This window comes from Notamacropus eugenii, chromosome 1, assembly GCF_028372415.1.
Source record: "Notamacropus eugenii isolate mMacEug1 chromosome 1, mMacEug1.pri_v2, whole genome shotgun sequence".
Classification (NCBI taxonomy): domain Eukaryota; kingdom Metazoa; phylum Chordata; class Mammalia; order Diprotodontia; family Macropodidae; genus Notamacropus; species Notamacropus eugenii.
In genome coordinates this window covers 195,740,786-195,812,874 of record NC_092872.1, presented here as the reverse complement: position 1 = coordinate 195,812,874, position 72,089 = coordinate 195,740,786, and the positions used below count along the sequence as shown (strand labels likewise).

The 72,089-nt window shown below is 36.1% G+C and overlaps 1 protein-coding gene across 1 annotated transcript; it reads right to left on the bottom strand.

Annotated features, from left to right (window-relative positions):
• Positions 1-38,175: 38,175 nt before the first annotated feature.
• Positions 38,176-61,589, bottom strand: LOC140524487 (pancreatic triacylglycerol lipase-like). Its single transcript, XM_072638980.1, has 12 exons — positions 61,544-61,589; positions 58,574-58,728; positions 57,830-57,955; positions 51,641-51,775; positions 50,290-50,401; positions 45,989-46,108; positions 45,771-45,890; positions 44,902-45,020; positions 43,194-43,323; positions 41,471-41,579; positions 40,743-40,907; positions 38,176-38,239 (listed from the first exon to the last, which is right to left on the bottom strand). The coding sequence occupies exons 1-12, from the start codon at positions 61,587-61,589 to the stop codon at positions 38,176-38,178; spliced, it is 1,401 nt and encodes a 466-aa protein (XP_072495081.1).
• Positions 61,590-72,089: the final 10,500 nt, after the last annotated feature.

Below are 72,089 nucleotides of genomic sequence, written 5' to 3'. Positions count from 1 at the left end.
ATTGATATCAGTTCTCCATAATTCATGTACAAACTAGCCAGGATTAACATTAACTGTCATAGGAATGTCAAGGGGACAAAACGTATTCTGTGTGAAAAGAGCATACCCATTTTCAAGTGCCACAGTCTTAGATTTCGTCAAACATAGCAAAGCAATCATCCAGCGAACTGCATAAAAGACATTTCTATCCCAAACAAAGGAATTATGGAAAACCCATGAACAGACACAGAAATGGACATGGACACATGAAGGTGGGAGGTGTAAGAAGAGACTTAAACTGATGTCTTTCCAAAGGAACCACCAGCACTTTTCTGTTTTTAAATAGTACTGAATTTTTCCCAATTACATGCCAAGAAAATTTTTCAGCATTCATTTTCACAAGATTTTGAAACCCAAATTTTTCTCTCTCCCTGCCCTCCCCTCTTCTGAAAATGGTAGTCAATGTTATATAGTTTATCCCATTTATATACTAAAAATATTTCCATACTAGTCATTGTTGTGCAAGAAGAAACAGGTTAAAAGATGATAAAGAACTTGAGAAAGAATAAAGTAAATGAAAAAACTATGTTTCAATCTGTATTCAGAGTCCTTCACTTCTTTATCTGGATGTGGATAGCATTTTCCTTCATGAGTCCTTTGTGCTTCTCTTGGATCATAGTGTTGCTGAGAAGAACTGAATTATTCATATTTGGTTATCACACAGTGTTGCTGACACTATGTACAATATTTTCCTGGTTCTGCTCATTTCATTTTGCAGCAGTTCATAAAATTCTTTCCGGGACTTTTTGAAACCTGCTTGCTCATCTTTGCTTATTGCTCAGTAGTATTTTATTCCATTCACATTCCACAGCTTATTCAGTCATTTCCCAATTCCCATCAATTTCCAATATTTTTCTACCATGAAAAGGGCTATTATGATTATTTTTACACGTTTAGGTCTTTTCCCCTTTTTATGTTCTCTTTCAGATACAGATCTAGTAGTGATGTGGCTGGATGAAAGAGCATGCACAGTTTGGTTGCCCATTGGGCATAGTTCCAAATTGCTTTCCAGAATGGTTGAATCAGTTCACAACACCACCAGCAGTGCATTAGTGTCCCAATTTTCCAACATTGTCCCCAACATCTATCGTTTTCTTTTTTTTGTCATATTAACCAATCTGATAGGTGTGAGGTGGTTTCTCAGTCATTTTAATTTGCATTTCTCTAATCAAAAGTGATTTATAAAGCTTTTTCATATGCATATAGATAGTTTTGATTTCTTCACCTGAAAATGGCCTGTTCATACCCTTTGACTATTTATCAATTGGGGAATGGACCACACATATTATTATGAATTTGGATTGGGTCTCCATATATTTGAGAAATGAGGCCATTATCAGAGACACTTGCTGTAATGACTGTTTCCCAGCTTTCTGCTTTCCTTCTAATCTTGGTTGCATTGGTTTTGTTTGTACAAAAGTCTTTTATGGAAAATTATCTGTCTTACATTTGTAATACTCTCTACCTCTTATTTGGCCATGAATTCTTCCCCTACCCATAGATCTAACAAGTAGACTATTTCTTATTTGCTTATGGTGTCACTCTTTATGTCTAAACAATGCATTCATTTTGACCTTATCTTGATATACGATGTTTAATGTTGGTCAACTCTTAGTTTGTGTACTATTGTTTTATGGTTTTCCCAGAAGCTTTTGTCAAACAGTGAGTTCTTATCCCAGAAGCAGAAGTCTTTGGGTTTATCAAGCATTCTGTTTACTGTAGTCATTCACTACTGTGTCTTGTGTACTTAATCTATTCCACTGATCCACTACTCTGTTTCTTAACCATTACCAAGTAGTTTTGATAATTAATGCTTTATAATATAGTTTTAGATCTGCTAAGGCTGGGTCACCTTCTTTTGCATTTCTTTTCATTAATTCCCTAGATATTCTGGACCATTTGTTCTCCCAGATAAATTTTATTATTATTTATCCTAGCTCTATAATCTTTTTTCTTAGTGTGATTGGTATGGCACTGAATAAGTAAACTAATTTAGGTAGAATTTTCATTTTTGTTATATTAGCTTGGCCTACCCATGAGCAACTGATATTTTTTGCCAGTTATTTAGATCTGACTTTATTTGTGTGAAAAGTGTTTTGTAATGTATTCATATCGTTCTTAAGTTTGTCTTGGAAGGTAGACTCCCAAAAGTTTTACATTGTCTACAGTTACTTTAAATGGAATTTCTCTTTCTATCTCGACGTTGGACTTTCAAATGTTTTTGTAATGTACAGAACTAGCAGTGATTTATATGGGGTCATTTTATATCTTGCAACTTTGCTAAGATTGCTTATTACTTCAAGTAGTTTTTCACTTGATTCTCTAAGTATACCATCGTATCATCTGCAGAGAGTTATATATATAGCTATGTTTCTTCATTGCCTATTCTGATTTCAATTTCATTCTCTTCTTAGTATTGGTAAAGGTAACATGGAATAACAGTGGTTATAAGGGACATCCTTGTTTCACTCTTGATCTCACTGAAAATGCTTGTAGTTTACCCCATTGCATATAATGCTGACTAATGGTTTTAGATAGAAGTTACTTATCCTTTGAAGGAAAACTCCATTTATTCCTATGTGCTCCAGTGTTTTTTTAAATACGAATCAATATTGTACTTTGTCAAAAACTTTTTCAATGTCTTTTGACATCATCATATGATTTCTGTTATTTTTATTATTGTTATGGTCAATTATGCATATGGTTTTCTTAATATTGAATCAATCCTGCGTTCCTGGCATAAATTCTATCTGGTCATACCGTGTTATCCTCATGATAAGTTGCTGTAATCTCTTTGCTAATATGTTATTTAAAATTTCTGCACCAATATTCATTAGCGAAATTGGTCTGTACTTTTCTTTCTCTGTTTTGGCTCTTCACAGTTTAGATAACAGCATCACCTTTGTATCACAAAAAGAATTTTGTAGGACAACTTCTTCAGCTATTTTTCCAAATAGTTTATAGAGCATTGGAATTAATTATTCTTTCAAAGTTTGGTAGAATTTACTTGTAAATCCATGTGGCCCTGGAGATTTTTATTAAGAGAGTCCATTGATGGCTTGCTCCATTTCTTTTTCTGAAATGGGCTTACTTATGAATTGTATTTCCTCTTCTATTAATCAGGACAATTTATATTTTTGTAAATATTCATCCCTTTCACTAAAATTGTCAGATTTATTGACATACAGTTGGACACAATAGCTTCTAATTATTGTTTTAACTTCCTCTTCATTGGTGGTGAATTCATCCTTTTCATTTTGGATACTGATGATTTGGCTTTCTTCTTTCTTTTTTTAAATCAAACTAGTGAAAGGTTTATCTATTTTATTGTGTTTTTCATAAAACCAGTTCGTAGTTTTATTTATTAGTTTGGTAGTTTTTTTTTTATGTCAGTTTTATTCATCTCTCCTTTCATTTTCATAATTGCTAATTTAGTATTTAATTGAGGATTTTTAATTTGTTCTTTTTCTAGCTTGTTTAGTTGCATGCCCAATTCATTGATCTCCTCTTTCTCTATTTTGTTCATGTAAGCATTTAAAATTTCTCCCAAGAACTCCTTTGGCTGCATCCCACCGGTGTTGATATATTGTCCTATTATTGTCATTCTCTTCAATGAAGTTATTGTGTCTATGATTTGTTGTTTGATCCACTCATTCTTTTAGGAATAGATTATTTAGTTTACAACTACTTTTTATTCTGTCTTTCCATGACCCTTTAAAACATGCAGTCTCTTTGTATCTTGATCTTAAATGGAGACATTTAGTATTTCTACCTTTCTGCATTGAATTGTGAGATTTTTATGCCCTAGGATATGCTCAATTTTTGTGTAGGTACTGCATACCACTAAGAAAAAGGTATATTCCTTTTTATCCTCATTCAATTTTCTCCAAAAGTCTACCATATCTAACTTTTTAAAGATTCTATTTACCTCCTTAACTATTATCTTATTTATTTTGTGGTCAGATTTATCTAGTTCTGTGAGGGGGAAGTTGAAGTCCCCCGCTAGTACAGTTTGGCTATATATTTCTTTCTGTAATTCACTTTAATTCTCCTCTAAGAATTTGGATGCTATGCCACTTGGTGCATATATGTTCAGTATTGATATTACTTCATTGTCCATACTTTTTCTTTGTCTGAGATCAGGGTGACTAACACTTCTTCTTTTTCAACTCTTTAGCTGATGCATAACATATTCTGCTCCAGCCTTTTGCCTTTACTCTGTGTGTATCTTTCTGCTTCAGATGTGTGTCTTTTGTAAATTAAGCATATAATTTATTAATTTTTCAGTTCTTAACATTGATTTCCACAAGAATTGGAATTCAACATTTTCTACCCATCTCTTCCAAACCCCCACCCCGGGATGGCATGAACCCTATCCACCGCTTCCTCCAGTCTGTCCTCCCTTCTGTTACCCACCCTTCCTCCATCAACCTTCCCCTCTATTTGCCTCTAGGGCAAAATAGGTTTCTGTATTCCATTGCCTGTATAGCTTAACTTCCAGCTGCATGCTAAAACAATTTTTAACATTCATTCTTAAAGCTTTGAGGTCCATATTCTTTCCCTCCCTCCCCACCTCATTGAGAAAACAAGCAATTCAATATAGATCACACATGTGTAAAAATGCAAAGCACTTCCATAATATTTATGTTGTAAAAGATTAATCACATTTCCTATCCTGCCCTTCATTTATTCCATTCTCTCCCTTGACTTGTCCTCCCACAATAATGTTTGCTTCTGATTATCCCTTTCCCCAGTCTGCTGTCCCTTCTATTATCTTCCCTCTCCTATTTCCTTGCCCCTTGCCTTCCTACAGGATAAAATAGACTTCCATATCCAATTGAATGTGTTGTTATTTCCCCCTTAAGCCAAATCTCATGAGAGTAAGGCTCAATTATTTCCCTTCATCTCCCCCCTCTTCCCCTCCATTGTAGAAGCTCTTTCTTCTCTCTTGTATGTGAGATGATTTGCTACATCATAGCTCTTCCTTTCTCTTACTCCTAGTACATTCCATTCAGAAGTCAATTCCAAATTTAGATATTCTCCCTTCATATTCAGCTCCCACTGTGCCCTCTGTCTATGTATATATACATCCATATCCATATGTATATACAAAAATACACACTTGTACATATACGTATCTACACATGTTTAATATACACATATACATGCCCATACATACCCATACATACCTATATATATATATATAGGTATGTATGGGTATGTATATATATATGTATGTATGTATGTATGTATGTATGTATGTATGTATGTATGTATGTATGTATGTATAGTGTTTGAAAGTCAAATTTTCTATTCAGCTCTGGTCTTTTCAACAAGAATGCTTGGAAGTCCTTTACTTCATGAAAGATCCATTTTTTGCCCTGAAGTATCATACTCAGGTTTTCTGGTTTTAAACCCAGCTCCTTTGACCTCTGGAATATCATATTCCAAGACCTTGGATCCCTTAGAGTAGAAGCTGCTAATTTGTGTGTTGTCCTGATTTTATTTCCACAGTACTTGAATTGTTTCTTTCTGGCTGCTTGTGATATTTTCTTCTAGACTGAGCAAGTCTGGAATTTGGCTGCAATACTCCAAGAGTTTTCCTTCTGAGATCTATTTCAGAAGGTGATGGGTGAAATCTTTCCATTTCTATTTTACCCTCTGTTTCTCAAATATCAAGGCAGTTTTCCTTGATAATTTTTTGGAAGATGATTTCTAGGCTCTTTTTTTGATCATGGGTTTCAGGTAGACCAATAATCTTTAAATTATCTCTCCTTGATCTATTTAACAGGCCAGTTATTTTTCCAATGAGATATTTCACATTGTCTTCCATTCTTTCATTCTTTTGGTTTTCTTTTATAATTTCCTGGTTTCTCATAAAATCATTACCTTCCTTCTGCGGCATTCTAATTTTTGAACAACTATTTTCTTCATTGAGTTTTTGAACCTCCTTTTCCATTTGGGTAATTCTGCTTTTTAAAGCTTTTTTCTCCTCATTACTTTTTTGGACCTCTTTTGCCATTTGGGTTAGTCTATTTTTAAAGGTGTTATTTTCTTCAGTGTTTTGGAGGGGGGGAGTCTCCTTTAGCAAGCTGTTCACTTGCTTCTCATGATTTTCTTGCATCACTCCCATTTCTCTTCCCAATTTTTCCTCCACCTCTCTTATTTGATTTTCAAATCCTTTTTTGACCTCTCCCATGGCCTGAGACCATTGCATATTTATTTTGAATGTTTTGGATGCAGAAGCCTTGACTTCCTCTGAAGGTATGCATTGTTCTTCTTCATCCAAAAGACTGGAAGAAAATACCTGTTCACCAAGAAAGTCATCTTTCATAGTCTTTTTTCGCCCCTTTTTTGGTCATTTTCTAAGCCAGTTACTTGACTTTTGAGTCTTTCATCAAGACTGATGGGGTCCTGTAAGTTCTCAGTTCCTCCAAAGTGGCACAATCAAGGGAGGAGAGTTTACTCCTCTCCTGGCTTGCACACTGGCCTAAGAGCAACCAAAAACTTTTCTGCCCAGAATCTGAAAGTAAAATTCCCTTCCACAACTGCCTCTAGCTCCACTATGCCAGCACTCCTCCTCACCCAAGGGCCATGCTCAGGGCTGAGATTCAGATCAGCTCCTCAATTCTCCCAGGGGCTTTAGGCAGAGGGCTCCAAAAATGGATGCTGCCACTGCAGTGGCTGCTGCCAGTGGTCCAGACTGCTTTCCCTTCTCCTGGGTGAAGAAGCTTTCTCACTGACCTTTGAAGCTGTCTTTGGAATTTGTCAGTTGAGCAATCTGGGAACTGCTGCTGCCAATGGTGTCCTGAAACCTGCTCTTGTCCTGTTTGAGCCACACCACACAGCCCAACCTGGGCTGCGCTCAGCTGTGCATCTGGTGTGATTGACCTTTCCTGTTGGCCTTCCATGCTGCCTTGGCCTGGAAATCTCTTTCACTCTGTCGTTTTGTGACTTCTAGTGCTCTAGAATTTGTTTACAGTCATTTTTTAATAGGTATTTTATGGGGTATGTGGGGGAGCTTCTAGACGTCCATCTTTCTACTCTGCCATCTTGGCTCCACCTCCCCCTTTTAAAAGACTTTTAAAAGAGAAAAATAAAATAAAATGTGGTGCCAAGAGCTGAACCCAGTATAACAGATGTAGCCTGCTCAGAGCAAAGTGCTTTGGGACAATCAGTGCCCTGGAACTGGAAACTGAATTCCAAACCAAGAAAGAATAGTTGACTTCTGAGATGATAAAAATCCAAAAAGATATCAGAAGGTTAGAACACTAGGTCAGGTATAATAAGATGAAATTTAATGAGCATAAATGTAAAGTCTTGTACATGGTTCATTTCATCAAATTTACAAGCACAAAATGTGGCTGGATAGTAGTAGATCTTCCTAGAACTAGAAACTATGCTATTCTTAAGCCACCCTAAAATTGCATCAACATTTTTGATGCAGTCTCACACCATTACTACACATTAAAGCTACCAAGTCTTTCTTTCAGGTGAACTGCTGTCTTGCCACAGCTAATACTTAGGTTGATTACTTGAACCTCTGTCAAAGATTTTATATTTGTACTCACTAAATTTCATTTTGCTATATTTGTTCTAGTGTTCTTATCTTCTCAAATCTTTTTAGATTCTATCATGTAAGAAGCTACGTTTGGATTTCTTCAGTTTGGATCATCTAAACATTTTATAAGCATGCCCTCTAGAAATACAAATAGACAGAGATATAGACAGAGAGAGAGAGAGAGAGAGAGAGAGAGAGAGAGAGAGAGAGAGAGAGAGAGAGAGAGTTAGAGAGAGACAGGGAGACAGAGAGAGAGTAAAGGAGGAGGGAGAGACAGACAGACAGATAGAGAGAGAAACTGGTCATCTCCTTTGCACATAAAATATCTTCAGATACTGTACTCAGCGCAAGGACATGCAATAAGGAACCTGCATGACCATCCATAGAGAGAAGTAGTCAAAAGAACACGGCTCAAGAAACAAAAGACTTGAGCTTGACTCCTGACTCTACTACTTGTGTAATCTTGGGAAAGTCACCTTCTCTCTCTGGGATTCAATCATTTTACTTGTAAAATAAAAAAGGAGGCATAGAGTATGTACAAAATCCTTTCTTACTCTAAATCCTATAACTCTTCCAATTCAAGTCAGTTTCTTTTAACTAGTTTAAGATTTCAGCCATTCTAAGAGTAGGGCACACTTAGTAGAGACTCAATTCTACATAGAAATTCAGCTAATTTAGAAAGAGATGAAATGGTCTTTAAAATTCACCTGATCTACACGTCACTTCAACTTCATCCTAATTGTAAAGATTAGGCAAAGAGATATTTTTTTGTTTATTTTAACCAAGCCAAGCATTTGGAGAGTCGTATTTGCAGACAAGTCAATATTGACACAAGTGCAAACTTTCAGAGAAATCTGGCAGCCTTGTATCACCAAAGAAAAGTGAAGGGTACTTGCCATCTGTGGCTCTAGATAATCAAAATGTCAATATAGCATACAAAATGTTGTATAAACTTATTGTAATCTTCAGATAGCCTGAACTGTCGTCATTTGTATTGATATCAGTTCTCCATAATTCATGTACAAACTAGCCAGGATTAACATTAACTGTCATAGGAATGTCAAGGGGACAAAACGTATTCTGTGTGAAAAGAGCATACCCATTTTCAAGTGCCACAGTCTTAGATTTCGTCAAACATAGCAAAGCAATCATCCAGCGAACTGCATAAAAGACATTTCTATCCCAAACAAAGGAATTATGGAAAACCCATGAACAGACACAGAAATGGACATGGACACATGAAGGTGGGAGGTGTAAGAAGAGACTTAAACTGATGTCTTTCCAAAGGAACCACCAGCACTTTTCTGTTTTTAAATAGTACTGAATTTTTCCCAATTACATGCCAAGAAAATTTTTCAGCATTCATTTTCACAAGATTTTGAAACCCAAATTTTTCTCTCTCCCTGCCCTCCCCTCTTCTGAAAATGGTAGTCAATGTTATATAGTTTATCCCATTTATATACTAAAAATATTTCCATACTAGTCATTGTTGTGCAAGAAGAAACAGGTTAAAAGATGATAAAGAACTTGAGAAAGAATAAAGTAAATGAAAAAACTATGTTTCAATCTGTATTCAGAGTCCTTCACTTCTTTATCTGGATGTGGATAGCATTTTCCTTCATGAGTCCTTTGTGCTTCTCTTGGATCATAGTGTTGCTGAGAAGAACTGAATTATTCATATTTGGTTATCACACAGTGTTGCTGACACTATGTACAATATTTTCCTGGTTCTGCTCATTTCATTTTGCAGCAGTTCATAAAATTCTTTCCGGGACTTTTTGAAACCTGCTTGCTCATCTTTGCTTATTGCTCAATAGTATTTTATTCCATTCACATACCACAGCTTATTCCCAATTCCCATCAATTTCCAATATTTTGCTACCATGAAAATGGCTATTATAATTATTTTTACACGTTTAGGTCTTTTCCCCTTTTTTATGTTCTCTTTCGGATACAGATCTAGTAGTGATGTGGCTGGATGGAAGGGCATTCACAGTTTGGTTGCCCATTGGGCATAGTTCCAAATTGCTTTCCAGAATGGTTGAATCAGTTCACAACACCACCAGCAGTGCATTAGTGTCCCAATTTTCCAACATTGTCTCCAACATCTATCGTTTTCTTTTTTTGTCATATTAACCAATCTGATAGGTGTGAGGTGGTTTCTCAGAGTCATTTTAATTTGTATTTCTCTAATCAAAAGTGATTTATAAAGCTTTTTCATATGCATATAGATAGTTTTGATTTCTTCACCTGAAAATGGCCTGTTCATACCCTTTGACTATTTATCAATTGGGGAATGGACCACACATATTATTATGAATTTGGATTGGGTCTCCATATATTTGAGAAATGAGGCCATTATCAGAGACACTTGCTGTAATGACTGTTTCCCAGCTTTCTGCTTTCCTTCTAATCTTGGTTGCATTGGTTTTGTTTGTACAAAAGTCTTTTATGGAAAATTATCTGTCTTACATTTGTAATACTCTCTACCTCTTATTTGGCCATGAATTCTTCCCCTACCCATAGATCTAACAAGTAGACTATTTCTTATTTGCTTATGGTGTCACTCTTTATGTCTAAACAATGCATTCATTTTGACCTTATCTTGATATACGATGTTTAATGTTGGTCAACTCTTAGTTTGTGTACTATTGTTTTATGGTTTTCCCAGAAGCTTTTGTCAAACAGTGAGTTCTTATCCCAGAAGCAGAAGTCTTTGGGTTTATCAAGCATTCTGTTTACTGTAGTCATTCACTACTGTGTCTTGTGTACTTAATCTATTCCACTGATCCACTACTCTGTTTCTTAACCATTACCAAGTAGTTTTGATAATTAATGCTTTATAATATAGTTTTAGATCTGCTAAGGCTGGGTCACCTTCTTTTGCATTTCTTTTCATTAATTCCCTAGATATTCTGGACCATTTGTTCTCCCAGATAAATTTTATTATTATTTATCCTAGCTCTATAATCTTTTTTCTTAGTGTGATTGGTATGGCACTGAATAAGTAAACTAATTTAGGTAGAATTTTCATTTTTGTTATATTAGCTTGGCCTACCCATGAGCAACTGATATTTTTTGCCAGTTATTTAGATCTGACTTTATTTGTGTGAAAAGTGTTTTGTAATGTATTCATATCGTTCTTAAGTTTGTCTTGGAAGGTAGACTCCCAAAAGTTTTACATTGTCTACAGTTACTTTAAATGGAATTTCTCTTTCTATCTCGACGTTGGACTTTCAAATGTTTTTGTAATGTACAGAACTAGCAGTGATTTATATGGGGTCATTTTATATCTTGCAACTTTGCTAAGATTGCTTATTACTTCAAGTAGTTTTTCACTTGATTCTCTAAGTATACCATCGTATCATCTGCAGAGAGTTATATATATAGCTATGTTTCTTCATTGCCTATTCTGATTTCAATTTCATTCTCTTCTTAGTATTGGTAAAGGTAACATGGAATAACAGTGGTTATAAGGGACATCCTTGTTTCACTCTTGATCTCACTGAAAATGCTTGTAGTTTACCCCATTGCATATAATGCTGACTAATGGTTTTAGATAGAAGTTACTTATCCTTTGAAGGAAAACTCCATTTATTCCTATGTGCTCCAGTGTTTTTTTAAATACGAATCAATATTGTACTTTGTCAAAAACTTTTTCAATGTCTTTTGACATCATCATATGATTTCTGTTATTTTTATTATTGTTATGGTCAATTATGCATATGGTTTTCTTAATATTGAATCAATCCTGCGTTCCTGGCATAAATTCTATCTGGTCATACCGTGTTATCCTCATGATAAGTTGCTGTAATCTCTTTGCTAATATGTTATTTAAAATTTCTGCACCAATATTCATTAGCGAAATTGGTCTGTACTTTTCTTTCTCTGTTTTGGCTCTTCACAGTTTAGATAACAGCATCACCTTTGTATCACAAAAAGAATTTTGTAGGACAACTTCTTCAGCTATTTTTCCAAATAGTTTATAGAGCATTGGAATTAATTATTCTTTCAAAGTTTGGTAGAATTTACTTGTAAATCCATGTGGCCCTGGAGATTTTTATTAAGAGAGTCCATTGATGGCTTGCTCCATTTCTTTTTCTGAAATGGGCTTACTTATGAATTGTATTTCCTCTTCTATTAATCAGGACAATTTATATTTTTGTAAATATTCATCCCTTTCACTAAAATTGTCAGATTTATTGACATACAGTTGGACACAATAGCTTCTAATTATTGTTTTAACTTCCTCTTCATTGGTGGTGAATTCATCCTTTTCATTTTGGATACTGATGATTTGGCTTTCTTCTTTCTTTTTTTAAATCAAACTAGTGAAAGGTTTATCTATTTTATTGTGTTTTTCATAAAACCAGTTCGTAGTTTTATTTATTAGTTTGGTAGTTTTTTTTTTATGTCAGTTTTATTCATCTCTCCTTTCATTTTCATAATTGCTAATTTAGTATTTAATTGAGGATTTTTAATTTGTTCTTTTTCTAGCTTGTTTAGTTGCATGCCCAATTCATTGATCTCCTCTTTCTCTATTTTGTTCATGTAAGCATTTAAAATTTCTCCCAAGAACTCCTTTGGCTGCATCCCACCGGTGTTGATATATTGTCCTATTATTGTCATTCTCTTCAATGAAGTTATTGTGTCTATGATTTGTTGTTTGATCCACTCATTCTTTTAGGAATAGATTATTTAGTTTACAACTACTTTTTATTCTGTCTTTCCATGACCCTTTAAAACATGCAGTCTCTTTGTATCTTGATCTTAAATGGAGACATTTAGTATTTCTACCTTTCTGCATTGAATTGTGAGATTTTTATGCCCTAGGATATGCTCAATTTTTGTGTAGGTACTGCATACCACTAAGAAAAAGGTATATTCCTTTTTATCCTCATTCAATTTTCTCCAAAAGTCTACCATATCTAACTTTTTAAAGATTCTATTTACCTCCTTAACTATTATCTTATTTATTTTGTGGTCAGATTTATCTAGTTCTGTGAGGGGGAAGTTGAAGTCCCCCGCTAGTACAGTTTGGCTATATATTTCTTTCTGTAATTCACTTTAATTCTCCTCTAAGAATTTGGATGCTATGCCACTTGGTGCATATATGTTCAGTATTGATATTACTTCATTGTCCATACTTTTTCTTTGTCTGAGATCAGGGTGACTAACACTTCTTCTTTTTCAACTCTTTAGCTGATGCATAACATATTCTGCTCCAGCCTTTTGCCTTTACTCTGTGTGTATCTTTCTGCTTCAGATGTGTGTCTTTTGTAAATTAAGCATATAATTTATTAATTTTTCAGTTCTTAACATTGATTTCCACAAGAATTGGAATTCAACATTTTCTACCCATCTCTTCCAAACCCCCACCCCGGGATGGCATGAACCCTATCCACCGCTTCCTCCAGTCTGTCCTCCCTTCTGTTACCCACCCTTCCTCCATCAACCTTCCCCTCTATTTGCCTCTAGGGCAAAATAGGTTTCTGTATTCCATTGCCTGTATAGCTTAACTTCCAGCTGCATGCTAAAACAATTTTTAACATTCATTCTTAAAGCTTTGAGGTCCATATTCTTTCCCTCCCTCCCCACCTCATTGAGAAAACAAGCAATTCAATATAGATCACACATGTGTAAAAATGCAAAGCACTTCCATAATATTTATGTTGTAAAAGATTAATCACATTTCCTATCCTGCCCTTCATTTATTCCATTCTCTCCCTTGACTTGTCCTCCCACAATAATGTTTGCTTCTGATTATCCCTTTCCCCAGTCTGCTGTCCCTTCTATTATCTTCCCTCTCCTATTTCCTTGCCCCTTGCCTTCCTACAGGATAAAATAGACTTCCATATCCAATTGAATGTGTTGTTATTTCCCCCTTAAGCCAAATCTCATGAGAGTAAGGCTCAATTATTTCCCTTCATCTCCCCCCTCTTCCCCTCCATTGTAGAAGCTCTTTCTTCTCTCTTGTATGTGAGATGATTTGCTACATCATAGCTCTTCCTTTCTCTTACTCCTAGTACATTCCATTCAGAAGTCAATTCCAAATTTAGATATTCTCCCTTCATATTCAGCTCCCACTGTGCCCTCTGTCTATGTATATATACATCCATATCCATATGTATATACAAAAATACACACTTGTACATATACGTATCTACACATGTTTAATATACACATATACATGCCCATACATACCCATACATACCTATATATATATATATATAGGTATGTATGGGTATGTATATATATATATATATGTATGTATGTATGTATGTATGTATGTATGTATGTATGTATGTATGTATGTATGTATAGTGTTTGAAAGTCAAATTTTCTATTCAGCTCTGGTCTTTTCAACAAGAATGCTTGGAAGTCCTTTACTTCATGAAAGATCCATTTTTTGCCCTGAAGTATCATACTCAGGTTTTCTGGTTTTAAACCCAGCTCCTTTGACCTCTGGAATATCATATTCCAAGACCTTGGATCCCTTAGAGTAGAAGCTGCTAATTTGTGTGTTGTCCTGATTTTATTTCCACAGTACTTGAATTGTTTCTTTCTGGCTGCTTGTGATATTTTCTTCTAGACTGAGCAAGTCTGGAATTTGGCTGCAATACTCCAAGAGTTTTCCTTCTGAGATCTATTTCAGAAGGTGATGGGTGAAATCTTTCCATTTCTATTTTACCCTCTGTTTCTCAAATATCAAGGCAGTTTTCCTTGATAATTTTTTGGAAGATGATTTCTAGGCTCTTTTTTTGATCATGGGTTTCAGGTAGACCAATAATCTTTAAATTATCTCTCCTTGATCTATTTAACAGGCCAGTTATTTTTCCAATGAGATATTTCACATTGTCTTCCATTCTTTCATTCTTTTGGTTTTCTTTTATAATTTCCTGGTTTCTCATAAAATCATTACCTTCCTTCTGCGGCATTCTAATTTTTGAACAACTATTTTCTTCATTGAGTTTTTGAACCTCCTTTTCCATTTGGGTAATTCTGCTTTTTAAAGCTTTTTTCTCCTCATTACTTTTTTGGACCTCTTTTGCCATTTGGGTTAGTCTATTTTTAAAGGTGTTATTTTCTTCAGTGTTTTGGAGGGGGGGAGTCTCCTTTAGCAAGCTGTTCACTTGCTTCTCATGATTTTCTTGCATCACTCCCATTTCTCTTCCCAATTTTTCCTCCACCTCTCTTATTTGATTTTCAAATCCTTTTTTGACCTCTCCCATGGCCTGAGACCATTGCATATTTATTTTGAATGTTTTGGATGCAGAAGCCTTGACTTCCTCTGAAGGTATGCATTGTTCTTCTTCATCCAAAAGACTGGAAGAAAATACCTGTTCACCAAGAAAGTCATCTTTCATAGTCTTTTTTCGCCCCTTTTTTGGTCATTTTCTAAGCCAGTTACTTGACTTTTGAGTCTTTCATCAAGACTGATGGGGTCCTGTAAGTTCTCAGTTCCTCCAAAGTGGCACAATCAAGGGAGGAGAGTTTACTCCTCTCCTGGCTTGCACACTGGCCTAAGAGCAACCAAAAACTTTTCTGCCCAGAATCTGAAAGTAAAATTCCCTTCCACAACTGCCTCTAGCTCCACTATGCCAGCACTCCTCCTCACCCAAGGGCCATGCTCAGGGCTGAGATTCAGATCAGCTCCTCAATTCTCCCAGGGGCTTTAGGCAGAGGGCTCCAAAAATGGATGCTGCCACTGCAGTGGCTGCTGCCAGTGGTCCAGACTGCTTCCCTTCTCCTGGGTGAAGAAGCTTTCTCACTGACCTTTGAAGCTGTCTTTGGAATTTGTCAGTTGAGCAATCTGGGAACTGCTGCTGCCAATGGTGTCCTGAAACCTGCTCTTGTCCTGTTTGAGCCACACCACACAGCCCAACCTGGGCTGCGCTCAGCTGTGCATCTGGTGTGATTGACCTTTCCTGTTGGCCTTCCATGCTGCCTTGGCCTGGAAATCTCTTTCACTCTGTCGTTTTGTGACTTCTAGTGCTCTAGAATTTGTTTACAGTCATTTTTTAATAGGTATTTTATGGGGTATGTGGGGGAGCTTCTAGACGTCCATCTTTCTACTCTGCCATCTTGGCTCCACCTCCCCCTTTTAAAAGACTTTTAAAAGAGAAAAATAAAATAAAATGTGGTGCCAAGAGCTGAACCCAGTATAACAGATGTAGCCTGCTCAGAGCAAAGTGCTTTGGGACAATCAGTGCCCTGGAACTGGAAACTGAATTCCAAACCAAGAAAGAATAGTTGACTTCTGAGATGATAAAAATCCAAAAAGATATCAGAAGGTTAGAACACTAGGTCAGGTATAATAAGATGAAATTTAATGAGCATAAATGTAAAGTCTTGTACATGGTTCATTTCATCAAATTTACAAGCACAAAATGTGGCTGGATAGTAGTAGATCTTCCTAGAACTAGAAACTATGCTATTCTTAAGCCACCCTAAAATTGCATCAACATTTTTGATGCAGTCTCACACCATTACTACACATTAAAGCTACCAAGTCTTTCTTTCAGGTGAACTGCTGTCTTGCCACAGCTAATACTTAGGTTGATTACTTGAACCTCTGTCAAAGATTTTATATTTGTACTCACTAAATTTCATTTTGCTATATTTGTTCTAGTGTTCTTATCTTCTCAAATCTTTTTAGATTCTATCATGTAAGAAGCTACGTTTGGATTTCTTCAGTTTGGATCATCTAAACATTTTATAAGCATGCCCTCTAGAAATACAAATAGACAGAGATATAGACAGAGAGAGAGAGAGAGAGAGAGAGAGAGAGAGAGAGAGAGAGAGAGAGAGAGAGAGAGAGAGAGAGAGAGAGTTAGAGAGAGACAGGGAGACAGAGAGAGAGTAAAGGAGGAGGGAGAGACAGACAGACAGATAGAGAGAGAAACTGGTCATCTCCTTTGCACATAAAATATCTTCAGATACTGTACTCAGCGCAAGGACATGCAATAAGGAACCTGCATGACCATCCATAGAGAGAAGTAGTCAAAAGAACACGGCTCAAGAAACAAAAGACTTGAGCTTGACTCCTGACTCTACTACTTGTGTAATCTTGGGAAAGTCACCTTCTCTCTCTGGGATTCAATCATTTTACTTGTAAAATAAAAAAGGAGGCATAGAGTATGTACAAAATCCTTTCTTACTCTAAATCCTATAACTCTTCCAATTCAAGTCAGTTTCTTTTAACTAGTTTAAGATTTCAGCCATTCTAAGAGTAGGGCACACTTAGTAGAGACTCAATTCTACATAGAAATTCAGCTAATTTAGAAAGAGATGAAATGGTCTTTAAAATTCACCTGATCTACACGTCACTTCAACTTCATCCTAATTGTAAAGATTAGGCAAAGAGATATTTTTTTGTTTATTTTAACCAAGCCAAGCATTTGGAGAGTCGTATTTGCAGACAAGTCAATATTGACACAAGTGCAAACTTTCAGAGAAATCTGGCAGCCTTGTATCACCAAAGAAAAGTGAAGGGTACTTGCCATCTGTGGCTCTAGATAATCAAAATGTCAATATAGCATACAAAATGTTGTATAAACTTATTGTAATCTTCAGATAGCCTGAACTGTCGTCATTTGTATTGATATCAGTTCTCCATAATTCATGTACAAACTAGCCAGGATTAACATTAACTGTCATAGGAATGTCAAGGGGACAAAACGTATTCTGTGTGAAAAGAGCATACCCATTTTCAAGTGCCACAGTCTTAGATTTCGTCAAACATAGCAAAGCAATCATCCAGCGAACTGCATAAAAGACATTTCTATCCCAAACAAAGGAATTATGGAAAACCCATGAACAGACACAGAAATGGACATGGACACATGAAGGTGGGAGGTGTAAGAAGAGACTTAAACTGATGTCTTTCCAAAGGAACCACCAGCACTTTTCTGTTTTTAAATAGTACTGAATTTTTCCCAATTACATGCCAAGAAAATTTTTCAGCATTCATTTTCACAAGATTTTGAAACCCAAATTTTTCTCTCTCCCTGCCCTCCCCTCTTCTGAAAATGGTAGTCAATGTTATATAGTTTATCCCATTTATATACTAAAAATATTTCCATACTAGTCATTGTTGTGCAAGAAGAAACAGGTTAAAAGATGATAAAGAACTTGAGAAAGAATAAAGTAAATGAAAAAACTATGTTTCAATCTGTATTCAGAGTCCTTCACTTCTTTATCTGGATGTGGATAGCATTTTCCTTCATGAGTCCTTTGTGCTTCTCTTGGATCATAGTGTTGCTGAGAAGAACTGAATTATTCATATTTGGTTATCACACAGTGTTGCTGACACTATGTACAATATTTTCCTGGTTCTGCTCATTTCATTTTGCAGCAGTTCATAAAATTCTTTCCGGGACTTTTTGAAACCTGCTTGCTCATCTTTGCTTATTGCTCAATAGTATTTTATTCCATTCACATACCACAGCTTATTCCCAATTCCCATCAATTTCCAATATTTTGCTACCATGAAAATGGCTATTATAATTATTTTTACACGTTTAGGTCTTTTCCCCTTTTTTATGTTCTCTTTCGGATACAGATCTAGTAGTGATGTGGCTGGATGGAAGGGCATTCACAGTTTGGTTGCCCATTGGGCATAGTTCCAAATTGCTTTCCAGAATGGTTGAATCAGTTCACAACACCACCAGCAGTGCATTAGTGTCCCAATTTTCCAACATTGTCTCCAACATCTATCGTTTTCTTTTTTTGTCATATTAACCAATCTGATAGGTGTGAGGTGGTTTCTCAGAGTCATTTTAATTTGTATTTCTCTAATCAAAAGTGATTTATAAAGCTTTTTCATATGCATATAGATAGTTTTGATTTCTTCACCTGAAAATGGCCTGTTCATACCCTTTGACTATTTATCAATTGGGGAATGGACCACACATATTATTATGAATTTGGATTGGGTCTCCATATATTTGAGAAATGAGGCCATTATCAGAGACACTTGCTGTAATGACTGTTTCCCAGCTTTCTGCTTTCCTTCTAATCTTGGTTGCATTGGTTTTGTTTGTACAAAAGTCTTTTATGGAAAATTATCTGTCTTACATTTGTAATACTCTCTACCTCTTATTTGGCCATGAATTCTTCCCCTACCCATAGATCTAACAAGTAGACTATTTCTTATTTGCTTATGGTGTCACTCTTTATGTCTAAACAATGCATTCATTTTGACCTTATCTTGATATACGATGTTTAATGTTGGTCAACTCTTAGTTTGTGTACTATTGTTTTATGGTTTTCCCAGAAGCTTTTGTCAAACAGTGAGTTCTTATCCCAGAAGCAGAAGTCTTTGGGTTTATCAAGCATTCTGTTTACTGTAGTCATTCACTACTGTGTCTTGTGTACTTAATCTATTCCACTGATCCACTACTCTGTTTCTTAACCATTACCAAGTAGTTTTGATAATTAATGCTTTATAATATAGTTTTAGATCTGCTAAGGCTGGGTCACCTTCTTTTGCATTTCTTTTCATTAATTCCCTAGATATTCTGGACCATTTGTTCTCCCAGATAAATTTTATTATTATTTATCCTAGCTCTATAATCTTTTTTCTTAGTGTGATTGGTATGGCACTGAATAAGTAAACTAATTTAGGTAGAATTTTCATTTTTGTTATATTAGCTTGGCCTACCCATGAGCAACTGATATTTTTTGCCAGTTATTTAGATCTGACTTTATTTGTGTGAAAAGTGTTTTGTAATGTATTCATATCGTTCTTAAGTTTGTCTTGGAAGGTAGACTCCCAAAAGTTTTACATTGTCTACAGTTACTTTAAATGGAATTTCTCTTTCTATCTCGACGTTGGACTTTCAAATGTTTTTGTAATGTACAGAACTAGCAGTGATTTATATGGGGTCATTTTATATCTTGCAACTTTGCTAAGATTGCTTATTACTTCAAGTAGTTTTTCACTTGATTCTCTAAGTATACCATCGTATCATCTGCAGAGAGTTATATATATAGCTATGTTTCTTCATTGCCTATTCTGATTTCAATTTCATTCTCTTCTTAGTATTGGTAAAGGTAACATGGAATAACAGTGGTTATAAGGGACATCCTTGTTTCACTCTTGATCTCACTGAAAATGCTTGTAGTTTACCCCATTGCATATAATGCTGACTAATGGTTTTAGATAGAAGTTACTTATCCTTTGAAGGAAAACTCCATTTATTCCTATGTGCTCCAGTGTTTTTTTAAATACGAATCAATATTGTACTTTGTCAAAAACTTTTTCAATGTCTTTTGACATCATCATATGATTTCTGTTATTTTTATTATTGTTATGGTCAATTATGCATATGGTTTTCTTAATATTGAATCAATCCTGCGTTCCTGGCATAAATTCTATCTGGTCATACCGTGTTATCCTCATGATAAGTTGCTGTAATCTCTTTGCTAATATGTTATTTAAAATTTCTGCACCAATATTCATTAGCGAAATTGGTCTGTACTTTTCTTTCTCTGTTTTGGCTCTTCACAGTTTAGATAACAGCATCACCTTTGTATCACAAAAAGAATTTTGTAGGACAACTTCTTCAGCTATTTTTCCAAATAGTTTATAGAGCATTGGAATTAATTATTCTTTCAAAGTTTGGTAGAATTTACTTGTAAATCCATGTGGCCCTGGAGATTTTTATTAAGAGAGTCCATTGATGGCTTGCTCCATTTCTTTTTCTGAAATGGGCTTACTTATGAATTGTATTTCCTCTTCTATTAATCAGGACAATTTATATTTTTGTAAATATTCATCCCTTTCACTAAAATTGTCAGATTTATTGACATACAGTTGGACACAATAGCTTCTAATTATTGTTTTAACTTCCTCTTCATTGGTGGTGAATTCATCCTTTTCATTTTGGATACTGATGATTTGGCTTTCTTCTTTCTTTTTTTAAATCAAACTAGTGAAAGGTTTATCTATTTTATTGTGTTTTTCATAAAACCAGTTCGTAGTTTTATTTATTAGTTTGGTAGTTTTTTTTTTATGTCAGTTTTATTCATCTCTCCTTTCATTTTCATAATTGCTAATTTAGTATTTAATTGAGGATTTTTAATTTGTTCTTTTTCTAGCTTGTTTAGTTGCATGCCCAATTCATTGATCTCCTCTTTCTCTATTTTGTTCATGTAAGCATTTAAAATTTCTCCCAAGAACTCCTTTGGCTGCATCCCACCGGTGTTGATATATTGTCCTATTATTGTCATTCTCTTCAATGAAGTTATTGTGTCTATGATTTGTTGTTTGATCCACTCATTCTTTTAGGAATAGATTATTTAGTTTACAACTACTTTTTATTCTGTCTTTCCATGACCCTTTAAAACATGCAGTCTCTTTGTATCTTGATCTTAAATGGAGACATTTAGTATTTCTACCTTTCTGCATTGAATTGTGAGATTTTTATGCCCTAGGATATGCTCAATTTTTGTGTAGGTACTGCATACCACTAAGAAAAAGGTATATTCCTTTTTATCCTCATTCAATTTTCTCCAAAAGTCTACCATATCTAACTTTTTAAAGATTCTATTTACCTCCTTAACTATTATCTTATTTATTTTGTGGTCAGATTTATCTAGTTCTGTGAGGGGGAAGTTGAAGTCCCCCGCTAGTACAGTTTGGCTATATATTTCTTTCTGTAATTCACTTTAATTCTCCTCTAAGAATTTGGATGCTATGCCACTTGGTGCATATATGTTCAGTATTGATATTACTTCATTGTCCATACTTTTTCTTTGTCTGAGATCAGGGTGACTAACACTTCTTCTTTTTCAACTCTTTAGCTGATGCATAACATATTCTGCTCCAGCCTTTTGCCTTTACTCTGTGTGTATCTTTCTGCTTCAGATGTGTGTCTTTTGTAAATTAAGCATATAATTTATTAATTTTTCAGTTCTTAACATTGATTTCCACAAGAATTGGAATTCAACATTTTCTACCCATCTCTTCCAAACCCCCACCCCGGGATGGCATGAACCCTATCCACCGCTTCCTCCAGTCTGTCCTCCCTTCTGTTACCCACCCTTCCTCCATCAACCTTCCCCTCTATTTGCCTCTAGGGCAAAATAGGTTTCTGTATTCCATTGCCTGTATAGCTTAACTTCCAGCTGCATGCTAAAACAATTTTTAACATTCATTCTTAAAGCTTTGAGGTCCATATTCTTTCCCTCCCTCCCCACCTCATTGAGAAAACAAGCAATTCAATATAGATCACACATGTGTAAAAATGCAAAGCACTTCCATAATATTTATGTTGTAAAAGATTAATCACATTTCCTATCCTGCCCTTCATTTATTCCATTCTCTCCCTTGACTTGTCCTCCCACAATAATGTTTGCTTCTGATTATCCCTTTCCCCAGTCTGCTGTCCCTTCTATTATCTTCCCTCTCCTATTTCCTTGCCCCTTGCCTTCCTACAGGATAAAATAGACTTCCATATCCAATTGAATGTGTTGTTATTTCCCCCTTAAGCCAAATCTCATGAGAGTAAGGCTCAATTATTTCCCTTCATCTCCCCCCTCTTCCCCTCCATTGTAGAAGCTCTTTCTTCTCTCTTGTATGTGAGATGATTTGCTACATCATAGCTCTTCCTTTCTCTTACTCCTAGTACATTCCATTCAGAAGTCAATTCCAAATTTAGATATTCTCCCTTCATATTCAGCTCCCACTGTGCCCTCTGTCTATGTATATATACATCCATATCCATATGTATATACAAAAATACACACTTGTACATATACGTATCTACACATGTTTAATATACACATATACATGCCCATACATACCCATACATACCTATATATATATATATAGGTATGTATGGGTATGTATATATATATATATGTATGTATGTATGTATGTATGTATGTATGTATGTATGTATGTATGTATGTATGTATGTATGTATAGTGTTTGAAAGTCAAATTTTCTATTCAGCTCTGGTCTTTTCAACAAGAATGCTTGGAAGTTCTTTATTTCATGAAAGTTCCATTTTTTTGCCCTGAAATATCATACTCAGGTTTTCTGGTTTTAAACCCAGCTCCTTTGACCTCTGGAATATCATATTCCAAGACCTTGGATCCCTTAGTGTAGAAGCTGCTAAATTGTGTGTTATCCTGATTGTATTTCCACAGTACTTGAATTGTTTCTTTCTGGCTGCTTGTGATATTTTCTTCTAGACTGGGCAAGTCTGGAATTTGGCTGCAATACTCCAAGAGTTTTCCTTCTGAGATCTATTTCAGAAGGTGATGGGTGAAATCTTTCCATTTCTATTTTACCCTCTGTTTCTCAAATATCAAGGCAGTTTTCCTTGATAATTTTTTGGAAGATGATTTCTAGGCTCTTTTTTTGATCATGGGTTTCAGGTAGACCAATAATCTTTAAATTATCTCTCCTTGATCTATTTAACAGTCCAGTTATTTTTCCAATGAGATATTTCACATTGTCTTCCATTCTTTCATTCTTTTGGTTTTGTTTTATAATTTCTTGGTTTCTCATAAAATCGTTAGCTTCCTTCTGCGGCATTCTAATTTTTGAAGAACTATTTTCTTCATTGAGTTTTTGAACCTCCTTTTCCATTTGGCTAATTCTGCTTTTTAAAGCTTTCTTCTCCTCATTAATTTTTTGGACCTCTTTTGCCATTTGGGTTAGTCTATTTTTAAAGGTGTTATTTTCTTCAGTGTTTTGGAGGGGTGGAGTCTCCTTTAGCAAGCTGTTGACTTGTTTTTCATGATTTTCTTGTATCACTCTCATTTCTCTTCCTAATTTTTCCTCCACCTCTCTTATTTGATTTTCAAAATCCTTTTTGAGCTCTTCCATGGCCTGAAACCATTGCATTTTTTGCAGGTTTTGGATATAGATGCCTTGATTTTTACGTCTTCCTCTGATGATATGCTTTTTTCTTCCTCATCTGAAGGGATGGAAGAAAATACATTTTCACCAAGAAAGTAACCTTCAACAGTCTTATTTTCTTCCCCTTTTTGTACATTTTCGAAGCCAGTTACTTGACTTTTGAGTCCTTTGTCAAGTGGAGGGTATATTCTAGAGACCTGTAAGTTCTTAGTTCCTCTAAGGTGGCAAAATCAAGGGAGAGCAGTTTACCCCTCTCCTGGCCTATCCTCTGGTCTGGGAGCAACCATAAAAACTCTTTTCTGTCCGGGATCTGTGAGTAGGATTCCCTCTCCAGTACTTCTACCAGCTCTACCATGCCAGTGCGCCTCTTCACCCAAGGACCACCACTGAGGACTGAGACACAGATCAGCTGCTCGATTCCCCCAGGGTATTTAGGTTGAGGGCTCCAAAAGTGAATGCTTCTGCAGTGGCTGATGCCACCCTGGGGCCAGGTCTGGTGTCAGACCCCACACCCTTCTTGCCCATGTGAAAGAGCTTTCTCACTGACCTTTGAAGCTATCTTTGGTCTTTGTGGGTTGAGAAATTTGGGAACGTGTGATTCCACATCCTGAAGCCTGCTCTAGTCATGTCCTTGTCATGTGGTCCAGGCTGGGCTGCACTCCACTCCTAGCCTAGTGCAATAGACCTTTCTTATTGCCCTGCCAGGCTGTCTTGGGCTGGAAATTTCTTTCACTCTGTCATTTTGTGGTTTCTGCTGCTCTTGAAGTTGTTTAGAGTCATTTTTTACAGGTATTTTATGGGATATGGGGGGAGAGCTAAAGCAGGTCATTCTTTATACTCTGGCCATCTTAACTCTGCCCCCTTCAAATGTGTTTCTTGCAAACAACGTAATGTAGGATTATGGCTTTTAATCTACTCTGCTATCTGCTTCTGTTTTGTGGGAGAAATCATTCCATTCACATTCACAGTTATGATTACTGTGTCTTTCTCTCCATCCTGTTTTTCCCCATTTATACTGTTCTTTCTCCCTTTCTCTCCTCAACAGTATTTTGCTTCTGGCCACCATCTCCCTTAATCTGCCCTCCCTTCTATCAGCCCACCCTTTTTGTCCCTTTCCCCCTTCTCTTTTCTATGGGGAAAGATAGATTTCTATATCCAATTGTGTATGTATGTTATTCCCTCTTTGAGCCAAATCTAATGAGAATAAAGTTCAGACAATACTCACCTCTCTCCCTTCTTTCTCTCTATTGTAATAGGTCTAAGCACTATTTCATGGTATGTAATCTACCCTCTTCTGCCTCCTTCTTTCCTCTTCTTCCAGTACAATCTTTTTCCCCATCCCTTAATTTTTTGTCATCACATCAAAGTCAAGTTATATCCCCACACTCTTTCTATGTATACACCTTCTAAATGTCATAATAAAGATACACTTCTCAAAAGTTACAAGTGTCATCTTGCCATGTAAGGATGTAAACAGTTTAACCTTATTGAATAACATGTTTTGTTTTTTTCTTTCTTGTTTATTTTTTTTTTTGTAGATCATTTTAACATATTCAATTCTCACCCATGTACTTTCTCTATGTAGACTACTTCTAACTGCTCTAAGTTTTTAGGGATTACATGTATCACCTTCCCATGTAGGGACATAAACAATTTTACCTTGTTGAATCTCTTATCTTTTCTCTTTCATGTTTACTTTTTCATTCTTCTCTTTGTTCTTGTGTTTCAATATCAAATTTTCTATTCAGCTCTGGTCTTTGCATCAAGAATGCTTGAAAGTCCTCTCTTTCATTAATTATCCATTTTCCACAGAGGAATTAGACTAAGATTTGCTGAGTAGATTATTCTTAATTAAATTCTAGCTCTTTTGTCTTCCTTAATCATATTCTAAGCCCACTACTAGTTTCATGTGGAGGCTGCTAAATCCTGTGTGATCCTTACTGTGGCTTCACAACATTTGAATTGTTTCTTTCTTTTTCTCTCTTTTTTCTCCTTGACCTGTGAGCTTTGAAATTTGGCTGTGACATTCTAGGAGTATTCAGTTTTGGTTGTCTTTTATGAGATGATCAATGGATTCTTTCAACCTTTATTTTATCCTCTTGACAGTTTTCCTTTAATTTTTTGAATTATGAAACTTAGGCTCTGTTTCATGCAATATTTTAAATCAAATATTTTATTTAACCCAGTTACATAAAAAAAAACAATGTTTAACATTTGTTTTTAAAACTTTGAGTTCCAAATTCTCTCCCTTCTTCACTCCCCCTCACTGAAAAGGCAAGCAATTCAACATATTTTATAATGTGTAACCATGCAAAACATTTCCATAATAGTCATATTGTGATGGAAAGTCCTCAAGAAAAACAAAGTAAAAAAAAAATTTATGCTTCAATCAGTATTCAAAGACCATCAGCTCTTTCTTTGAGGATGGATAGGATTTTTCATCAAAGGTCCTTCAGAGTTGTCCTGGATCATTTTATAGCTGAAAATAGCTGTCATTCTTATATGATACAATATTGCTATCATTTTGTACATAGTGCATGTCACTTTGCACCAACTCATTTAAGTCTTTTCAGGTTTTTCTGAGATCTTTCTGCTCATCATTTCTTATAACACAGTAATATTCTATCACAATCACATTCCACAGTTTGTTAGGTGATTCTCCAATTGATGGGTATCCCTCAGTTTCCAATCTTTTGCCCCAGAAAACTGCTACTATAAATATATTTGTATATATAGGTCCTTTTCCTTTTCTTTTTCTTTGGGGATACAGACCTAGTAGTGGTATTGCTTGGTCAAAGAGTATGTATGGTTTTGTGGCCCTTGGGACAGAGTTCCAAATTGCTCTAAAGAATGATGGAGTCAGTTCACAACTCCACCTACAGGGTATTCATGTCTTATTTTCCCCACATCCTCTTCATCATCCATCATTCTCCTTTTCTGTTGTATTAGTCAGTCTAATAGGGATGATGTAGTACTTCAAAATTGATTTAATTTGCATTTTTCTAATGAAGACAGTGAATAATTTTTCTATAAATAGCTTTTATTACTTCATCTGAAAACTATTCATATCTTTTTAATATTTGACAATTGGGGAATGACTTATTTTTTTATAAATTTGACTCAGTTCTCTATATATGTGAGAAATAAGGCCTTTATCAGAGAAATTTGGTTCAATTTTTTTCACACCGTTGCTAACTATATTCTTCTCCACCTCACTTCTGCCCTGTTTACTCTATTCTCTCTCCTTTCACTTTGTTCCTGCTCAAAAGTGTCTTGCTTTCCTCAATCTGCCTTTGCTTCTATAACGTTCTTTTTACTTCTCCCCTTCTCTTATCCCCTTCTCCTCCTATAGGGTAACATAGATTTCTATACTCAATTGAGTGTGTATTTTATTAGCACTTTGAACCAATTCTGATGAGAGTAAGGTTCACTCGTTCTCCCGCATCTCCTTGCTCTTCACCCTCCATTGTAAAAGCTTTCTCTTGCCTTCTTTGCATGAGATAATTCACCCCATTCTATGTCTCCTTTTCCCTTTGTCCCAGTACATCCCTTTTGCACACCTTAATTTTATTTTTTTTAGATATCATCCCTTCAAATTCAGTTCACATCTGTGCCCTCTGTCTATATATACTCAATCTATCTGTCTTAATGTTGAGATATCACCTTATACAAATATCAACTTCCCACTTAGGAATCAGCTTAACCTTAATAAGTTCTTTATAACTTTCCTTTTCCTGTTTACCTTTTTATACTTCTATTGAGTTTTGTATTTGAAAGTCAATTTTTTTATTCAGCTGATGTCTTTTCATCAAGAATGTTTGAAAGTTCTGTGTTTCATTGAATATCTATTTTTTTCCCCTGAAGGATAATACTCCGTTTTGTTGGGTAGGTAATTCTTGTATGTAATCCTAACTCCTTTGCTCTCTGGAATATCATATTCCAAACTACCTATCCTTTAATGTGGAAGTGGCTAAATCTTGTGTTGTCCTGACTGTCACTCCATGATACTTGAATTCTTTCTTTCTGGTTGCTAGTAATATTTTCTCCTTTACCTAGGAGCTCTAGAATTTGGACCATCATCATAGTTTCATGAATTTTTCCAGCTTTATTCAGAAGTGCATGAATTGGAGCAAAGGCTGGCTAAGTTTGGCACAATCTAAACTTGAAACCTGCCAGACAAGATCAACTATTGGATAAGGAACAAGATATAAGAATAGAGGATACTCAACTATTCTGGTAAGCAATTTGTAACTATGCCCAGAGGACTATTTAACTGTGCATACCCTTTGATCCAGCAATGACACTTCTAGGTCTGTGTCTCAAAGAGATAAAAAAAAATTGGGAAAGGGACCTACATGTACAATATTATTTATAACAGTTCTTTTTGTGGTGGCCGAGAATTGGAAATTGAGGGGATGCCCATCAGTTGTGGTATATAAATGTATTGGAATATTATTATTGCATAAGAAATGATGAGCCAGAGGACTTCAGAAAAACCTGTAAAGAATTACATGAACTGATGCTGAATAAAGTGAGCAAACCAGAAGAATATTTTACATGGTAATAACAATATTGTGAGTTGAGTAACTTTGATAGGCTTAGCTCTTCTTAGTGATGCAAGGACCTAAGAGAACTCCAAAAGACTCATGATGGAAAAATGCAATCCACATCCAGAAAAAGAAGTATGGAGTCTGAATGCAGATCAAAGCATAGTATCTGCTCACTTTTTTCTTTTCTTCTTTCTTGTGGTACTTCTCACTGGTTATAATTCTCTTCCAATATGATTAATGTGAAAATATATTTAATATGAATGTGTATATAGAGCCTATAACAGATTACACACCATCTTGGGACATGGAGAGGGGAGGGAGGAAAATTTATTCTTATGGAAGTAAATTTTAAAAACTAAAATTAATTAATTAAAAGAATATAGATGATCTTGTAGAGTTGAACTATTTTGCCAAGGAATCAAATGGAAAAGACTACAATCAGTTTAATGGTAATGGCATTGGGGAAGAATTGAAGGATGGAGGGATTGGAGGTCATAATGAGGACCAAGAACAGGTTTAAGAGTTGGAAGGCAGGAGAAAATCTGGACTGATAAAAATTATGATCAAGTAAAAGAATTTCAGAGTTGATGACTATGGATATAGAATATTTGTGGGTGATGGCAATATAAAGGAATGACCATGTAGTTGAGATGAAGTGGAAGAAGTTAAGAGGGATGAGTAAATTGAGATACTGTGAAGTTACAGGGTTGGTAGGCATGTTAATACTTACGTTGAGGTCCCATGACATACACAAAAAATGGGAAGGAGAGAAAAACTGAATGAGCCTGGCACTGAAATATTTGAGGAAGGAAAGATAGTGACCTGGAGTTCAGTAGGTAACAGTTACCAGAATCTTAATTGGTTATAAACATTGCCTGAATGAGCTTCAAGAAAGGAGAAGTTACTAAGTAAAGGTAGTAGAGGGAGAGTTCAAATGTGGCAGTGGGAAGTGAGCAATCTTCTAACTCTGCCAGCATGACAGGTAAGTGAATGGGTTAGAAGGGAAGCTCATTAGGTGCCATGCTTAAAGTATTCAGGAAACCCTAGCATTCGGTTCCATATTTCATTGTCAGTATTCTTAAAACAGTGCAAAAAAATTGAGAATCAACGGCTTATATAGATTGTGTCTATAACACAAGGTACTTGTTGGTGGGAAGGGATAGGCATTTGGTATCTTAAAGAAACACACAATCCCAGTCCTACAAAAAAAGCAACTGGAACATCAGTACTTTCAAGAATCAATGATATCAAAGCTAAGCTTTCTGATTGATGACTGTTCATGTTTCAGAAGTGGAATACTCTCCTTTGACTTGCCACAGTATTTCATCATTTAGATCAACTTTCACATTATAATTTGCACCAAATGTTCTTGGACAAACTTATCATTGGACCATATGTTCACAATTTAGTTTTCAAAACTCATTGGTTGACCCACTTCAAAATTTCTTGAAATTTCAAGGCATTGGATGTCTTATAATTACATTATAAGTCACATTAATCTTTTTGGCTAAACTATTAGAAGCTTGACAAAATGAAAGTGCATTCTGGACTTGAAGGCAAAACTCTTTACTATGTCTCAAATATCACCAGTAATTAGGTAAAATTAGGTTATTATCAATAGTTTCCCAACAGGAGTGATAAGTGATGCTGACAGCTAATACTTAAAGACATCATAATAGTATAGATGAAGTCCACAGACTTGGTTTTTAGAAGCTAAAGGTAAGAACAAGCATTGTCATAAAAATCTCTAAGAATGAAATGAGTTGTTAAGGGCCTACTATGTGACAATCACTGTGCTGACTGCTAAGGATACAGTTAATTAAAAGAAAAACAGCCCTTACCCTCAAGGAGTTTTCAATCTATGGAGGGAGGAGGAGCATAACACACAGAAAAGAGGCAAGAAAGTAGTTGTGGGGACTCTAGAGGTTAATGGGTACTGGGCCATCTTGTTCTATGGAGCTGAAAAATGGCAGAGCAGCAGATAAAAAGTAGGGGGGACCAAAGTCAAGTTTCTGCCCTCTATAAAAGAAGGCATTAAAAGAAGTTTGGCACTCCTCCCTCATGGCCTCCAATCAGAAGGGGAAGATAATTTGAACCAAATTGTCTCCTTTTTTTTTGTTCCACTCCTAAGACCATTTTGCCTCTATTCTATTAGCAAAGTTTGGCAACATCCTTCCTTAGAAGATACTTCTTTTTTTTTAAGTGAGAAAATCATTTTGTACTCATTTTGTACATTATACTTCAATTTGTATTCAGAATTCATAAGTTCTCTCTCTGGAGGTAGATAGCACGTTTTCCATCATGAGGTCTTTGGAAATTTTCTTGGACCATTGTATTAATCAGAGTAGCCATGTCTTTCACAGTTTATCATCATCATAGCATTGCTACTTCTGTGTTTGCTGATCTCCCAGTTCTCACTTCACTTTGCATCAGTTCTTATAGGTCTTGTTATGTTTTTACATTTTATAATTTCTTGATTTTTCATAGTCATTAGCTTCCATTTGCTCTATGCTAATCTTTAAGGAATTATTTTCTTCAGTGAGCTTTTGGACCTCCTTTTTCATCTGGCCAGTTCTCCTTTTTAGGGCTTTCTTCTCCTCATTGGCCTTTTGGATCTCTTTTGTCATTTGGGTTAGTGTATTTTTTACAGTATTATTTTCTTCAGCATTTTTTTGGGTCTCCTTTAGCAAGGAGTTGACTCGTTTTCCTTAATTTTCTTACATCACTCTCATTTCTCTTCCCAGCTTTTGCTCTCCTCTCACTTGATTTGCAAAATCCTTTTTGAGCTCTTCCATGGCCTGAGACCAATTCATATTTTTCTTGGAGGCTTTAGATGGAGGAACTTTGAATTTGTTGTCTTCTGTTTGCATATTTTGGTCTTTCTTGTCACCAAAGTAAGATTCTATAGTCTGATTCTTTTTTTTTTTTTTTTTTGTTTTTGCTCATTTCCCCAGCCATTTACTTGACTTTTGAGCTCTTTGTCAAGGTAGATCTCTACTTCCAGTAGGAATGGGGGGATGTACTGTCAGCCTCTGGATTCCCCCACAATCTGTGGGCCTAGAACTCCAGAAACAGTCCCTGTCTCTGCTCCTGCTGCTGCTGTGGCTACTGCAGATTCCTCCACCCCCATATCCCTCCACCTCCCTGAGACTGGGGGCCAGATCATTCCACTCAACCACACTGGTCCTATAGGCTTTTTCCACTGACCACCAATTTGTCCTTGGCAGCTTTGGGTCCTGAAGTCTGGAAACTGCCACAGGTATGAGAGATTCAGTCTCCCCAAGGTGTGCTCAGGTCCTATCTGTGTGGTGTGGCCCATGTTGGATTGTGCCCTGCCCCATGCCCCCTGCATGGAGTGTGAGACATTTCCTGGCTATCTTTCAGGCTGGCTTGGGCTGGAGATTTGCTTCACTCTGTCATTCTGTGGGTTTTGCATCTCCAGAATTTGTTTAGAGCCATTTTTTACAGGTATTTGGCTGGGCTTGGGGTTAGTGCTATAGAAAGTACGTGCTGTTACTCTGTCATCTTGGCTCCATCCCCAAAGACATGGCCTAAAGAATTTAAACCAGAGTGCCTAACATATCCACAACCAGTGGCCACTCTTTTTTCAAAACAACAACAACCAAATATTTCCAAATTAGTTACGTTGTGAAAGATGAAAAAAAGCAAGAAGAAAAAATAAAGTGAAAATAGCATGTTTCAAAATCTGTATTCAGACTCCATCAGTTCTTTCTCTGGATGTGGACAGCATTTTCTATCATGAGTGTTTTGATCTTCTTTTAGATCACTGTATTGCTAAGAAGAGTTCAGTCAATCATAGTTGATCATTGTACAATGTTGCTATTACTATATATAATGTTATCCTGGTTTTGCTCACTTCACTTTGCACCAGTTCTTGTAAATCTTTCCAGATTTTTCTGAAATCTGCCCTCTCATCATTTCTTATAGTACAATAGTATTCCATTTTATTCCTATACCGAAACTTGTTCAGCCATCACTCAATTGATAGACCTTCCTTTGATTTCTTATTCTTTGCCACCACAAAATGAGCAGCTATAAATATTTTTGTACATACGGGTCATTTTTGCTTTTTTATGATCTCTTTGGGACACAGGCCTAGTAGTGGTATTGCTAAATCAAAAGTTATGCATTGCTTGATTGCCCTTTGAGCATAGTTCCAAATTGCTCTAAACAATGTTCAGATAAGTGTACAACTCCACCAACCGTGTTTTAGTGTCCCAATTTACCAACATTCCTGCCAACATCTATCATATTCCTTTTATGACATATCAATTTAATAGGTGAAGTTGTAACTCAGAGTTGTTTTGATTTACATCTTTAATCAATAGTGGTTTAGAGCATTTATCTTTCTTATGAATATAGATAGCATGGATTTTTTGAAAGTTACCAGTTTATATTCTTTGACCATTTATTGACTGGTTAATGGCTTGTATTCTTATGAATTTGGCTCACTTCTCTACATATTTGAGAAATGAGGACATTATCAGAGACACTTACTGTAAAAATTGTTTCCTAGATTTTTTGCTTTCCTTCTAATCTTGTTTGCATTGGTGTAACAGCAAGTACTCCAGCATACACAGAATGACCTGCTGTACAGATTTTTAAATCTGCTTCTCTACAAGAAAAACAACTTTTGAGGGGTCCACAATCACTTTAATCAGGTACATGTACATGTAATCAAGTACATTTAGTTCAGGTGAAAAAGTCACCACCCTGACTCTCAGAGAAAGTACAAACAGAGAAACAAAGATCAACAGGCAGGGCTTCCAACTGTCTGATTGTGAGCAATACATTCACCACAGATCAACAGACAGATTCAACTATCTGACCATTACATACATACATATATACATACATACATACATATATATATATACACACATATTATATATACATATATAGTTACCAGAGAGAGGAGCACCAACATTTGGGTTTTCAAAGCTGGGGTGCAGGGGCATTTTAAAATGGCTGCCCAGAGTCTCATCTGACACACAAACCTTCTTCCAAAAACTAAGCCCCAAAGTAAAACCTCAAGTCAGAGTACATATACACTTTTCAGAGCCAGAGGACATCACAGCCCTTGAGAATGAGTGTGTCATTAGAAATTAACAAAAAGATATGTGCCTTCCAAGGACAAAAAAATCTTTAATCAAGGTTCCTTTAATGAGTAGGTCCATTAATGGGTGGGAAATATTTTTAACTTTCATTAGCATTACATTGGGCTCCAATATCTTTCAAATCCATTACATGGGTTACTTGTATCTGAATAGGCATTAACATTTCTTAAGTAAATACAACACAATTCCCACAAACACATCATGAACTTCACATTTGCAGAATACATAACATAGCATCATCCTTTGGGGGGGGTCAGTCTTTGGGGAGTGAGCAACCAGCTCCTCTTTCCTCAATCCAAAACAAAATGTCCAAATAAATCCTCTTGGGAGTGTGTCCTTCTCCCCACATTGCTGTTGCAGGCACTCTCAGGTGCAGATTCTAGCCTTAACAATGTTCCAGTCCCTGCTTCCAAGTCCTGAGGGGTGTCTGGGCAACAAAGTCATCAGGGTCCTTAAGGGTGAATGGCACTTCCTCCCACCCACCATAGGCAACTCCACCCCCTGGGTTCCAAACTGTCTCAGGAGAATGCTGCAAAAAAGCACACTCAGTACTTTGCTGTGCAGTCCTCATCTTGCCCCAAGGCTGAACTTTGAGTTCTTGGGTTCCTCTTCCTCTAGCAGAAGCCGATCACTCCCAGCTCCAGCCTGGGTCCACTCTGGTTCCATATCTCACCTCTCCAAAGTCGGTACACAGGTAGTTCTCCACTTCTGCTAGGTTGGTACACAGGCAGCTTTCCACTCCTGCTCCAGGACTCCATTTCAAGCTCTCACCACTTTTGCCTGAGCTCTGCATACAATACAATCCCAGAGTACTCTTGGGGCTCCACAGAACCATAGCCACCACAACTGGGAAACAATGAACAATCATTCCAGCCCCCATACTTTCCTTTTAATTTTCATTTCCTACTTAGACTACACCATAAATATAACAGCAAGGGCCCCAGCATATACAGGAGGGTCTGCTGTACAGGTTCTTAGATCTGATTTTCTACAAGGAAAGCAACTTTTAAGGCATCCACAATCATTTTAATCAAGCACATATATCATTCATTTAGTTCAGGAGAAAAAGTCAGCACCCTGAACTTCAGAGAAAATACAAACAGACAAACAAAGCTCAACACACGGGGCTTCTGTCTGACTGTAAGCAATACATACATCACAGATCAAAAGACAGATCTCAATGTCTGATCATTACATATATACATAGTTACTAGAGAAAGAAGCACCAACATCTGGGTTTTCAAAACTAGGGAGCTTTTTAAAATGACTGTCCAGAGTCTCATCTGGCAAACAAACTCTCTTCCAAAAGCTAAGCCCCAAAGTAAAACCCAACCTCAGAGAATATATACACTTGTTTGAGCCAGAGGGCATCACAACTCTTGAGTACCAATGCCTCATTAGAAACTAACAAAAGGTGTGTGCCTTCCAACAACAACAAAAAATAACTCCCTTAATCAAGCTTCCCTTAATGAGCAGGCTCATTAGTGGGTAGAGAAGATCTTTGACTCTTATTAACATTACAATTGTTTTTGTTTGTGCAAAACTTTTTAAATTTAATATAATAAAAATTATCCATTTTACATCTTGTAATGCTCTCCATCTCTTGTCTGGTCATAAATTCTTCCCTTCTCTGTGTATCTAACAGGTTAACTATTCCTTGCTATCCTTATTTGAGTATGGTATCAATGTTTATGTCTAAATCATTTACTCATTTTGACTATGTCTTGGTATACAGAGTATCTAGTTTCTACCATGCTCTTTTCCAGTTTCTACTGTAGTTTTTGTCAGATAGTGAGTTTTTATTCCAGAAAGTTGGGTCTTTGGATTTATCAAACACTAAGTTACTATGGTCACTTACTACTGTGTCTTAATGCATTTAATCTATTCCATTGATGCACCACTTTATTTCCTAACCAATACCAGATAGTTTTAATGATTGCTAGTTTACAATATAGCTCAAAATATGGTATAACTAGGCCACCTTCCTCATATTTTTAAAATGAATTCTCTTGATACTTTTGACCCTTTTTTCAGATAATTTTTGTCATTTTTTTCTCCTAGGTGTATAAAATAAGTTTCGGTAGATTGATTGGTATTGACACTGAATATGTAAATTAGGTAGAATTGTCATTTTTATTATATTGGCTCAGCTTTCCCATGAGCAATTGATATTTTTCCAATGGTTTGTATCTGACTTTGTGTGAAAAGTATTTTTCACTGGTGTTCATATAGTTCCTGGGTTTTTCCGGGCAGGTAGATTCCTCAAGTGTTTTACATTGTCTGGAGCTATTTTACATAGAATTTCTCTTTTTATCTCTTGCTGCTGCAATTTATTGGTAATGTATAGAAATGCTGCAGATTTTTGTGGGTTTGCTTTATATCTTGTAACTTTGCTAAAGTTGTTATTATTTCAAGTAGTTTCTTGGTTGATTTTCTAGGATTCTCTAAGTCTACCGTTTTATCATCTACAAAAAGTGATAGTTGTGTTTCCTTATTATCTCTTCTAATTGCTTCAATTTCTTGCTTTATTGCTATAGCTAAAATTTATAGTACAATACTGATAATACTGATGATAATGGACATTCTTGCTTCACCCTGATCTAATTGGAAAGGTTTCCAGCTTATTATTATGGATAATGCTTGCTGTGGGTTTTAGATATGTACTACTAATTTTAAGGAAAGCTCTAATTCTTCTTATATTCTCTAGTATTTTTAATAGGGATGAGTGCTGTATTTTGCCAGAAGTTTTTCTGTTTCTACTGAAATAATCACCTAGTTTCTGTTGATTTTGTTGTTGATATGGTCAATTATTCTGATAATTTTCCTGATTTTGAACCAGCCTTACATGCCTGGCATAAATCCCAGCTGGCCATAGTGTATTGTACTAATACATAGGTAATGTATTATTGTCATTTTGCAAGTAATTTTTTTTATTTTTGCATCAATATTTACTAGGAAAATTGGCTTGTAGTTTTCTTTCTCTGTTTTAGGTGTTTCTGGTTTGGGTATCAGGATTGTATTTATATCATAAAAGGAATTTGGTAGGACTCCTTCACCTATTTTTCCAAATAGTTCATATAGAATTGGAATTAATAGTTCCTCAAATGTTTCATAGAATTATACTTGTGAACTCATTTGACCTTGGGGATTTTTTCCTTAGGGAATTCATTGGTGGCTTGTTCAGTTTCCTTTTTCTAAAATGAGATTATTTAAGTATTCTATTTTCTTTTTTGTTAATGTGGGTGAATTGTATTTTCATAAATATTCATCAATTTCACCTCGTCAGATTTATTGGCATAAAATTAGGCAAAATGCTTCCTATAGATTGCTTCAATTTCCCCTTCATGGATGGTAAATTTACCCTTTTCAATTTTTGATAAGAGAAATATGGTTTTCTTCTTTTTAAAAAAAAATTAGCCGACGGTTTATTTACATTCTAATTTTTTTCTTCATAAAACCAACTCCTGTTTTCATTTATTTGCACAATAGTTTTCTTATTTTCAATTTTATTACTCTCACCTTTGGTTTTCAGGATTTCCAATTTAATGCTTAATTGGGACTTTTTAATTTGTTCTTTTTCTAGTTTGCTTTGTTGCTGTTGCATACCCAATTAATTGATCTGCTCTTTCTCTATTTCTTTGATGTAAGAATTTAGAGAAATAAAATATCTCCTAAGTACTGCTTTGACTGCATCCCACAAATTTTTGCTATATTGTCACATTGTTCTCATTTTCTTTCATGAAATAATTGGTTGCTTCAATTATCTATTCTTTTGGCCACTTATTCTTTAGGATTTTATTATTTATTATTCAATTAATTTCTATCTATCTTCCCACTGCTTTTTATTGAATGTAATACCAGTGGTTTGTTTTAAGAACAGGAGTTGATCCTTTTTCTACATATTAGCAAATGAGATCTGCCCTAATTCCAGAGAAAAGTTTGAAACGAAGCTTATAAAGCAATGAAAGATATATATACATACATATATGTATATGTATATACACATACACATACACATATGTATGTATGTATATTTTTACCAGAACATTTCAATAAGTTCAAAAATGTAATTGACAACTAATTGAGCTAATTTTTAAAATATAGTTAAAAATAACACAACTATTCGCATTGGCATTATTTGGATATTGTTTAATTCTTGATATCTAGAACTTAATGCTGTATGTGAAAATGAGGAGAAGCAAATTATAAGTATGTACAGTAGTATGTGTATACATATGTGTGAGTATGTGTAGAATTTAACCTGTCATCAATATATTTGAAAATAGCAGTCCCTGACAATCACCTACTAGGATAATCATCAAATACGTTATTATGTTCTCATTTCCTCCAACTGCTCATGAATCTCTAGGTAACTCTTACTTCCTCATCAGTGTCACTCCCACAGTTAATCTGTCTATTCTTTTTTTTTCCATTTCTTTCCACTGAACTCAAACTAAATGTTCTTGGTCCTTTTTATTTTTTGATCTACTAAAGCTCTTCCATTCTCGTCTATCATATTCCCCAACCTGTTATATAGTTTCCTATAAATCATGTTTTCATTTCCTTAAATGTCATCTCCTCCAAGAAGTCAGATGGAGTGGTGTCCATCAAAAAAAAAAAAAAAAAACAACAGGAAAAATGTTCATATTCCCTTCCTGATAATAATGTAAATGTAGAAGGTGCAGGAATTACACCTGTTTTGCATCCAGTTTGGACAGGGTAGTAAAAAAAAATAAAGATAGTAGCATTACTTAAGTGAATAATGACTACCAATCTATGATGATAAATGGTGATTTGCAGAATCATCATCTTAGTGAAATATCAGGAGATAATTTGGGAAATTCAATAAAAGTTCAGGTATAGTTTTAGAACAAGCCCCTAATTTTAAATGTTTTCCTACCAAAAATTGCAAAGAAAATAAGGTAGATATTAATGATAAATGATACAATGAACACCTTTGCATGTGCCATTTATTATTGCAGGAAATACCGATTTCACTCTAAGATGCTTTTAGCAAGCATTGAGAGTTAGCAGAACATCTTCTCTTACAGTTTCTTTGCTACAGAAATTGTACCTGCAGGAAAAAAAATGGACTATTAACTACAATTATCTTATTACCTTTATATATATGCATATATTTAGAGTGATGTCACAGCATTTTATATCACTCTTAAGCTTTTCTATATTTACTCTAGTAACTTGAATAAGTGATGTCTCCTTTATTAGATTGTTAGCCCCTGTACGATAGGAGTTGAAGATGGAAGAGACAATAAGTACAGAAGCCATATTGAGGTCAGGGACTATACCTGGGAGAGGGCCTTATATATAATAGGTATTTAATAAAGGTTTGCTTGAGTGGATTGAATCTATGCTAATGCTCTCACTTCACTACTACTACTACCAACTACTACTAGTACTAGTAGTACTAACTACTACTACTACTAACTAACTATTTATATAACAGTTACTATTCCAGGTACTGTGCTAAGCACTTAACAACAACCTCATTTGATCCTCACAACAACCTTGGGAGGTAGGCTACTGTCATTGTCATTACTGTACAGATAAGGAATCTTAGACAAACAACAGTTAAGAAGCTTGCCTAGGGTCACACACCTAGTAAAATAAGGCTAAATTTGGCCTCATGTCTTCCTAATTCCAGGCCCAATGCTCTATCCATTGTGTCACCTAGCTGCCCTATATGAGCAACATAAGGCCTGGAGATTCAAGCACTCATTTAAGGTCACACATGTAGCAAAGGTTTTACATCCTTCAAAGCATTTAATTGAGAGTCTTGATTATAGTAGGTCTTCATGAAATGCCCTTTTTGGGTTTGTCAAGATTGCAGTTTTCCCTTCTACTCTCTCTGGGAAGAAGATAAAATGGACAGAAAAGTGGGATTTCCTGAATTGAAACCACTGTTGTGAAAAGGGGAGAGGGTACTGGAGGTTTCACAAGAACTGATTTTTAAGTTTTGCCTCAAGTGTGTCCAGCTAAGGACCTTCCAAGTAGCTTCAAGAAATATAAGGCCCAGAGGACTCAGAATGAACTTTGTCTATGTATTTTAAATTATTGCCAACTACTTAATATGGCATTTCAGAAAAGAATTTGGCCACACCATGGATAGGCTTTAAAAATACTGATGGAACCCATAATCAATGAATCAAAAAATCAAGTTTGTATTTAGCACCTACTGTATGCCAGGCACAATGTGAGGTGATGATCACAGAAATCTAGAAGTATGGAATGTCTTCAGAATGAAGGAAAATCAAGAATATTTTGAAGAAAAAAAGGAAATAAACCAATTTTTTATGGAAAATAACTCAGGTAATAAGTGCTTTTGGTCCATAATTCTGTATTTAATGTTCTAGAGAGGAAAATATTGCTAGCTTCAAAATACTGTCATAGAACCCTTATGCACCTTGGGTGCTGAACATAAGGATTCTGTGGAACACCATTTGGGAACCTGAATTTGAGCACAATACTGCATATTCCCTGAAGCTCCTGCTCTGTGAGGACAGTTAGCATGCTCAATTTATTTTAACAATTAAATCAGCATTTATTAAACACCTACAGTGTACTATATTGAAGACCTTTGACTAGATACTGGGAATTCAGAGATAAGAAAAAAAACTTTAAGAAGCTTTTATTCATCCTTGTAGTCTCTTCTACTTTATCCATCATTTAATGGGCACTCAGGAAATATTTGCTAAGTGTTAAACAAATATATGAAGCAGCACAAGAAACCATCCCAGAGTAAAATAGTTCTGTCCAACTTGCTTTGTTTATGTTCAATTTTTGTCATATTTCTGCTAAATAGCAGTGCCTGAACTAAAGATATTTCCCAAAACACATGAATTGAGATTATCTTGGCCCAGAAAGGATCAAGGAAAAAGTGGTATGTAACCATTAAATGATTTTCTATATTAGTAACCAGACATTTACCACACAACATTAATTCAACCATGATCATTTTGCAATAATATTAATGAATTACAACCATACTAACATAACATAGCACAACTGTACTACAATATTATTCAATTTAAGGTGCCCCAATGGTATTTATCATATTGTTCAATAGAACTAACTGCCTTTTCCCTTAACTTTATGTTTTCCTGGAAACAATTAGATGTTTGTTGCTTGTGTGACATTTAGTTAAGTTCATTTTTCTCTCTGAGCCTCAGTTTTCTCATCTCATCATAATGAGGGACTTGGATTATTTGATTCTTAAGTTTCCTCTTCTCTCTAAATTCTATGATTCTGTTCTCCTTTGAAGAACATTAGGTAGAGACCTGTTTACATAATTGGAATTTCACAATGGTAGAGTCTCAAAGTCAAATTCTGACCTTTCCATAGATTTTTATTGGATGACACAACACCAATCAACACAGCTTTGAAAGTTTAATTTCCTAAGGTAAATTATCATCTCATGAAATAATTTACATACAAGCTAAAGGTAATATGAGAAGGCTACTGAAACAAATATATCGCATAGTAGATGTTCTGGTGACCATATTACAAATATGCCTCTTCAATACTTCATATCTGTCTAGGTTCACAATAATATTACTTACGTTTGTCCATTTGAAGTTTCTACGGAGATCGTTGATGCTCCTACTTTGGGCAGGGTTAGATTGATCACATTATTGTCCCACAGAAATTTAACTCTTTGAAGTGTTCCAACATCGATATCTGAATCAAACTCATTCATATGTGAATCACCTGGTTTCAGGCTCCCCCTTGGAACAGAAGTAAATAACAAATACAAGTACATGAATCTCTATATATATTTAGTTATAAAATCTATACATGATACATATTTTGTCAATTAAATTGTGTTTCTGATGTATTAAACAAAGGCAAAAAGGCACACAAGTGTAGATGTAATTTATGCTCCAAATGCTTTATAGTATTTTAACACGTTTTGGTCACTTCTTTCTCCCACAATTTAAGAAGTGATGACCTCTTTAAATCTCTTTCCTCCATCTGTTGTGTTAGCAAAATAATTATTTACTGATTATAAATTAAGGGCCTGGTGACAAGAACAAAAAATTCTCCCGTGAAATAAAAATAAATGAATTACTCAGTAAATAGCAATGCATCAAAGTTAGAAACAAAATTCTAAAGTCAGTTTCAGTGTGCAATGTTCACAAGGAAGTCTCGTGATTAATTTCATAAAATGTATGTCTTAGTACTAAGTTAATTTTCATAGCAATGAAAACATAACCAATAATTTCAGTAATACTTGTTTATATGAAGTAATAATTCAAACATTTAAGATATATGATGATATTGAACTCACTTGTAAATATTATATTGCTTGCTGTTTCCATTACTTCCATACAAAGCTACTATTATTGTTCCAGTAACCTTGGTTCCAGACAATGTGACAGTTACCTTATACCTCCAACCTACAGAGAAAGGTAGAAATAAAAATATGAATAAATAAATATATTAGATATAAGAATAGATCAGTAAAATTTAATTTAGATGGCACTAATGTTAATTGTATGATAATTTAATTATAGTATGCATGATTCTTATTGAATGCAAAGTTTTAAGTAATTCCTTTATTTTCAAATTTTCACTTCTTACTAATAAAATGAATTTAAACTAAAGTCAAAAATCATCTTCAGCATTCACTCTACTACAGTCTTACCCAATGTCACACAGTGACAAAACCAGCCCAAGAATTCAATTCTGTTGTCTCTGTCCAATATTTTTTCCATGTTGCTGTTCCTTACATTTTATTGCCACATGATTTTGACTTGACTAGGGAGTCCTGCTTTCTTAAAATAGTATTTCTTTTTAAACAATCTCTAATTGATATTTTTCATTCAATTAATCTTTCATCCAATTCAACCTGCCATTTTTCCAAAACTGTAAATTTTATATCAAAAAATTATTTTGTTTATGGTTACTTCACCAATTTAGAGCTCACTATCGTGATGCTTGACAGCTTATGAAATGCTTTTCCCACAAAGAAATTTGTGAGAGTGTATTATGATTCCCCGTATTGTAGATTGTAGAAGACCAAGCTTTTGAAAGTATAAGTTATTTGACAAAGGTCATGTATTAATATAAGCAGCTAGCAGAACCTTTCTTCAGATTGTGACTCTAGACCCACCACTCTTTCAACTGTATATTGTTTTAATATCATAAATTCAGAGTTGTAAAGGGCTTTAAACACCATCTAGTCTAGCACTCATTTTCCAGTTAAGGAAAATGAGGGTCAGAGAGATTAAGCGATATTTATTCAGAGTCACAGAACGAGGAAGGATCAGAAGAGGGATCTGAAGGTAGGTCTTCCTGACTTCAAGTACCTCTGTCTACGTACTCTGCCACACTATCCCAACATGGCTTGTCTACAAAAACACGACAATCCTGCTAGGTCAATGTGGGGGCAAAATTGTGAAGGAAAGAAAATCTTCCACATTTTTAACGTCTTAATTCCTTACCTTCTTTTCCCTTCTTTCATTTATTGGCTAGAGCATACTGAAATTATGTCACATTCTACTAAATAAAGCTATTCTCAGATCCTTTATATACACACAGCTATGAATAAGCTGTCATTACTCCTTATGGAGTCCATCTTTCAACAGTTATTGGGAAAGAAGCATAAAAAAAAAACAGCCTGATTTCCAATGTGTTGTTTTTTTTTCAAAATTCACAAAAGGAAACATGGGTGTATGTTGAATGATGCTGAGAACATGTACCAATATTAAAACTATAGAAACTAGGAAATTTAGTTTGTGAAACCTCTGGATGTTGACGATCTGTTTCAAGAAACGCCTGAAAGCAGAGGTTCATTTCTACATACAACATATTTAACAGTGGATCCATGCTTTGTCATCAGGCCCAGGAAAATCTACTGCCTTCTCTAAATTGGCTGTCAGTACCCAGTAGTTATCTCCTAAATATGGTCATTTCTTTCCTTTTCCTGTATGTACTGGAAGAAGACTTTCTAACAGGCAATAATAATTTCACAGAGTTTTGGAAATGAGGAAAGTCCAACAAAAACTTACGAGCAAAATCACTGGAATCCCCAGTATTGAGATAAAAGACTTGTCCCACAGATGCTGTTTTTCCAGCAAATCTGTCAGCATAGTGACCCATCTGTGGACATCCTCCAGATGGACATGGGAAGCACTCATTCTAATGAAAATACATAAATGGTTAATGAAAACATGTTATCTTTCCAAGTTTTACCTCCCTACACTCACCCCATCCATTTAATTATCTAAAAAGTAAATATAATTCTGGCACTTTCATAACAGTTAATAAAAAATAATCATATCTAAAAATATATGGAAGAATTATCCTATCCTCCAGACTAAGTCTGCATAATATAATAAATGTTTGTTGAACTGGTAGCTTAAATTGAATGATGAAGGCAGTTTTCAATAAACTTGTAGTAATGAGTGTTAGGACAACCTAACAATGGAATATGGAATTATGACTTTCCCTGGCCCCAACCAATAACCATAGATGGCATTTACACAGCACATAAATTTTGCTAAGTATTTTACACGTTATTTGCTTTGGTCCTTACAATACAACCTGTAATGTAGGTGTTGTTATTATTATGATTTTACAGATGATGAAACTGAGGCTGAGAGAGATTTAATTTGCTCTCCAGGGTCACATCACTAGTAGATTTCTGAGGCAGAATTGGGATTCAGGAGTTTCTAACACCAATTCCAGTGGTCTATTGTGACACAACTCCCAACTAGAGCTTGAGATGTTTTTACTTGGCAAGTGACATATATCTCTAATTATTTTTACAATAAAAATTGTATGAACTACAGGAAAACTAGTTCTTAAAAATAATTGGATGAATCTTATCAACATTTGGGATCCAAGATCACAATACAATAATGCTGCACTACATACCTGAGCAAACCATTTTTTTTCTTTTATAAAGAATCTAAAGCTCCATTTATACTGTGCCACAACACTAAACAAAACTGAAAAATCCAACCCGATATAAGGATGTATAGGTGATTGTAGCAAGCATCCTGATACATCCAGGATGTCCTGCTAGCACAGGTTCTTAGATCTGCTTTTCAAAAAAGGAAAGCAATTTTTGAAGAGTCAACCATCTTCTTTAATCATATACACCAACAGAGAAAATATAAACAGAGAAATAAAAACTAACAGGCAAGGCTACTGTCTGACCATAAGCAATACATATATCTCAGATCAACAGATCCAACTGTGTAACCATTACACATAGTTACCGGAGAAAGAAGCACCAACATCTAGGTTTTCAAAGCCAGAAATTATGGGTAGAAGAGGGAAGAGGCTGCATGATAGCTAAATGCTGTTAATAATTAGAATTCCTAATAATGCAATAGGTTGGTGACCAGTCTCCCTTGATGGAGGACTCTAATAACCCCTGGGTGTTCCCTTATCAGGCATGGTGTAATAAGGATTGCTTTCAAGTATAGTTTGCATTAAATGACCTCTAATGGTCCTTGTTCCATCCAGGTCTGTTATTCTGTGTAGAGAAATATCTTTTCCTAGTTCTTCACATGTTATTTCATTTGCAAGGAGCTAAGGGCAAGGAAATTACCTCTATCAATGCAGATTAGCACTTTTCCAGAGCACCGAAGAATTGTTACCCCCCTCAAGGTCAAACTAATATGTGCCAGAAGAAGAGACCTCAACATTTATGGATCAAGTTCTCTATGCAGCATGCTTTGTTGATTCTCATGATAGGCAATAACTTACTGCCTGAAAAGATTTGTAGGAAACACAGGGATATCCAGAAAAGCCATTTGGGTTGAGGATGCTGTCTGCATAATACTTGTAACTTCGCAGGTGATTACATGCTGCAAAATCTCGAGTTCCTGTGAAATTAGATAGGATCACACAGAAGGAACACTGCATTCTTTTTTTGGATCCAAAATTATTATTGGGAATTTATGGCATTTAAATAAGTCATAGACCTCATAGATCATGGTCAAACTTTAAGGACATATCACACTTTTAAAAAATATAATTTATGTTTTATGATATATTCAGCTATAACTAAGTGCTGTCAGACCAGGCTTGTCACTTAGTATAGGGAGCTCCTGGAAAGAGAGTTCCTTGACCACAGGAGGTTGACACATCCTCTTCAATTTAGACAGAAAACTAGGCTACCCAGAGGTTCAGTGAATTGGCAGCGTCATAAAACCAGCACTTGCCTGAAGTAGGTTTTTCCTGATATTTCCCTGACTTTTAGATCAGCTCTCTAGCCACTAAACAACACGGATTCTCAAATGGAGTTAGTGGTTACAAAAATGAGGCTAAATATACATGAGAGGGGAGAATTTGTTTTATGGTATAATGCATATATTCTGGTGTCTGTAGTTTACTATAGGACAAGCTGGACTGACCCAATGGAAATCTTACACAAATTCATTTCCTTTCATAGTTACATACCCCCACTCTAGGAGGGAAGTCTCATACAATAGTAGAGCACTATGGAACATACTTCCAAATTCACAGTTTTACAGAATGCTAAGGCAAAGTGTTGGTGACACACATTGGCAAGTTTGGCAAGATGATAATGTACATTTTAGTAGTAACTTTTGTTATATACTGAATGGACTTACCTTCCCAGATTCCATTTATGTCTACAATCTGAGAAAGAGCATTCTTCTGACATCCGGGCATGTCTTCTCCTCCATTTGGGAAGAAATCGAGGTGTCCCACTATTTGACTAGTTCCAAAACCTAAGACATTTGAAACAAGTGTTAAGTGGATTTGAATGCATTGCAAAGAACTTAATTACGGCTCATCATACTTGCAAGAATTGAGAGAAAGAGTTCACCTAAGTAAGGGACGAAAGCAGCAGCATCTGTGTGAATGACATCAACAAACAAGGCATCACTGGCATCCAATCGGACTTCTTCTGGGGCCCCCTCAAAGCAAGGTTCAGCTGGATCCAATCCTGGGAGAAATATTGTTACATTTTACTTATATTGTTTTATCTTATAAAACATAAGCCATTATTAAGTGGCAGCTATGACATGGTGCATAGAGAGTTAACTGCCAAACAAGAAGACCTGGGCTCTATTACTCCCTTTGAGGTGCCATCTGTCATACTGGATGTGTGACCCTGGCCAAGTAACTTAACCTCTGATTGCTTCAGGTTACTCTCTAAGACCGTAAATTGCAAATAATTCCTGACCTGAATTGGTCACTCCACATCCAAGGATTCACTACCAATGAAATCAGAGCTCTAGATCTTACCCCCTAGAATTTTTATGGAAAGTATCTGTAGATTTAATCATTTTCATTTGGTGATTTATGTAATAATGATCATAATAATATAATAGTTCACAATTAGGTAGTGCTTGAGGGTATATAGTACATTTCCCTCACAATGTTATTTAAAGATATATAATTTGAATAAGTGTTATCTCAGTTCTGTAGATGAGGAAACTGAGGTTAAGATGTTGAAGTAAGAGGGTGGAGCCAAGAAGGCAGAGTAGAAGAAGGAACTTGTTGTACCTCTACACCCAAAGCCTATACAATACCTGTAGAAAATCATTCTAAACAAAGCCACAAAACAACAGAGTGAAAAAGATTTCCAGCCCAAGACAGCCTGGAGGGCCAACTGGAAAGGTCTATCACACCCAACTGGGAGCAGAGTGCAGCACAGCCTTGGCCATGCCTCTTGGCAGGGACATAATTGGAGCAGGCTGGGGTGCGGAATCCCGGGCAGCAGCTGTGGTTCCCAGATTACTCAACCAACCAACACCAAAGACAGCTTCAAAGGTCAGTGAGAAAGCGCTTTCACCTGGGTGAGAACAGAGTGGGTCCGGACCTAGCCCTGGGCCCAGGGCAGCCACACAGCCACTGTGGCACAGCATTGACTTTTAGAGCCCTTGGACTAAAAAACCTGGGGGAGTCTCAGCCCTAAGTGGCAGTCCTGGGGTGAAGAAGAGCACTGGCCTGGTAGAGCTGGTAGAGGCTCTGGAGAGGGAATCCTACTCACAGATCCTGGGTAGAAAAGCTTGTGGTTACTTTCAGACCAGAATGCAGGCCAGGAAAGGAGTAAACTCCTCTCCCTTAACTGTATCACCTTGGAGGGACTGAGACTTTACAGGTTAGCAGAGTATACTCCTGACTTGACAAAGAACTCAGAAGAAAAGTAACAGGCTGGGAAAATGCTCAAAAAAGGGGGAAAATATAGGATTATGGAAGGTTACTTTTTTGATGAACAAGTATTTTCTTCCATACTTTCAGATGAGGAGGAACAAGGCATACCATCAGAAGAAGACCTAAAAGTCAAGGCTTCTGCTTCCAAAACCTCTAAATTAAATATGCAATGGCCTCAGGCCATGGAAGAGTTCAAAAAGGATTTTGAAAATCAAGTAAGCAAGGTAGAGGAAAAATTGGGAAGAGAAATGAGAGTTATGCCAGAACGCCATGAAAAGTGAGTCAACAAATTGCTAATGAAACCATGAAAATGCTGAAGAAAATAACACCTTTAAAAATAGACTAATCCAAAGGCAAAAGTGGTCCAAAAAGCCAATGAGGAGAAAAATGCTTTCAAAAGCAAAATTAGCAAAATGGAAAAGGAAGTTCAAAACCTCACTGAAGAAAATAGTTCTTTAAAAATTAGAATGGAGCAGTTAGAAGCTAATGACTTCATGAGAAACCAAGAAATTACAAAACAATACCAAAAGAATGAAAAAATAGAAGACATTGTGAAATATCTCATTGGAAAAACAACTGATCTGGAAAATAGATCCAGGAGAGATAATTTTAAAATTGCTGGACTACCTGAAAGCCATGATGAATAAAAGAGCCCAGGCATCATCTTTCATGAAATTATCAGGGAAAACTGCCCTGATATTCTAGAACCAGAGGGTAAAATAAATATTGGAAGAATCCACTGATCACTTCCTGAAAGAGATCTGAAAAGAAAAACTTCTAGGAATACTACAGCCAAATCCCAGGGTTCCCAGGTCAAGGAGAAAATATTGCAAACAACCAGAAAGAAACAATTAGAGTACTGTGAAAATACAATCAGAATAGCACAAGATCTAGCAGCTTCTACATCGAGGGATTGAAGAGCTTGGAATATGATATTCCAGAAGTCAAAGGAACTAAGATTAACACCAAGAATCACCTCCCCAGCAAAAGTGAGTATAGTATTTCAGGGGGAAAATGGTCATGCAATGAAATAGAGGACTTTCAAGCATTTTTGATGATAAGACCTAAGCTGAATAGAAAATTTGACTTTCAAACACTAGAATCAAGAGAAGCATGAAAACGTAAACAGGAAAGAGAAATCATAAGGAGTTTACTAAAGTTGAACTGTTTACATTCCTACATGGAAAAATAATTTTTGTAACTCTTGAAACTTTTTTCAGTATTTGGGTAGTTGGAGGGATTTTACACATATACAGAGACAGAGGACACAGGGTGAGTTGAATAGTAAGGGATGATAAATAAAAAAAATAAAATAAAGTGCTGAGAGAGGAATATATTGGGAGGAAAAAGGGAGAAATGAAATTATCTCTCATAAAAGAGGCAAGAAAAAGCTTTTTCAACAGAGGAAAAAAGAGGGGAAGTGAGAGGGAAACAGTGAAGCTTACTGTCATCACATTTGGCTTAAGAAGGTAATAACATGCACACTCAATTTGGTATGAAAATCTATCTTACAATACAGAAAAGTAGGGGAGATGGGAATAAGTAGGGTGTGGCAGGATGACAGAAGGGAGGGCAAATGGGAGGAGGGAGTAATTAGAAGTAAACACTTTTGGAGAGGGACAAGGTCAAAAGAGAGAACTGAATAAATGGAGGCAGTATAGTATGGAGGGAAATATAGTTAGTCTTTCACGACATGACTATTATGAAAGTCTTTTGCATAATTACACATGTATAGCCTATACTGAATTGCTTGCCCTCTCAGTGGGGATAGGTGGGAAGGGAATAGGGGAAAGAGTTGAAACTCAAAGTTTTAGGAAAGAATGTTGAGAATTGTTTTTCCATGCAATTGGGAAATAAGAAATACTGGTAATGTGGTATAAAAATCTACCTTGCCCTATAAGAAAAGAGAAAAGATGGGGATGAGTGAAGGGAGTGGTGTGATAGAAGGGAGGGCAGATTGGGGAAAGAGGTAATCTGAATGCATGGTATCTTGGGGGAGGCGGAGCAAAGAGATAGGGAGAAAATTTGGAACTCAAAATCTTATGGAAATGAATGTTGAAAACTAAAAATAAATAAACAAATTAAGAAAACTTGAGAAAAAAAGAAAAAAAAAGAAGTTTAAGTAACTAGGCCCAAACTCTTACATGTGTATGTATATGGATAATTGTGGGGAATGATAGTTTGAATTTCTTATTATATTTAGAATATCATTGAATCTTCTGTTGCCATTTCTGTTCCAAAAGGTATTTTCTGAGCATGACAGAATTTACCACTAGGTTTCTATTAATAGAAGGCAGGGATAACCAGTTTTAGAATTGTCAGTCATTTGAATAGCACCACAGTGGTATTAAGCTTGAGGGAAATAAAAGAACAAGGCACTTTTATCCTACCAAGAGAAGTTCCAACTTTATCAAGAATTTCTCTCCTTTAAACCCTGTGAAAACACCAGTTAATTTTTTTCTAAACACCTCTATTACATGGTCAAAATACAAGTACAGAATGCAGATTCCCCAAGGAATATATAAGTTTCACTGATTTGTTTGACAGAGCCATGATGTTAACGATAAAAAGAAGGGTGAAGATAAAAGTCTAAAACAGCTTTTTAATCAGTATTTCCGGAAAATTTCATCTCCTATCTAGGATCAGATTTTTTTCTGAGGGAAAATAATCTAATTATCCCAGGAGAAGAAATTTAATCATATCAAGTCTCTTCCAACAAAATACACACACACACACACACACACACACACACACGTTATACATATATATATATATATATAATATACATTTAAATATATATACATATAAAACCTATATGACGCTGATATCAGGTAAAATGAAGGTACTTTTTAATGTGTTACATAAAATTTAAAAGATCACTAAGTTCCCATCATGTTCACCCTCACATCTTAATTATATCATGGCAATGTTAGCATAGTATTGCAGGTTTTATCATTTTAATCCTACCTGTGATTCGTCCAATAAGACCATTTGATCTTCTCCCAGCTTCTCCAGCAATATGAGATCCCAGACTGTGGCCAATAACATGGACATTGGAAAGGGAGTATCCAAGCTCATTCTGATGAGAAAAAAAGCCTTCAGAAATGGCTACGTTGGTATTAGTAATGTGTTCATGACACGCTCTTTGAGAGTCTTTATTGATAGTGGCTTTTCACTACTGCTCAACAGAGAAATGATGTATTTCTAACCTTTCCAGGAGCACAAATATTAAAATATTCATATTTTTTTACTTTTATTTTGTACTTACTTCATGTCTTAAGCAACGTGTTTTTAAAATGATTTTGTCAAGTTTTTGAGAAGGGAAAGATTTGATACTAAACCCACCATGCAGAATTGTGAGATGCTTCCCAAGGCAAAGATTTAGAATAAGAAGTGATAAGAACAAATTAACCAGCCATCTACCATTTGAGTCTAAAATATGTCTCATGTTTTTCATTGACAAGTAATATAGGACATAGGATCACAGATTCAATGGCAGAAAGACCCTTGGAAGTCATCCAGTCCAGACATTTCCATCTTAAGAAATAAAGACCCAGAAAATTGACTAGCCCAAGCTTATACAAGTAAGCTAAGTAGTATCACTGGGATTTGAAATAGGATGCTTGGACCCTAAATCAAACACTCTTTCTACTGTGCCCCACTGCTTCCCAAAATTTCCTAAAAGCTGACATTGACACATACACAAATAATCTGACCTTTAACAACTGTCTAGGAACCATCATTTTAAAAACTAGCAAAATTCAGTCAAGCTACTAGTGCAAATCAGTTGTAGGAGTTTGGGAGTGAGGTGTAATATATCAAACTAGTTGCTTGATCATTTTCTTAAAACAGATGAGTAGACAATTTAGTCCAAATGGAAAAATAGATCTGTGTTCATAATAATAATAATAATAAATAACATTCATATACTGCTTTTAAGTTACAAAGCACTTAGCAAATATTGTCTCATCCTAACCTCACAGCAATCCAGGAAAGTAGATGCTATTATTATCCCCACTTTGTAGATGGGGAAACTGAGGCAGAGAAAAGTTAAGTGATTTGCTCATAGTGACCCAGCCAATATGTGTCTGAAGTCAGATTTGAACTGATCTTCCAGACTCAACATCTAGCACTCTATTCACTGAGCTGCCTTCATCTTAGCAGACAAAAACTCACACACAGACACACTTCCGTTCCCTTCTGGTCAACCAAAACAAACTGAAATCTTTTTATAGAAAGGCTGATGATTATTGGATGAGCACAGAGTTCAAAGGACAGTGGCCAGAGAGTATGAAATAACATGAAGACAACTAGTTACCTTGAGATAATCCACAAAATAGGCTATTTCAGCCCCTACTACTCGAACGTTTTGGGTGGCTTGGGTATAAAAAGTCCGTGAACCCTTACTCCAGTCCACGCAGATGCAGTTTACCTCTTCCACTCTAAACAAATTCTACAACAAATAGAGGAGAAATATTTAAATCATTAAAAGAGTGCTAGAACAGCCAGGTTTTAAAGATTTTAAACAATACCACAACTTCTCAACATAACAAACTATATTTTCTATGTATGATTTGTTCAGGATCTTAAAAGCTACGAAGAAATACATCCATTAACAGTGATAAAAAACACTTTAAAGATGGTACAATATAGAATTACTACCCTTTGACATTTGACATTCCCAACTATTAATTTGACTTTGCTAAAAACTGGTATCTGAAGTTCAGCAAGGACTCTACTGAGGGATTCCATTACAGCAAATGGAGAAATGTACATTAAGGGAAACTACAGGAAGCATGATATACAATGTGTTGCTATTATTAAGCAAAAATAGGGGCAGGTCTGTGTACACAGATTTCCCCTAGCAGACCCTTTAGAGATGAGTATAATTGGTAAGTGAAAAAGTTTATTATGGGGATGGAGCCAAGATGGCAGAGTAGAAAGACGCACATACACATAGCTCCGAACACACAACCCACAGAACGGCTAGAGGGGATCAACTCACGGTGAATTCTGCACCCAGAGGCCACAGAACATTGGAGCGAGGGAGATTTCTGTTCCGGAGAGACCTGCAAACCTCTCGCGGGGGGTTCTTCGCTCTGCGGACTGGGCGCCAGAACTGGGAGCTGAGTGCAGCCCTGCAGCGGCCACGACACCGTGAGGAAAAGATCTGAGCGGACTACGGAGACGAGATCTCCAGCGGCGGCACAAGCCCCCCCACCCACAGGTGACAAGGGTCGGTGAGAGAGTCTCTTTGGCGGGTCGAGAGGGGAGTGGGGTGCCCCCATGGCTAGGGCCCCCCCCCCCCCGGGAGATAGAAGCTGAGAGGCAGCTGCAGACAGGGGCTCCCCAAACGGGTGGGAGCCTGGATCCATTGTGGAAGGTCTGTGCATAAACCCCCTGAGGGAACTGAGGCAGAGACCTGCCCCTGACCACCTGAACTTAATTCTCACACTGATTAGCAGCCCTGCCCCCGCCAAAAACCCTAAGGCGGGAAGCAGCATTTGAATCTCAGTCCCCAAACGCTGGCTGGGAGGATCAGGAGGTAAGGTGGGTGTGAGGAGAATATTCAGAGGTCAAGCCACTGGCTGGGGAGAATGCCCAGAAAAGGAAAAAGAAATAAGACTATTGAAGGGTACTTTCTCAGAGAAAAGACACTTCCTCCCTTCCTTTCTGATGAGGAAGAACAATGCTTACCATCAGGCAAAGACACAGAAATCAAGGCTTCTGTGTCCCAGCCCACCCAATGGGCTCAGGCCATGGAAGAGCTCAAAAAGAATTTTGAAAATCAAGTTAGAGAGGTGGAGGAAAAACTGGGAAGAGAAATGAGAGGGATGAAAGAGAAGCATGAAAAGCAGATCAGCTCCCTGCTAAAGGAGAACCAAAAAAATGTTGAAGAAATTAACACCTTGAAAACTAGCCTAACTCAATTGGCAAAAGAGGTTCAAAAGACCAATGAGGAGAAGAATGCTTTCAAAAGCAGAATTAGCCAAATGGAAAAGGAGATTCAAAAGCTCACTGAAGAAAATAGATCTTTCAAAACTGGAATGGTACAGATGGATGCTAAGGACTTTATGAGAAAGACAGATATCACAGAACATAGCGAGAAGATTTGAAAAATGGAAGATAATGTGAAATATCTTATTGGAAAAACAACTGACCTGGAAAATAGAATCAGGAGAGACAATGTAAAAATTCTGGGACTACCTGAAAACCATGATCAAAAGAAGAGCCTAGACATCATCTTCCATGAAATTATCAAGGAAAACTGCCCTGAGATTCTAGAACCAGAGGGCAAAATAAATATTCAAGGAATCCGCAGAACACCGCATGAAAGAGATCCAAAAAGAGAAACTCCTAGGAACATTGTGGCCAAATTCCAGAATTCCCAGGTGAAAGAGAAAATATTGCAAGCAGCTAGAAAGAAACAATTCAAGTATTGTGGAAATACAATCAGGATAACACAAGATTTAGCACCCTCTACATTAAGGGATCGAAGGGAATGGCATAGGATATTCCAGAAGCCAAAGGAACTAGGACTAAAACCAAGAATCACCTACCCAGCAAAACTGAGTATAATACTTCAGGAGAAAAAATGGTCTTTCAATGAAATAGAGGATTTTCAAATTTTCTTGATGAAAAGACCAGAGCTGAAAAGAAAATTTGACTTTCAAACACAAGAATGAAGAGAACCATGAAAAGGTGAACAGCAAAGAGAAGCCATAAAGGATTTACTATAGTTGAACTGTTTACATTCCTACATGGAAAGACAATATTTGTAACTCTTGAAACATTTCAGTATCTGGGTACTGGGTGGGATTACACACACACACATGCACACACACATACATACATAGAGACAGAGTGCACAGAGTGAATTGAAGAGGATGGGATCATATCTTAAAAAAAATGAAATCAAGCAGTGAGAGAGAAATATTGGGAGGAGAAAAGGAGAAGTTGAATGGGGCAAATTATCTCTCATAAAAGAGGCAAGCAAAAGACTTATTAGTGGAGGGATAAAGAGGGGAGGCAAGAGAAAAACATGAGGTCTACTCTCATCACATTCCACGAAAGGAAAGAATAAAATGCACACTCATTTTGATAGGAAAACCTATCTCATAATACAAGAGAGTGGGGGACAGGGGCACAAGCAGGGTGGGGGGGAGGATGGAGGGGAAGGCATGGGGAGGAGAATGCAATCCGAAGTCGACACTCATGGGGAGGGAAAGGATCATAAGAGAATAGAAGTAATGGGGGACAGGATAGGATGGAGGGAAATATAGTCAGTCCTATACAACACAACTATTATGGAAGTCATTTGCAAAACTACACAGATTTGGCCTATATTGAATTGCTTGTCTTCCAAGGGGAAGGGGTGGAGACGGAGGGAGCTAAAGAAGTTGGAACTCAAAGTGTTAGGATCAAATGTAATGTTCTTACCACTGGGAAATAAGAAATATAGGTTAAGGGGATAAGAAAGCTATCTGGCCCTACAGGACAAAAGAGAAATCGGAGACAAGGGCAGGGAGGGAGGATAGAGGAGAGAGCAGATTGGTCACAGGGACAACTAGAATGCTTGGGTTTGGGGGGGGGGAGGGGATAAAAGGGGAGAAAATTTGTAACCCAAAATTTTGTGAAAATAAATGTTAAAAGTTAAATTTAAAAAAAAGTTTATTAATTCTTTAAAAATATCCTGTTTTCAATGAAACTAAAGGGATTTTTGGACAGACCCATATTATGATCTTTACAGGTACATCACTGGAAAGGTATTTCACATGAAAAAAAATATCCTGAAGATATGTATTTCAAACTTTTGGCCCTATTAAGCATGTGTTCCTTTCTATAGAACCATAATTAGCATGGGGTAAAGGGGTAAAGCTCCAAGGAGCTGATATCTTATGTAGAAAGTGAAGAGGAATATGGGATATATTCTGGCTACAGTCTTGTAGCTATGGTCTCCTTTCCTGGAGACCAGCTTCCTTTCTCCCCCACGTTCCAAACCTAGCATATAAAAATACCATGACTACTTGGGGATAGGGGATGAGTTGCCCCCATGGGCAGTAATCATTTTTCTGTGCCACCATAACCCTCACCCACCCAAATAGATTTGCCACAGGATCATATGTCTAGTTACGGCTCTGCTGATGATTCCTACCTCCCATCTTTGCAGTTTCACTGTAAGTCAAGGTTTCTGAGAACCTAGGCAATTAACGTAAATGACTGTTGAACTGAATTGAAGTTTGCTGAATGTTTGAACTGGGGGCATTAAGGAACAGAAAAAGAAAGATCTCTTGGCTCTGGAGGGCCATGTCCCACCAGTAGAGGCCTGAGGAACTGCTCTCTCAAACACAAGCCAGAGCACACCTGGAGAAGAAGGCTTAAGGAGAACCAGGGGTGGGGGACTTGTTGCCTGGAAGGCTATATGTGGCATTCTAGGTCCTTAGATATGGCCTTTTGACTGAGTCCAAGTTTTGCAGAACAATTCCTTTTATTAAGGGGGTTAGTTCTGTGAAGGTTGGATTCAGTCAAAGGGCTGCACTTGAGAAACAAGAGGGCAACATATGACCTCAAGGCTACAGGTGCCCCATCCTACTAGACAGTCATCTGTCTCTGTCTGACCCTCCTCTGTCTGGCTTCAGAGGTCAAGAATGTGAGCACTTAAGGCCTGTTTTCTTAGTAGCCTTCCTTCCTCAAAGAACATCTGCTCCTTGATAACGTAAGGGGACGTGAGGATTATAACTATTAGAGCACTGCACTAGGAGTATTAGGGTATATGTACAGAGCTTTTATATAGCTAACATTTTAAAATTTGCAAAGCACTTTATATATGTTAACTTCATTAAATCTTTACCTTATCCCCATTTTATAGATGAAGAAACCAAGGCTAAAAGAAGTTAGATGACTTATCTAGGGTCATTCAGTGTCTAAGGTAGAATTTGTACTCATATCATCCTGAATATAAAATCAAAACAAAATCCACTGTACTACCCAGCCCCTCCAAAATTAAAAAATCTAGTCAAACAGCTTACAATAGAATCAGGAGTGTCTGTGGTCATCTATTCTAACCCGTGATTTTACCAATGAAGAAACCGAAGTCAGAGAAGAAAAATTCCCCAAGAACACTCTCTTAGTTAATAACAGAGGTAGCATTTGAACCCAAATACTCTGACTACAAATCCAGTGCTTATTCTCCGTGCTCCCTCTCATATCAGTGAAGAAACTGAGACCTAGGACTGGCAAATGACTTTGTAAAGGTCACACGGCTAATAAATACTGAAGCCAGAATTAGACTCTCAAAACTTTCCACATATAATTCCTACAATGTTATAGAAAATATTATAGAAAATTTTGTGATATTATGATATTAGAACAGATTAAAGTTGTCAACAAATGTGCCTTTGTAGCTCATATCCTAATTTGTAGGAAAAATGATGTTATAATGGTTTTCCATTGTTATCTTGATTTTCTGTTCCTAGTTTTCATTTACTCTAGAAAACTAGTGTAGTTCATCATATGTAGAAGTGTGAAATGAATAGACTGAAAGAAGTCTCCGTGATAGTTATGGATTGCCTTTTGATGAAATAAATTCTAGCAAATAGCCAGCGCCCATCGCGGCACCCTTGTACATGTTGGGTAATTAATAAATGTGTAACTCACAATCCATGGAAATGAATGAAATGAAGGGATTAGTAATTGGGTTAAACCTCTGGAAATGGGCATAACCTGTAACTCATTTGGTTTGGGGGTCTTGGATAAGTCATTGATCTTCTCAGCACATAGTAGCCATCAATGTACACTTTCTGAATGAGTGAATGAATTAATATATGTGTCCTTAATACTATTTTTTTAGATCTTTAGGCTACTGAAAACTGACTATATTTCATTAAAAGGTAAAATCTCTTAGTTCTCTTTTTACAACTTTTATGATCAGAGGGAAAGAATCATTTCTAGGTTTCAAATAGAAATCAGAAATAAAGATCAAATTGGATGGAGGAAGTGTACATCTTTTTCTTTCAGTGAGAAATCAATGAGCTGAAATCAAGGCTGATAAAATATTTTTGTCCTATGCCAAGTTAAATGCTTCATTTGGGAATCCAAGGCTAATGAGAAAACCCTGGAAAAAGACTAACAGTATCTTCAGTGGCAACATAAGAGTATCATCAGGGGCAAAATGGCAAGGTAGAAATAACGCTGGTCAGGGAATCAAAGATCTTGGTTGCAATTGCCTTACAAACTGTTCGTAGGAGCACAAGTAGTAAGCAGCAGAAGTAGAATTTAAACCCAGTTCCTTTGATTCTAAATCCATTGCTTTTTCCACTATACTTCGCTGATAATTTTTGGCCATGTTCATGTAAGTGATAACACTTGACTGCTTAGTTCTCACATCTACAGAATGAAGATAATAAAACTCATGCTATTTTCTTCACAGTGTTTTTGTAAGGAAGGATTTTGTAAAGATTAGCGTAAGAGAATGAGAGGGTGGGTTTTACCACTGCTTTCATCCTACCGTGCATATGCTTGGCAGCCAGTTTTCTTCACCTTTGTCTATGAAGCCATGAACAATAAATCGAGTTTTTCGATTTTTGTTGAAATTAGAACTTTTGACAGCTGCCACATTATCTGGAAGAATTTCCTGTGTTAAGAAAGAAAATATTGTATATCAGCCTCTCTATTTTCTGAAATATGATTCTTTGGACATGAGGGGGAAAGCTTCTGAGAAAGAAGTCTTATAGCTACACAGACACTACTGCAAAGCACAGCCTAGGAAAAACAATATGAAACATATGCTCTAATGATAATGAGAGTAGTTTAAATGTGCAAAAATATGGCCTAGAAGGAGGAGCTGATCCTTATCTATTATAAGGTAATTACTGATATAAATACAAAATATAAATCTTCAACTTGTTTGCACAGCTGATTGTATGTAGTTGTCTCCTAAGACTCTGAACTGTGTGAGAGCATAGATGGTTATTTTTTCTTCTCTTTGTATCCTTGGCATGTCACATGGAGCCTGGCATATAGTAGGTGCCTAATAGATCCTTGTTGATATGCCGACATAAGACAAATAGTGACTCCCTGGAAAATTCACAGTAAAGTAAAACTTTATCTAATTGTTTTTAGAAAGTACTGAAAGATTCTAACTACCCTCTCTGGTGTATGTTCAGAGAGGAACTATGAAATCTAGACAGCCTATTATTTCCTCTAAATAATATGCACCGGTCGTAAATCCTAAAATAGTAGCAGGACTTACTTCATAGTTGTTTGGGTTTTCATTGGTATACAGGAGAAAACGGGTGCCGACTTCTTCTGGAGACCAGGGGAGTACTTTAAGGGGTCTTTCAAAAATGCCAGCCCATGGTTTATCATCTGAAAAGCATCCCAGTCTTGAATAGCAGACTTCATCTCCTATAATCATTCAAAAATGAACATCTCAGTAATAAATTAAATTATAGGGTAGTTTTGATGAGTTCTGCTACACAGAAGAAGGACTTGTTAAAATAATGTTTTAGATTTTACTTCTCTCTCCTCAAAATCTTTAAATGGTTAAAGTGCTTCATTCCTCTTATTGGCCTAGTAAGACCTCCACACAAACCGGTTGTTTTACCCCCCACCTCCCATTTTTGTGCTGGGTACAAAGGGAATAGATTCTGGGGAAAGCTCACCATAGCCATCCAATGAACAAATGTGTTAAGTACCTAATACATGCCAGGCAGGCACTGTGCTAAGTACTGCTAAGACACCTTAGTGCTGGATGTGGTGGCCCACACCATAGTCCCTGCTACCAGGGAGGCTGAACTTGAAGGATCTCTTGAAGTCAGAACTTCCAAGCTGCAATGGGCTCAGACTGGCCTAGATATATTGAGTCCTTGGGAGCAGGGTGCTGCCAAGTTGCCTAGGGAGGGAGTGAAATGACCCAGGTCAGAAACAGAATAGAGCAAAGTTTCCATGTTGACCAACAGTGATTAGATGAGGCCAGTGGGTAGCCCTTGTACTTCCAACCTCGGAGACATAAAGAGACCCAGCCTCAAAAAAAAAAAAATAGTCACCTCAACTAAAGGTAGGATGGTGCAGTAGGATAAACTTTGTTCTTGTAATTTAAAGAAATTGGTTTGAATTCCAATCATGAAAACTTACTTTTAAAAATGTAAACTAGAGGCAGCTAAGTGGCACGGTGAGTATAGCACCTGCCCTAGAGTCAGGAGGACCTGAGTTCAAATCCACACTTGACATTTATTAGCTGTGTGACTTGGAGCAAGTCAGTTAACCTCGATTGCGTTGCCTCCCTTCTCCAAAAAATAAATAAATTAATTAAAAAACATAAAGTAGCATAAAAATATTATTTTTATTTTTTTTACTATCTGTATGACTTTAGGCAAATCACAGCAACTCTGAATTTCAGGTTTTTATTGCAAAATAGGGATGATTATAATATATATTAGGGTTGTTTGGGGGATCCGTGACAGAAAATGTATTTCCAATTTCCTACAGCATTTGTCAGATCAGTCCCTTAATTTCAACATGATTGCAACTGAATTTCTTCCCTCATAAAACCTGCTCTTCTTTTAATTTGTCAATTTCTGTTAATGACAACACCACCTTCTTAGTCTCTGAAGCTGGAAAACCGAAAGTCATTTTGCATTTTTCTCTCTCTTTTACCAAATTAGATACATCCAATCAGTTGCCAAGTCCTATTTATTTTAAATCTATGGCATCTCTCACATCCAGCCTTTCATTTCTTCTACCACTCCAATCTCCTTATTTTAAATGTTTCATCACTTCTTATTTGGACAATAGCAATAACTTTTAATGGGTCCTTCTGCCTCCAATCTCTCTATTATCTTGATAATGTAACTTTTAAAATATGACTCTTACCAAACACTATCAGTGACTCCCCAAGGATCAAATGTAATGTCCTTTTCTTTACTTTTAAAGCTCTCTACAATATGATTCTATCCTTCCTTTATGCATGTATCTAATTCTAATAAATATCAATCCCTTTCATATAGTCTTAGTCAAACTAGACTATTAATCATCCCTCAATGTCATCCTGTCTGCTTCATGTACAGTCAGGAGTATCGTGTAGAAGACTGGCCTTGGAGTCAGAAAGACTCAGACCCCTAGTCTGAGTTGTATGACCTTACAAAGTAATTTAAGTTCCCTGGATCTCATTTAGGAAACTGCAAAATGAGAGGATTGGAGTAGATGGCCTATGAAGTCATTTCCATTTCTAGATCTGATTATTCTTTGCTCATGCTTCCCCTTCTCCACCCCCTCTTCTTTTCTTCAGGGTGCAATTCCAGTGCTACATCCCAAAAACGTCTACCCTTATTCTGCCAGTTGGAAGTGATTTCCCCATCCTCAAATTTCTCATGACACTATGCTTGGATCTCTCCTTTCCACTTAGCATATTCTACCTTGCATTATAGCTCTTGGTGTACATGTCTCATCTTCCTAATTCCATTCTAACTCCTTAGGGGAATGAACTACATTTTCTCCCTTTTCTGTACATATACTGCTTGGTAAATGATTGCTATTCAGTACACTTCTTTCGAATTGGGCTGAACAGTAAAACACTAGACAAGTATGAACCAATATGTTCTTCCAGTCTTATGTGACTGGCAGAGATGCTCCCAGCTCTAATCAGGGTTGAACACTCACTTGAGAGCTTAAATTTTACCCAAGACCCAAAAGACTTTCCTCTTTTGATCCTAACAAAACCTTTGGCCCAGGAGACACTCAAGATGGTGGAGATGTAGGCTCAGACAACAAGCAAAAGCAATAATGAGGTTAGCATAATTCTGAACTTGAACTTTACAATGTCAGTGGACTCCCTCAAAGAAAAAATATTCAGTGTTGGCAGTGTTACCAGAATTTAAAGTTAGAGCACTGTAGGAAGGGATATTTATGTTTTGCCATCCTCTGACTCCATGAGTGTAGGGACATCATTGTGAGGAATTCCCTCAACAATGCTTATCAACTCCTGCTCTGCAACTTAGATAGTTACCTAGTGCACAGAGAGGTTAAGCTGTTTGCCCAGGGTCCATGCAACTAGTGTATACCAGGAGTGAAACATGAACCTAGGCTCTCCTGATACAGAGGTAGGCTTTCTATCTATTACATCAGATTGTCTCTAATAGAGGAAATAATTCTGAACCATTTCACACCCTGAGACATACAAGGGACTTACATGTATAACACATACACAAATATGGTTTCTTACCTGCCACAGTGCCCAGTAGCAGAGAGATTGTCCAAATGAGCAGCATCTAAATAAAACCAAATACATAGTTGAGTCTTGGTAGAGAAACATAACAAAGACTGTAATGGTTCTTGTTCACTTGATTTTTTTCAATTGTTCTGTTTTGTTTTTAATAATGTACATAATAAAACAACTCTCCAAAATATTTCCCTCACTCACCATGGAAGTTCTGACAAGCCCCATGAACCACTCCAAACAGTCTCTAAATGTCCTTTTATAACAAAATCTTATCTTCTGTTGGCATTGCCATGGGAAAAGGGCATAAAAAAGAGAGAAACTGCCAAGTGCGTATTTCTTATTTTAATCACAGATAAAACCAGATAGTGAGTAAATTTTCCATAGTAATTATAGGCAGGGAAAAGAATATTTGTAGATGTAAAACAGTCTTTGTTAATCTGATTAGCAGTTGCTCAGATTCAACAAACATTCAAAACATTCAACCAAAGTAGAGCACATGGGGAGGCAGTAATGCAAAATCAGTCTGGAGAGCTAGGTAGGAAGCAATGAGGGGGAGGGGTGAGCGCGCAAGGGGGGCGGGATTTGAATCCTGCAGATAAATTACTGAGGAGTTAGTATTTTCTCCTCAATAAAGAATGAGTGTAGGGGAAGCTCCTGAGTTCCATCTTGTAAATAATGACTTTGAGGTTCTTATGGGACATTTAGGAAGAAACATCTAGCAAATAATTAATATGTGGGGATAGATTTCAGAAAAGGTAATTAGGGGTTGATTTATAGCTTTGAGAGTCATCTGCGTAGAGATGATTCTTGAATCTATGAGAGCAGATTAGATGTCTAAGAGAGTAGAGAAACAGTAAAGAGCCCAGGAAAGAGAGTTTTGTGGTGTTCTAACTCGAAACGTACAGGAGATGGATGATGATCCATCCTGCAAAGGAGACAGAAGAGTGGTAAGTGTAGTTGAAGGAGAACCAGGAAAAACTAGAATTATGGAGGGGAAAAGGAAAGAAGGCACTGAGGGGTTGGTTGTTTGAGTGTCAAAAGATACAGAAAAGCCAAGGACAATGAGACCTCAGAGAAGGTCTCAGAATTTAATAACAAAGAGATTGTTAGCACTGGATCTAAAAGTTCAGTCAAGTTATAGGGTTATAAGTGATATCATAATCTGACTTATAAATGACTGGTGCGTAAAGAAATGGATTCAGCTATTATAGAGGTATTAAAATGATAAACAGGGTGGTTTCAGAAAAACTTAGATTTACAAGAACTCATGCAATATGAAGTAAGCAGAATTAGGAGAATATTGTACACAGTAATAGCAATGTTGTACAATGAATTGTGAATTACTTAGCTGTTCTCAGCAATGCAATGATCCAAAATAATCCCAGAGGACTCCTGAGGAAGCATACTCTCTGCTTCCAGAGAAAGAACTGATACTGTCTGAATACAGACTGAAACATACTATTTTTCACTTTCCTTATTTCTTTCTTTTCTTTTTTTATTCAAGTTTTCCTGTACAAAATGACTATTATAGAAATATTTCACACAATTGCACATGTATAAACTATTTATGATTGCTTATCACTCCAGGGAGGGAGGGAGGAAGGATTGGAATTTGAAACTTAAAACTTTTATTAATGTTAAAAAATTTGTTTTACCATGCAATTTTGAGAAAAAATCAAATATTTTTTTAAAAAAGAAGTGGATCCAGCATGCATAGCTAACTTTTTTTCTAGAAGTTTAGTGATGAATGGGCAGAAAGATAATAGCAATTTGATTAGGAGACAGAAAGATCAAGTGATTTTTTTTTAAAGGAAGGGAAAGATCTAAGCACATGTAGAGGGAGAGAGGGAAGAGTCAGGAGATACAGAGGAACTGAAGATGAGAGAGAAAGGAAAGGAATGATGACTAGAAGAAGCTCTTAGAGAAGAAAAGATAACGGGCTCAAGTGTCAAAGTGAAGAAGTTGGCCATAGGGAGGAGACAGGTCCGTTCTTCCTCAGGAACACTGAGGGACAGGTATTCAAAGTGAAGGACAGTGTTACATTATTTCAACCTGAAAGCTTTTTTAGGGGTCCCATTTCTCCCTACAATTCTAATGGATCAAGATTCATATAAGAAAATATTTTCTTTGCATAGTCCTTATTATAGTAACTTTATAACCAGGTAATGACAATCTAGCAGCCTACGTAATATTTCTACAAACTGCTGAAAATACGCAAACAATGAAAAGATTCAACTCCCTTCTTATTAACTTAGTATTAATGCTTAATAATTTTAGGAGGTGGAAATTACTTTGACTTGATACTAAGTTACTTTCTGGAATACATTTATTTCTCAACAATAATATGGAAGACACAAAGAAATTGACTGGTAACAGAAAATGTGCCTAGGTGATAAACCTCCAGAATGAGATGTGAGGATGATGATGAAAGAGAATCCAACCAAGTTTTAAAAAAAACAATCGGAAAGGCAAGTATTATAGAAGAATTTTGAAAATAATCAATTTGGAAATGATTATATAAATATAAAATATTGCTATGTATATAAGATCACTGTTTCTATTGGCTACAACAAAAAGAGTTACTATAAATAACTGCACAAATGAATAACTTGTCCTCTTTATTTCTTGGTCATAGAAATCTAATAGTGATAATACTGAGTGAACAGGTTTGCATTATTTCTTGATTTTTAGAATATAGTTCTGAACTGCTCCTAAATGGTTAGACATACTCACTACTCCATCAATAACACATCACTGTGCCTGTCTTCCATGGTCCTTTCAACAATTATCATTTTCCTTTATTTTCATTTTGCCAATCTGATAGATATGAGGTAAAAAAGAGTGATTTAGTGATTGGCATTTCTCTAATTAGAAATTTGGAGCATTTCTTTTTCCATTTGCCCATCATAACTTGAATTTCTTCCTTTGAGAATTGTCTCTTCATATTCTTTGATAATTTACTAGGGAATGGCTATCATTCTAAGAAGTGATTTCATAGACTTGGATCTAGGTGGGACCTATGAGTTCACCTAATCTAACTTTCCCCACTCAGTACTATCCTCTTCTTTAAACAAATTGGGCCTTATAGGAATGAAATACATTGCCCAGTCTGAACTCAAGTGATCTGATTTTATAGTCAGTGCACTTTCCAGTGTATTACACAGTCTCTTAGTTAAACTGTCTCTTTTTTTCTCATATGATGTCTACAATATTACTAACTTACCTATAAGATCTCAAAGAAAGCAATGATTTTTGTGACCGCTCTGTTGAAACAATATTAAAAATAGTCCAGGTGATAAATATCTTATCTGTCAAATAAATTTTTGTCTTCTCCCTGTCCTTCAATCCTATTGTTCTTCCTTCACAGAAACAAGAAATTGGGGGTTTTGTCCCCTACTTTATTGTGGGGTTGAATCTCCAGTAGTTATGGCTATATAGTCTGAATACAGAAGCAATGTTTCTGCCTTCAGAGAATAGAATTACTCTGTCTTGAATCTTCAAGCTAGGCAAAAATAACTGCTAGCAATTTTGCATACTGCTTTAATATATCCAGCTATAGAAGTATAAACTGTAGTCCCAACTCACAAGACCAAGAGGTTCATCTGGAGGTGGCCTTTAAGAATTATATAGAATCTATGGGTATGGAAGGGGTATCTAGGTGGCATAATGGATAGAGTTCTGGTGCTGGAGTCAGGAAAACTTGAGTTCACATCTAGTCTCAGACACTTACTAGTTGTGTGACTCTGGGCAAGTCACTGAATCCTGTTTGCTTCAATTTCCTTATCCGTAAAATGAGCTGGAGAAGGAAATGACAAATCACTCCAGTATCTTTGCCAAAAAAAACCCAAAAGGGGAAACAAAGAGTCAGACATGGCTGAAAGCGACTAACCAAGAACATGAATATGGATGGCTATTCTGTTACTTGAGAGCAAGGACTGACTTTTGCCTTTCATTGTATCTCCTGGCACACAGATTCAAGTGACAAGTAGAAAGGGTTCCACTTATTGTATTTATTTATAAACCACATAAATAGATCTTCATGGAGAAGGGGTCTATAGCTGCTGGGGAAGTGATATTTTCTGAAGTGTCTCTAGAATGCCAATAATGTTACCATAAAACTCTGATGTAAACTTTAAGGGACATTAGTAAAAAAAATGCATCAGTGTTTATGTATATGTATGCATATATACATATATAGCACAGCATCCATTTTTTAATAATTGAGTAGGTATTATTTAGCAAAACACTATTTACTACTAATTTTAGATAGATTGGAACAAAGTCACGCACACACACATACACCCACACACCAAAAATGAAAAAAAGCTTCTTTGTTCACATATCCCACTAAAAATTCATATTGTTGTGATGATTTTTAATTCCTTTTTTTCCAGTAGAGGGACAACTGGAAGGCAGAGAAAATGAAAGTTTGTCAATTGAAAATAAATTTTAGTTTAAAAAAGTGAAATTATGGTTCTTCATTGTTTTAGATGTGCCATAAAAAAATCATAAAGTGATAGAATCTCAGAATTAGAAGAGATCCTGGAAGTCACACAGTTCATCCTATACCTGACCAAGAATCCCCTCTTCAGTGTCAATCAATTTTTTAACAAACATTTTTTAAGCTCGTCCTATATGCTGGATACTAGAACAGGTGCTAAGGATACAAAGACACAGCAAAGTAGCTGACACAGAAGATGAAACAATAGGTCTTGAGTTAGGAAGACCTAAGTTCAAATCTTGGCCCAGACATCTACCAGCTGTGTGACCTAGGGTATGTCAGTTTGCCTCTATCTGCCTCTGTCTCTTCAATTGTAAAATGGATGTAATAATAACACTTGCCTCCTAGGGTTGCTGTGAGGATCAAATGAGATACATTTGTGAATAGCTTAACACAATACGTGGTATATACCAAACGCTTAATAATTGTTTGTTTTCTTCCTTCCTTCCACATTTTTTCCCATGAAAGACAAACATGATCATATATACATATATACAAAAATAGATAAAAAACCATTTTTGACCATGAATGCACTTGCAGCTGGAGGTATTAGGAGGTATTAGGTATGTTGAAAGTATGGCTTGAGTTGAATCTTCAATGAACCTAGAGGTTCTAAAAGGAAGAGATGAGATTAAAAAACTAAAAGGTGGGGTTATGTTCCAGGTTTGGGGGACAGAGAGTACAAAGTCATGGAGATGAAAGATGCAGTGCTATCTATGAAAAATAGTAAGAGGTCAGCAAGGCTGAACCTTAGAGTTTGTTAAGGGGAGTTATGTGCGTCATATGTGTCATATTGTGTAAATTTGTTTATTCAATAATATTTACATGTCAAATGCTGGAAAATTAAATAGTGACCATATCATGAAAACTTTTGAATGCCAAATAGAAGGATTTACATGTGAATATCATTCAGAAGAATTTATCTCTTTTAACAGAGGTAATAGAGAGCCATTAGAGTTTATTGAACAGGAGAGTGATCTGGTCAGATCTATGCTTTAGGTAAATCTTTGGCTGCTATGTAGATAATTACAGGTCAGAGAAATGAAGTAGATAGTCCAATTAAGAAGTTATTGCAGTATCCAGTTAAGAGGTGATAAGGAATTATACTATTGACATGACTGTAAAAGCAGTGATTAGGGACACCTAGGAGAGATGTTGTAGAGGTAAAAAGAGCAAGATGTGGCAACTGATTGAATATAGTATAAGAGAAGTTGAGGGATCTAAGATGACTTGGAGGTTGTGAACCTGGGTAGTTGGGAGCATGATGGTTCCCTTTTCAATAAGAGAAAAGTTGATAAGAGTTATAGGTTTGGAGGAAATAAAGAAACGATTTCTTAAAATTTATTTATTTATTTTTAGTTTTCATCAATCACTTCCAAAATATTTTGAATACTAAATTTTCTATATCTCTCTCCTCTCCCTCCTCCCCAGCATGGTGTGCTATCTGATATAGGCTTCACATTTACATTAATACTAAATATTTTCACATTAGTAATGTTGTAAAGAAGAATTATAACCAATGAGAGAACCCACAAGAAAGAAGAAACCAAAAGAGAGAGAGGGAGTAAAAGAGGGAAGAAGAGAGAGAAAAAAAGAGAAAGAGAGAACAAATAGCATGCCTCGATCTACATTCACACTATAGTTCTTTCACTGGATGTGAATGGCATTTTCCATCCTGAGTCTTTTGGAGTTGTCTTAGATCCTGCAACTGCTGAGAAGAGCTAAGTCCATCAAAGTTAGTCACTGCACAATGTTGCTGTTATTGTGTACAATGTTCTCCTGGTTTTACTTACTTCACTTTGCTTACTTCACTCAACATCGATTCACGTAAGTCTTTCCAGTTTTCCTGAAGTCTTCCTTCTCATCATTTCTTATGAAACAATAGTATTCCATTACATTCATATACCACAACTTGTTCAGTCATTCCCCAATTGATGGGCATCGTCTCAGTTCCAATTCTTTGCCACCGCAAAAAGAGTCGCTATAAATATTTTTGTATGTATGGGTCCTTTTCTTAATTTTATGGTCTCTTCGGGATACAGACCTAGAAGTAGTATTACTTAATGAAATGATTTTTTAAAATTATTAAGGGTTATATGCCAGGCACTGTGATAAATTCAGGGGATTCAAAATACATAGAGCGAGATGGGCTTCGTCTTCAAGGAGCTAACATTCTAATAGGAGAGGAAGATACATACAACGTAGTGTTGGTGGATAGGGAAAGATGTTTTGTTGAAAGAAGTCAGTTAGGTTATAGAGCAATTGATCTGCAAGTTTTTTCTGAGAATATTAGTGTTGATTTGATTATTTTCCCAGAAACAGCAGTGGAAGGGAGGAGAGGTAGACAAATTCAGGGTTCTCAGCCATGCTGGAAAGAGAAAGAACTGATAAATAGGATTATCTGTAGAATAATTTTACGTTTATTGTTAATCTTTCTAATAATATTTTCTTTTTTTCCATTTCCTCATAAAGATAGCTCTCAACATTCACTTTTATAAGATATTGAGTTCCAAATTTATTCCTTCCTCCCCTCCCAAGACAGCAAGCCATCTGACACAGGCTCTACATATACAATCATACCAAACACATTTCCACAAAAGTCACATCGTGAAAGAAGAATCAGGACAAAAGGGGAAAATCATGAGAAAGAAAAAGAAGACAAAATAATATACCTCAATCTGCAGTCAGACTCCATAGTTCTTTCACTGGATGTGGATATTATTTTTCATCATGAGTGTTAGAATAGTCTTAAATCATTTTATTGCTGAGAAGAGCTGTATCTATCAAAGCTGGTCATTATACAATGTTGCTGTTACCATATACAATGTTCTCCTGGTGTAATGGTAACTTACGGTTAATGGGGGAGAGAAGAGTTAAAGATCTTCCCCACCCTTTAATAGACATCAATACCTTTTGTTAATTTTTATTGAGGCTCTGGGTCAGAGGGTCTTGCTCTCTGGCTCTGAAAAGTGTACAAATATTCTGAAGTGAGGTTTTACTTTGAGGCTTAGTTTTTGGAAGAAGTTTTGTGTGCCAGATGAAATACTGGGAAGCCTCTGAGGAGCGCCCCAGCTTTGAAAGCCCAGATGTTGGTGCTTCTCTCTCTGGTAACTATATATGTATGGTCAGACAGTTGGAAGCCCTGTCTGTTGACCTTTATTTCTCTGTTTGTTTTTTCTCTGAAGTTCGGGGTACTGACTTTTACCCCTGAACTAAGTGAATGATATAGGTGCTTGATTAAAGTAGATTGGTGACTCCTCAAAAGTTGCTTTTCTTTTAGAAAAGCAGTTCCAAGAACCTGTACAGCAAGCCCTCCTGTGTATGTCAGGGTCCTTGCTGTTACACCTGGTTCTGCTTGCGTCACTCAGCTTCAGTTCATTGAAGTCTTTCCAGGTTTTTTTGAAATCTGCCTGCTTGTCATTTCTTAATTATTTTATTTTATTTATATGCCTATTTGTGTCTAATAGCAGCCATTTCTTGGGGTGGGGGAGGAAGGGAAGAAAAAGAAGGGAAAAAAAGAAAGAAATTTATATGATAATTGTATTATGTATTTAAAAGGAATAGCAACTTGTACATAATAGATTTGCAGTTTCATGTGCAATAATCTTTTTGTTATACTATGTAATGGAAATGTTTGTTTTATTCAATATATAAAAATTTAAAAAAAGAAAAGAAAGTTCATCAATCAGAAGCTCAGGGACCCAAGGTAGGTTGGTGGAATGGAGGGTGAGAGATAGAAAGGTAAGTAGTTAAGGAATTTGAGGTGCCTATTTGGTTGTAAAATTCAAAATATTCAATAGGTAGTTAGTGATGCAGGACTAAAGCTCAGGAAAGAGACTAGGGCAGGATGTAACTCTGAGAGTCGTTTGCATTGATGTGATAATTAACCCATGGTAACTGATGTGGTCACTAAATGAGAAAGTAGAGAAAAATAATAGAAGAGGACTAAGGATAGAGCCTTGGAGTATAATCACAGTTAGGGTATAGTATGTGTATGAGGTGTAGGATGATTCAGAAAAGGAGACTGAGAAGAGATGGTCAGATAGGAGAAGGGCCAAAAAGAGTAGTGCCCAGAAAGGAGGTAACATCCAAGAAGAGAGGTTAAATAAAAGTTTCAATTATTACAGAGAGATTACAAAGATAAGGACTAAAGACAAGCAAATACATTTGGCAATCAAGAGACCATAGGCCTCAAACACTTACTAGCTATATGACCCTGGGCAAGTCACTTAACTCCAGTCATGTCAAAAGAAAAAAAAAAAACAAAGACAGAAAAGAAAAGAAAAGGAGAGCATAGGAACTTTGGAGAGATCAACTTCTGTTGAGTGATGACCTCAGAAGCCAGTCTGCAAAAGGTTGAGAAGTAAGTAGAGTCAACAAGTGGTGAAAGCATATTCTGGGAACCTGGCTGAGGGTGGAGAAAGAGTTAAAAAATATCCAACAACTGATCAGTCCGTCTTTGTTTAAAGATCTCTCAGAAGAGAGAACCCAATGTCTCTTAAGGCAGCACATTCCATTTTCAGAGAGATCACATCATTAGGAAGTACCAATGGATAAATGGTCAAAGTACATGAATAGGCAGTTTTCCAATGCTCTAAATCATTATTGATTAGAGAAATGCAGATTAAAACAAATTTGTGATACTTTACATCTATCAGATTGGCTGAAGTGATAGAAGAGTAACTGACAAATGTTGGAGAGGATGTGGAAAAATTGGGGTGCTAATTCATTGTTGATGGAATTGTGATCCAACCATTTTGGAAAGCAATTTGGAATTATGCCCCAAAAGTTATTGAACCACCTATACTCTTTGACTTAGTAATACTGTTATTTAGTCTGTTTCCAAAAAATTATTAAGGAAAGGGGGGAAAACCTATATGTTCTAGAATGTTTATAGAAGTTCTCTTTGTGGGGGCAAAGCATGGGAAATTGCAGGGATCCCCATCAGCTGGGGAATAGCTGAACAAGTTGTGGTACATGATGGTGATGCAATATTACTGTGTTATAAGAAATGAGAAGCTCGATGATTTTTAAGAAAACTTGAAAAGACTTGCACAAAATAATGAATGAAATGAGCAGAACTGAGAGAATTGTTGTGCCATATAGCCATTATATGTGTCATAATAGCAATATTGTTTTAAGAATATCTTTGAGTGAATAAGTTATTCTATCTACTATAAATACCCAAATTAAATATAAAGGTATATAAAACCAGTGAAGGAATTGATAAAAAGAAGTATGTATAGAATAATTTTACATATATATGTTTGTATATGTGTATGAATATATTTATACACACACCTATTTATGTGTAATAGTAGCCATGTCTAGATCAAGGGGGAGAGGAGGAAAGAATAAAAAGAAATTTACATGATAATTTTATTGTATATTTGAAATGAATAGCACATTGTGTATAATGGATTTGGAGTTTCATGTGTAATGGTCTTTTTTATTGTATTATGTTATAGAAATTCTTGTTTCACTCTATAAACTAAATTTAAAAAATTCATTAGGAGCTTTTGCTTCTATGAAGTCTAAATATGTCACTTTGCATATTCCACCCACTGTGTTCCTAGTTCTGTGTTGAGGGGAGAGAGAGAGAAAGAGGGAGGGAGAGAGAGAGAGAGAGAGAGAGAGAGAGAGAGAGAGAGAGAGAGAGAGAGAGAGAGAGAGAGAGAAAGAGGGAGAGAGATGTATTCAAAAGAAAAGTGGGCTCAGAAAGTAAAGACTTGGGTTTGAATCCAGACTCTACTTGTACAATCTTGGGAAAGCCACCTTTCCTCTCTGGGATTCAGTCATTTTATTTGTAAAATAAGAGGGTAGGAATACAGTATGCCTAAAATTTCTTCTTGCTCTAAATCCTAAACTATAAATTAAGAAAATCAATGTCATTTAACTAGTTTATCCTTTCAGCCATTTTAATTGTAGGGTACCATTAGTAGAAACTCTGCTCTGCAGAAAAATTCAGCTAATTTAGAAAGAAATGAAAAGGTCTTTAAAATTCATGTGACCTTTGCATCACCTTCAACTTTGCTCTGATTCTGAAGA

Bases quoted from the DNA above. Each gene is read 5' to 3' on its own strand.
- LOC140524487 (XM_072638980.1), bottom strand. From the start codon at position 61,589: ATGCTGCTCATTTGGACAATCTCTCTGCTACTGGGCACTGTGGCAG. The intron at 57,956-58,573 runs GTAAGTCCTGCT...TTCTTAACACAG, and splicing joins AAAACCCAAACAACTATGAA to GAAATTCTTCCAGATAATGT. The intron at 38,240-40,742 runs GTAAGTAATATT...TTTTTCCTGCAG, and splicing joins GAAACTTCAAATGGACAAAC to GTACAATTTCTGTAGCAAAG.